Source organism: Ipomoea triloba, chromosome 15 (assembly GCF_003576645.1).
Source record: "Ipomoea triloba cultivar NCNSP0323 chromosome 15, ASM357664v1".
NCBI classification, from domain to species: Eukaryota; Viridiplantae; Streptophyta; class Magnoliopsida; order Solanales; family Convolvulaceae; genus Ipomoea; species Ipomoea triloba.
In genome coordinates, this window is record NC_044930.1 from 16,310,768 (window position 1) to 16,369,093 (window position 58,326).

General features: G+C 36.9%; 2 protein-coding genes across 2 annotated transcripts; one reads left to right on the forward strand and one right to left on the reverse strand.

Moving 5' to 3' along the window:
• Positions 1–1,732: 1,732 nt before the first annotated feature.
• On the forward strand, positions 1,733–3,751 carry LOC116005768. The gene is made up of 2 exons (XM_031246005.1): positions 1,733–2,472; positions 2,569–3,751. The coding sequence occupies exons 1-2, from the start codon at positions 1,733–1,735 to the stop codon at positions 3,749–3,751; spliced, it is 1,923 nt and encodes a 640-aa protein (XP_031101865.1).
• Positions 3,752–17,333: 13,582 nt separating this feature from the next.
• LOC116005770 lies at positions 17,334–56,906 on the reverse strand. Its single transcript, XM_031246006.1, has 6 exons — positions 56,869–56,906; positions 56,686–56,754; positions 35,564–36,029; positions 34,536–35,242; positions 32,766–33,063; positions 17,334–17,528 (listed from the first exon to the last, which is right to left on the reverse strand). Exons 1-6 carry the CDS (start codon positions 56,904–56,906, stop codon positions 17,334–17,336), a joined length of 1,773 nt encoding a protein of 590 aa, XP_031101866.1.
• Positions 56,907–58,326: the final 1,420 nt, after the last annotated feature.

Sequence of the window (58,326 nt, forward strand, 5' to 3'; positions counted from 1 at the left end):
CTTTGCACTAGTTATTGGTTTGTGGCCAGAATTAATTGCTAGTCTAGGAGAGGGATTCATTACAACAACAGTTGGATGGAGACCTCGAGCCTTGCCAATTTGAACCTAATTTTCCTGCTATGAAAGTAGAGGTAATTTTGGGGGCTTACAATGCTTAGGAGCTTAAGGTTATAATTGATGCATCACGACAGTGGGGCAATTGCAGCCTAATTCACTTATTGATTACGAAAGTAGCTGAGTAGAATTCTTTTGTGCATTGCCCATATATCCCTTGGTTAATTATTCTTTCCCTATTCCTGAGTTTGTTAGAACATCAAGGTTACAATCCCCCTAATCTGGCCCATACTTTTATTATACAGTTTACACATTAATTAATTGTTTTCTTCTACACCATTCAGTCTTTGTTGCTTGAATTTTATTAATTCACATACTCTAGTGCCTGGTAATTCACACAATTTCGTGCCATAACCCCAATCCTCAGCGGAACGACATTACACCCTTTTTCACTCATCATTTGTGCTCATCACATTTTGGCGCCGTTGCCGGGGATTGGTTTATCTGGTTTTGATTGTGTGATTAATTTCTTACTAGCATTAGAGTTAGTGAATTTTAGGAGATCAAGTTTTATTTTATTCTTTATTCGAAAAAAAAAATTATTTGCACTAACCCATAACTAGTTCCTTCCAAGAGCGTTTGTGGTTGTGTTAGACATCAGGTTACCCTCCTTTTATGCACACTAGATCGAAAGGGAGCACGAATCTTCGTCCCTACGATCTAAATCTTGAGAGGAAGTTAAGGAGGGAGAAGAAGAGGTTACTTGATTGGCTTCGAGAGTTTCAGGACTTCGAAATTGACATGGAGACCGGAGCCAGTAGCAATACCGGGCAACCTGCCCATACTGGTATTAACACATAGCACCCGAGGCAGAGAGAGGCAGTTGGGGACAACTCTAGAGTTCGTGCTAATCCCCAAATTCCAAATGTTCAGGATCAGGCACAGAACCACAGGGATGATCCAAACCCAAATATCAATATTGGGGGAGGATTGGGTGCTCAATTCATGCAGCAGCAGCCTGTGTACCAGCAGCCAGACTATGGGGTTGGGATGCAAAATATTCTCCATCAGATGAATCCCAACCTGTTTCAGCAATTTGCCCAAGAGTTTCCACAGGCAGAGCCAATGGCTGCCCATTTAGCTCCTGAGTTCACTGAAGAAGATTGCATTGTGTACCCAGGAATTGAGGCAAATAATTTTGAGTTGAAGACTCAACTCATTCAGATGGTCCAGAATAATCAGTTTGGAGGATCTCGGGTTGAGGACCCGAAAACCCACATAGTTCATTTTGACCGTATCTGACCATCAAGATGAATGGTGTTCCTAGTGAGGCAATCAAGCTGAGACTGTTTCCTTTTTCCCTGAGAGATCAAGCACAGCGTTGGTTGAATTCCTTTCCAGCCAACCATTTCATTACATGGGAACAGCTCCACAAGGCTTTCATGAAAGAGTACTGTTCTCCTTCAAAGGCTGCCAAATTAAAGAAGCAAATTCAGAATTTTCAGTAGTTTGGCAATGAAGATCTTCCTGAGGCTTGGACGAGATTTAAAGAATTGAGGAGGCAGTGCCCGAAGAATTTGATGACCCAGGTGATTTTATGTCCTCATTCTATGAGGGATTGTCTAACCGATCAAAGATTATTCTAGATACCTCATCCTTTGGGGGTGTTTTCATTGATATGGGACCAGCAGCTGGTGAGCAGTTGATTGAGAGGATCACCTCTAACAATACTTACTGGTACACTGAGGGGGATGATATACCCAAGATAGAGAAAGCAGCTGGGATGTTCGAAGTTGGAGAAAAGATGGCAATGCAGGCTCAGTTGGATACCATACAACACATGTTAAAGCAGTTAGTACAGGGTCCTACTCAGAGTGTCCAGGCAGTTGCTCAGCCTCCACTAATTCCACAGAGTCCTTATGTTCCTAACCCCTATTCTGTGCCACAAGTACCTCTTGTAGCCTGTTGTGCAACTTGTGGTGGAAATCATGTAGCTCAGACATGTCCTTTGTTAGACTTCGGTAACCAAGTCCCTCAACCTAATGTGGAGCAAGTTGATCTCATTGGTTATTCTAGACCACAGGGCCAGGGACAAGGTTATAGGAGCCATCAGCAGCAAGGAAGGAATCAGGTTGTTCCCTCTTGGAACAATCAGGGAAATCAAGTGAGAAACAATCCACCAGGATTTCATGGTAACCAAGGGAATAGGGGTGAAAATCAAGGCCAGTGGAGAAACAATCAGAATTTTGGGCAAAATAACCAGAATGTAACTCAAGGGCAGTTCCAGCAAGGAAATCAGAATTTTGGGACCACTCAGGGTCAAGGTTCCTCTAGACCATCTCAGGATGTTGATATACAGCTTCTCATGAACACTATGATGGCTCAGTTTGGCAAGCTACAAGCAGAGAATCTTCAGCTGTTTGGCAAACTACAAGCAGAAATAGATGGTCTCAAGGCTCAGCAACAAGGATGAGGTAATCAGTTTTCTAATCAACCTTTATCTTCGAATGGTAGACTGCCAGCAAGCACAGAAAATCCAAGGCACCAAGTGAATGCAATCACCACTAGAAGTGGATTAGCTTTGAAGGACCCCCCTTTCCCTTCGAATGATCCAGTGCTTGAGAAAGCTGATAAGAAGGATGAGGGTGTTCAGGTTGAGGATATTCTTGATAATAGTGAGGAAGAGCATGTGGTGCAAGGAGATAGTGTTAAGGAGAAAGCTCCTGAGCAGGATGAGAGTGCTCCAAGTAAGAAGCATGAAAGGAAGAACAAGAAGGTAGATGACTCGGTTATACCTTACAACCTGTTACCATATCCACAGAGGTTGTGGAAATCAAAGGAGTCTGATAGAGAGAGCAAGTTCCATAAGATGTTAGATAAGCTGGAGATCTCCATGCCTTTTGTTGAAGCAATCACTCAGATTCCATTGTACAAGAAGTTTCTAAAGAACATTTCAGGCAATAAGAAAAAGCCAGAGAAGAGTGCGGTGGTGGATCTGAACGAAGGAGCCTTGACCTGTGCAGTTTTTCAACATAAACTACCTCCTAAGCTGAAAGATCTAGGTAGTTTTTCCATCCCTTGCATCATTGGTGGATTTGTAGTTGGTGGTTCTCTATGTGATCTGGGTGCCAGTGTTAGTCTTATGCCATATTCCTTATGTAAGAGGCTCAACCTGGGAACACCAAAACCCACCTCCATGACCTTACAGATGGCGGATCGCTCCATAAAGCGTTCGGTGGGAGTTCTAGAGGATGTCCCGGTCATGATTGATCAGTACTTTATACCGTGGGATTTTGTTGTTATGGATATAGAGGAGGATGCCAAGGTTCCTATTATACTTGGTAGACCTTTTCTAGCTACTGCTGGTGCACTTATTGATGTGAGGAGAGGAAAACTAGTGATGGAGGTCGCAGAGAACAAGAATGAATTTGACATATTCAAAATGGTGAAGCACCAGCCCTCATATGTTGATGAGTGTTACTTGATAGAAGGGCTGGGTGAGGGCACTGCTGAGAGTAGAAAGATTGAGTTAGGGGATTTACATGTTTCCCCTATTGATCCTGGACCCCCTGAACTGTCAAGTGTGCTGAAACAAAAGAAAAAGTTCTCTAGTTCTGGTGGTTTCTACAAAAGATGGATGAGGGAGCTGTCTAAGTTCAAAAGGCCACCGGATCGCGTGGTCCACAATCCCACCTGATATCCATGAGGTTGAGTCGAGCTGACGATAGTAAACTTAGCGCTTCATGGGAGGTACCCCATGTTATCCTTTACTTTTCGCATTTTATTTTCCTGCATTTTTCTTTTTATTTTAGTTCGGAGTAGATTAGGGATTTTTCTTTGTTTACAGGGTGTTCTCTGGGGTTGTTTTGGTGTGAGATTTGTTTTCTTTTACCTTTGAGAGAGTGGGGAATGGTTAGAATTCAAGAGGTTAGGCCTTAGAACAGTTTTAGGACATATTTTGGACTAACTTGCAGGTGAAACCGAACTTGGGCACGAAAAGAACAGAAGTGCGAAAAGAGAGCTCTGGATCATGGCCAGGCTCACGGCCGTGACCCCAGCCGTGATGCCTGGGCGTCAATTCCAGTAGCTACAGAGCACAATAAGGCTCTGGGTCACGGGCCACATCCCGGCCGTGACCCAGGCCGTGATGACAGCCCAGAAATTCCAGTGTGTTCCGGGCGAAAGAGGGCTCTGGGTCACGGGCCGCATCCCGGCCGTGACCCAGGCCGTGATGGCGTCGGCAATTTCCAGTACCAAACAGGCGAATTAGAGCTCTGGGTCACGGGCCACCTCTCGCCCGTGACCCAGGCCGTGATGGTCTGATGCCAATTCCAGTGTTGAGAGCGAGATTGAGGGCTCTGGGTCACGGGCCGCATCCCGGCCGTGACCCAGGCCGTGATACGAGGCAGTAAGATTTGCAAAAAAAAATGTATGTTTTCTAGTTCGTTTTTTCTAGTTCGTGAGGCCTTGTTTGTCCATCAGGGACGATGTCCAGTTTAAGTGTGGGGGGTACTATTTCTGATGAATTTTGGATGAAGTTTGCTTGAAGGACTCAATTTGCAGCTAAAGGTAATGTGCTTTCCTTGTGTTGTGGCTGTGACCGCTTTACTTCCTGCTGGTTTGTGGTTTGTTTTGGTGGTACTTGTGCAGCCCAGCTTGTCAGGGATGATTCAAGGTTGAGTTTGTGATAATTCAGTCTCTTGCCAATAGTTGGGTTAACCTTTAACATAAATGTTCCCCTGTGTGTTATGCATTGCTAGTGAAGGCTTATGTGGGATTCCGGTGATACTTGTTCTGTCATAGCTTGTCTTAGTGCTCTCATAGTGAAGTCTAGAATTTACATGCTTTGAAGTGATTTAGGCCATTGTTGTTAGCCCATGCCTTTAAACCTACCCTGTATTACAATTATTTTTCCTAGTTGTCCCCTTTGAGCCTTGTTTTTGTTTAATAAGTGCAAAAGCACTTAACCCCGTTCTTTATGCTGTTTTTCTTGTTTAACCCACTATTTGACCCTTAGCCCTAAGCCATATATTTTCCTTTCACCCTTAGAGAGAATGTAGCATTTGTTCTTTAATTTAGAGGAGATTTCCCTTTTTGAGCTTATTTTTGATAGAGTTATTCCTGTTATCTTCATTCTAGTGTGGGGGTGTGGTGAAGAAGTTGAATAGTTGGTTTGAATTGAAAGAAAGAAAATGTTTGAAAATTGAAAAGAAAAGAAAAAGAAGAGAAAAAAGGGTTGTTTTAGAAAAGAAAGAAAAAGAAGGATGAATAAAAGTACAAGTCAGGTTGCTTGAATAAATGTCCTCACTCCCACTAGTTTAGAATACTCTTGTGTTTTTAATTATGTTTTGCTCTCTTAATTCATATTTTCCATATCTTCTCTAGGTTTAATTGTGAATATGTGTGAAATTCTCTCTTGTTTGTGTATTTTTCCATATCCTTTCTTTGTTAGCCACTCACCCTTAGCCCCATTACAAGCCGAATAAACACCTACTTGATCTTAGCATGCAGTTTTAGAGTGATCTATGTGAGTATGAAGGGCATGTCTATGGGAGTCCATCTTAAGCCAAGTCTTGCATAATCTCAACTGAGTACATGTGCATACAGGATTTTAATCTACCTTAATTCGGGTGCTCGGTTATTGGCCTGAGAGGGGAACTCACTTGTGATTCTGAGATGATTCTTGAAGCAGGTTAGGTTGTATGAGATGGTTGGTGGTATGATTGGTTGTGCAGGAAGGTAGTGTGATCAGTTGCAGTGCATGGAGGGTGGATTATCCTAGGTAATTGCTTGAGGACAAGCAAAAGTTCTAGTGTGGGGGAGTTGATATCTGCTATTTTGTACAATTACTCACCCCTTATTCTAGTTGTTTTGAAGGTTATTTTCTGTATCCTAGTGAAATTGGGAATTGTTTGTGTGCTATATTGTCCAAGTGCTGAATTATCTACAAGGAACAACAAAGGAAGAATATTGGAGCATTTTGGACAAGTTCTGGAAGAAAAGGGAATTACAAGGAAGAATACAAGTTGGAAAAGAATTGGAAGTTGCCTAATGAGACAAGGCCCATCTACCTCCTATATATTTGACCTATTCTCTACAATTGAAGGAGGTTCCCTTACAGAGTTCTGAACCCTAGCTTTTAGTTTATATTTCCCTAGCATAGTTTAGATCAGTTCACATTAGATTAGTTAATTTCAAGATTGGAATCAAAGATTGAAGATTGGATTTGTTCTTTATCAGTTAAGTTCTCTTATTCCTTTATTACTTTCTTGCAATGTTTATGGTTATTAATTATTGCTTTGTTTTGTTTACTCCAATCATGCGGGAGTAGTTCGTTTATGGGTTTTGGATTAGGGATCCATTGTTAATCTTGATGTTCAATTGGTAATTAATTGCATAAAGGGATTGAATCTTTTACCTAGGGTTTATGTTGATTTGGGGATTTCTTTGCACTAGTTATTGGTTTGTGGCCAGAATTAATTGCTAGTCTAGGAGAGGGATTCATTACAACGACAGTTGGATGGAGACCTCGAGCCTAGCCAATTTGAACCTAATTTTCCTGCTATGAAAGTAGAGGTAATTTTGGGGGCTTACAATGCTTAGGAGCTTAAGGTTATAATTGATGCATCACGACAGTGGGGCAATTGCAGCCTAATTCACTTATTGATTACGAAAGTAGCTGAGTAGAATTCTTTTGTGCATTGCCCATATATCCCTTGGTTAATTATTCTTTTCCTATTCCTGAGTTTGTTAGAACATCAAGGTTACAATCCCCCTAATCTGGCCCATACTTTTATCATATAGTTTACACATTAATTAATTGCTTTCTTCAACACCATTCAGTCTTTGTTGCTTGGATTTTATTAATTCATATACTCTAGTGCCTGGTAATTCACACAATTTCGTGCCATAACCCCAATCCTCAGCGGAATGATATTACACCCTTTTTCACTCATCATTTGTGCTCATCAATTACGTCTGGCCAGGAGACGTAAAACCATGGCGCACTTGGGAGGCAGTCCCAATGCTATCTTACTTTTCTTTAAAGCTTTTCCTTATTTTCTATAGTATGTGTTTCTTAGCTTTATTTCAATAATGTTTCTGTAACCTCGGTTGAGGTAACAAGTACAGATTAAACACCCGAGAGTTATAAGCTGCCCGCAATCAATTGACAAACATCATCACTAGCAAAGGAAGGAAGGGAAACCAAGGTAAGCTTTGCACAGCACGCTTTCCACGCCACCACCACGCGTGTGGCTAGGCGTGGAAATTTTCCAGAGAGCTGCCACGCCGCTCACACGCGTGTGAGCAGGCGTGGGAATAAACCAGAGAGCTCCCACTCCTACCACCACGCGTGGTAGCGTGCGTGCCTTCTCGCAAAATATGGAAAAGAAATATTAGATAAAGAGAGATACAAGTATGAACCAATAAAACAAGAATCTAAAATGCTTGAAAAAATAAACCAAAAAGAAAAAAGAGAAGTATTTATAGAAAAAACAGAATATACAGAATTTTTGTCATTAAAAATAGAAAAACAAGCACAACAAATAGAAGAATTAAAAAAGGAAAATAGTAAGTTAATAAAAAATTCTAGTAAAGACTGGATAGATAAATATAAGAAATATAAACATAGTTATTATGACACTAAAAAAGAATTAAAAGATACTAAATTAGAATTAAAGCAAATGAAACAAGAAATGGAAAATTTAAGACTAGAAGTAGAAGATTTAAGAAATTCTATGAAAACACTAAAAGGAAAAGATAAGATAAGAAGTGATATTAGTAGTGTAGATACTTGTAGTGATGATAGTAGAAAAGAAAAAGAAAATAATGAGAAAGATTTAAAAATAGTAGGATACATAGAAGGATTAGTAGAAGAAGAAGAAGAAGATGATACAGAAATAGTTAAAGAAAATGATCAAATTATAGAAGTACTAAGAAAAATGAAATCCGTCAATGCTATAATAGAAGAAGAACCAACAAGCGATATAGAAGAAGAGTCTGACCAAAACAATAATAATATAGAAACTGATGCCGAAACAGAAGATATAATAAATGAAGATGCTAATGATTATCCTGAAGAAGAATTAGTAGACCCAAACTTAGAATTAATCAGCAAAAGAAAAACAAGACTACCAGACCACATACCAATAGGACAACAATCTGAATTTAAAGATTTTGTAGGATCTATGAGTCAAGGAGTAAATTTAAATGGATATTTTCTAGACTTAGATAATGTTTATGATGAACAAGAAATTAATAGAAGAATACATGACTGGAATTTAGGAATGTTTATAGCACTAATGAACTCAAATTACACTGCAGATCTTGATTATGTTTATGGCTTAATATCAAAAACTTTAATAGGAAAAGTAGGATTTTGGTTTGAATCTATAACAGTTCAATTTAGAGCACAAGCACCTAGTTATGCTACAGATTGGAAATCTATGTTATCAATATTTGATATAGTATTAAAAAGAGAATTTTTAGGAGAAAGATGGTTTGTATCACAAGAAAAAGTAATAGCAGAAAGAAAAACCGAAATAATAATGAATTTAAATAATATGAAATGTTGTAAAATTAGTAAATTACCAGAATATACTATAAGCTTTAGCAAATTCTTTTATGAAGCAAGATTTTCCCAAGAAGAAGGTATAACATATCAACAATTATATTATGATCATTTACCAACACCATATAATACAGAAATAACTAAGGAATATAGTCAATATGAACCAAAAGAAAATACCTTAGGAGAAAGAATTAGAGTATTAAGGTCATATTTAATGAGAAAATGTGAAGAATATAGGATACAACAAAAGATTAAAAAAGATAAGAGGAAAGGATTAAGTGAAATATGTGGATTTACAGAGAAAAGATTAATATTTGGATGTGATAGAGACTATAAAGATAAGAGAAGAAAAAGAAAATATTCTAACAAATATAGGAAATTTAGGAAAAATAGAAATAATGAATCTTATTATAAACCATATTATAAACCTTATAGAAGATATAAAAGGAAAAAATTTAGAAAGTATAAAAATACCCCTGAAACTAGAAGAAGATTTAGATATAAGAGAAAATTCAGGAAAAGAAGAAGAAATATAAAACCATTAGAAGGAGAAAATAAAAATAAAAAACCTTATGAATGTAGATGTTGGAATTGTAATGAAAAAGGACACTATGCTAATAAATGCCCTAAGCTAAAACAAAAAGGAGTAAAATATATTAATACTACTGAATTTATAATGAATCTAGAGCAAATACAAGAACAAAATGATCAATGGTATGAATATGAAGTATTTTATATCAGTGAAACAGAACCAGAAGAAGAAGAAAATATTAATGAATGTAGTAATAATGACAGTAGTGAGGATGAAAGTTCGGAATAATGGATACGCATAAAGGATGGTTAGTTTTATTACAATTAGGAATAAAAAACATTGAAAGAAACTTTATTGAGAGGATGATAACCTTAAAAAGAGTAGAAAAAATATTAGAAGAAAAATTAGGAGAAGATCTAAGAGACAAAATTATGGAAAATTATTATAACTATTTACTTTATAGATGGTAGCAGTTTATATAGAAGCATATGTAGAATACAAACCTAATAAGATGGGAATACAAAAAATATTTATAGATAGTGGAGCAGATATATGTTTAGCTAAAAAAGATATAATAGCACCATACAGATGGAAAAAATCAAATAGACATAGAATAAAAGTCTCAGGATTTAATGAACATAATAAAGAACTAGATGTAGTAGCTGAAGATGTAAAAATCATATTAGACAAATTAATGATTAAAATACCAATAATATATCAAGAAAATAATATGAAACACCCTTTATTATTAGGAAACAACTTTTTAGACTTTTTTAAAACACAAGTAATAAATACTGAAACATTAAGTCTATTAACACCCTGTAATAAATGGATTATATTAAAAAGAATTTTACCAGTACATTTTTTAAAAATATATAACATTAAAATAGAAAGAAATAATAATTTAGAACAATTAAAGAAAAAATATTTAGAACTATTAAAAGTAAACTTTGGAGAAAATCCTATTACCTTATGGGATAAAGAAAAAATATATGCCGATATAAAATTAATAAATCCAAATGATATTATAAGAAGTAAACCTATAAGATATAGTCCAACTGACCAAAAGGAATTTGAAATACAGATAAAAGAATTATTAGAATTAGGAATAATTAAAGAAAGTAGCAGTCCACATAGTAGCCTTGCCTTTTTAGTAAGAAAACATAGTGAACAAAAAAGAGGAAAAGCTAGAATGGTAATTGACTATAGAGAATTAAACAAGAAAATAATATTTGATGGATACTTTTTACCTTATAAAAGAAATTTAATAAACAGAATAGCTAGTAAAAAATGGTTTAGTAAATTTGATTGTAAAAGTGGATTTTGGCAAATAAAACTTACTAAGGAAGCTCAACCTTTAACAGCTTTTAGTACCCCTCAAGGACAACATGAATGGAAAGTATTACCCTTTGGATTAAAAAATGCACCACAAATATATCAAAGAAGAATGGATCAAGTCTTTAGACCTTTAAATGAATTTTGTATAGTATATGTAGATGATATTTTAATATATAGTAATACTTTAAAAGATCATGTAGGACATTTGAATGAATTTATAAAAACTGTTAGAAAACATGGAATCTTATTATCTGAAAAGAAATCTGAAATATTTAAAAATACAGTTGAATATTTAGGATACATAGTCTCAGGAGAAGGATTACAATTACAAGAATACATAGTAACAAAAATAAAAGATTTTAAAGAAAAACTAAATAATAAAAAAGAAGTACAACAATTCTTAGGAATAGTAAATTATGCATCAGATTATATTAAAGATTTACCAACACTTAGAAAACCCTTACAAAATTTAATTAAAAAATCTAATATATTTGAATGGAAAGAGGAACATACTAATGCTATTAAAACTATAAAACAAAAAGTAAAATCCCTACCAAAATTAAGATTACCAGAAAAAGATGATCAACTAGAATTATATACAGATGCTAGTGATGTAGGATGGGGAGCAGTATTAGTTGCTTATACTAAAGAAGATATAGACAAGGAAAAATCTTTAATATGTGGATATGGATCAGGAACATGGAAGCCTAATGAACAAAATTATCATATAAATGAGAAAGAGGTATTAGCAGTAAAATTAGGAATAAAAAGATTTCATTATCATCTATTACCGGTAAAATTTATAGTAAGAACAGATAATACTCAAGTTAGAGCCTTTATTATGAATAAAATAGATCCATTACCAGAATTAAACAGAAGGAGATATTGGCAATCTTTCTTTTGCTATTATGATTTTATTGTTAAACCTATATCAGGAACTAAAAATGTGTTAGCTGATTTTTTGAGCAGGTACAAAAATGTCAAGTAGTAGAAGTTTCAGTGAAAAAATGAAGAAAACAATAGAAGAAATTACTAAAAAACATGAATTAATATTAGAAACTCTAGAAGAGTGTGCAGAACTTATTAATATATTAAGAGAATATAAAGAGGAACCCAGTATTAATTCACCAGTACAAGCAGTATTAGAACCCCTAAAAACTTTTTCATCAAAATTAATCAACCAACCAGAATCTTCCACCACTAAAATTCCTTTCACCATGGCAGATAAAATTAAGTACCCCTCTCAAGTAATAGAAGCCTATGAAGTTATTAATAAATTTTATGAATATAAGTCTAATAATACCATATTAAGAGTAGGAAAAGTAACAAAATATCCTAGATTTTTATGTACCGAAGAAGCCAACCCTACAACAGTATATAAACTATTTACTTATGGTTTTATTGATAAAATAATAGTAGATGAAAGCATGTATAATATAAGCAAATTACCAACAATAATAGGAGACTCATTATTAAAAATGATGGAAACATTTGGAAGTGGAACTTTTGGAATACAATTTTTTGATGCCTCTACAGACTTCTTAGGAAAACCAATAGTAATATGTCAACTATTTAAAATGAGAAAAAATACTACAATAGAAGGAGATAATAATACCCTCAATATGAAAATCCCCTGTACCCTAGATAAATTCAAAGAATGGATGAGTCAAAAGAGAGCATGGGGAGTAGTAACATTAAAATCAAGAATTGAAGATATGTTAAGGAATAAAAAAGCTTGTGTAGTAGGACATAGCAAAGGAGGAGAAGTAGAAGAAATAATAACATTATACTATAATAATTATGAAGTAATAACCAGTGATCCCACATATTTAATAGAAATGCATAACAAATTAAAAAATTTAGAACATAAGCATGATCCACTTACTATCGAATATTATACAAATGTCATCGAGCAAAGGAAAAAGCAGGTCACAGCCAAGGCGATCCCAAGTTCTGAAGATCCATTCTGAAGAAGTATTAACTGGCCTGATGTAACATCAGGTGTATTATCAATTATTAGCTATTAACTGGCCCAATGTAGCCTAAAAACTACAGTAAGCCAACGGCTCTCTGGCCCAATGGGCGTATTAACATATTAAAATATTATCATGGCCTAGCGATGGCGTATCATGGCATCAAAATATTATCAAGGTTCTCTGACCCAAGTGGCGTATTATCTGGTCCAATGGATGTATTAGCAGAATATTATCAAGGAAGATCTGTCCTGACGAAAAATTCAGGAGAATTATCATTATTAGCAAGTATTAAAGGAAAAATCTCAAGAGAAGAAATAAATTTCAACAAAAGATCAGTGGCAAAATATTATTATCAGATGGTGGCAAAAAGGAGATCCAGAAAGAATCCCTTATCAACAATGGAGCAAGAAGACAAAAATACTAGAAGACAAAAATGTAGATAGCAAAATAAAGAGACTTTATTAGAACTTATCTTATTGTACTTGGTGTAATAAGTTAGATCTTGTATAATTGTACTAAGTGTGTACTAGTTTGAAGACTTTTTGTAACTTGTTAGATAAGTTTGAAGACTTTTCTTGTAGTAGTTATCTTTTAGGAATGGTAAAAACTTTGTAAGTTTCCTACGAGGTTTTCTATATAAAGAACCTCTTTGTGAAATAAGAGAAGGAAGAAAAAAGTTATCAGTTAAGTTCAATCTCTTGTGTTTCCTTATGGCCTTCTAAACTTTCTTTCTTCTATAACCAACTGTCAAGAGTATAAACATACTACCCTTAGAAGAGAAAAACTCTAGAAAAAATTATTAAACAACTGTTGGCGAAAGCTTGATAAATTGTGTGGAAATATCAAGAAGATCCGTGGAGGACTCCCAGCTTCTAGCCTATATCCCGTAGTTGAGTGAACAGTCAAGGGAGCAGAAGGGCAGGAAGGGTTGAGTATCCGGTGACTTGAGACGTCTATACAAGGTAAGAGCTAAGCTAACTTTGTTTGATGATTTTTAAGAGTAATATCTGGAGGGGTATGTTGTTTAGAAATTGATGGGAGGTTATAGATATTTAAACTCAATGATGTTTACTTCTAAGATGATTTGTGTTTTATTTATAATATTTGTTCGTATTATTTGCTTTATTAAATCCTTGAGTATATTAGATATAATTAGTAACTTATCCACCTTTTTTAAGGTTTAAGAAGATCTTGGAAAATATTAGTATGGAGTATAATGGAGAAGCTTCAACTAGTAATAGTCCTAATAATTTTACTAAAGAATGGAATCAAATTATTAATAATAAAAATAAATTAGAGCAGGAGAAAAGAGATTGGTATCAAGTAGGTAATTACCATAGAACTAAATATATATTTTGTGAAAATAAGACAGGAAAATACTATCATTATGATAAATGTAAACAAACAATAAATAATTTAAACAAACTAGATAAAAAGATAGTAGAACTTGAAAAACTAGCAGCAGAACAAAGAAGAGCAGTATTAACACGTATTACAGCAAGATTCAAGAATTTAGAATACCCAGACTAAAATCATGAGTAGTAAATTTAGAGCAGGAAAACTTATTAAAACACTTGATAGAGCAATAAAAATTAATAAAGAAGCCTTAGTAGAAATAAAAAGGACTCATGAAATTCTTAAGGAAATACACAACAAGAATCAAGAAAAATATTACAAAATAATCCATAATTTTTCCCAAGAACTAAAAGAGACTAACACAGACATAACAAAGATAGAAGCAAATCTAAGAGAAGAAACTGAACAAATAAATCAATCCGCTCAACAAATACAAGTTATTGAAATACAAATTACAAGGCTTTTCGCTGATTTTCGCGCGAAGTGGTTTAAAACCCTTTCCTTGCTTCATTTCTTCCCCACCACGAGCAAGAACTCTCCCAAGCTGAAAATATACACTTTCTAAGCATTTCCTTCCAAGTCTCTCAACTTTTCTTAAGGATCTTAAGTCATTTCCAAGGTAAGAACATACTCTTCTTTGCTATTTACTTGTTTAATGAAGAACTTGTTCTATTTTGAAGAATATCTCCATGGGTTTTTCTTGTATGACATTTTTCTTGAGATACATTGTTATGGGATGACTTGATAGACTTGTATTAAGCCTACATTGCTTCTATACACTAGAAATTCCATGTTTTAACATCTCTTTGTGACTAGATCTTGAAATTGCTTGATTTGGGTATTTTCTTGTTATGATGAGATCCTTGTTGATATAGTGAGCATGGTGGGCAAAGTTTGCAACTTTCCTACTCTATAGGCACTACATTGCTATATTCTACTAGTTAGTTGGTCCAATTTTAACTTTCATGATGCTTCAATTTTTCAACCTTGAGCTAGTCTAGAGGAAGAAGATGAAGTTGACCATATGTTGACCTTTTGACTATGAAATGAGTATGGAATAGAATGAGCTAGTTCTTGCATGTATAGGATAGAATTGTTGATGGAAATCAAAATGATGTTGCATGCAATGAATTCTTGTAATCTTTTCTTTAGATATGTGCAATATTGTTCATAATCAATGTTTAAATTGGCAAACGTTTTTCCTTGTGTTGCTTTGATTGCCCATGTTATAGGAAAGATGTCTTTGCCACATGACCTTGCACAACAAATTGCTCAAAGGCTCCAAAGAGGGAAAGCCCCGTCAGAAGAAAACAGTGCGAGGGACGCTAACACTCGCTATATTGAAGTACCCACCGGAACACAAATTTTACTGATGACAGCAACCATGCTAGGTCGGTACAGGCATATTGGAACAATTTGTTAAGCTGGAGACAGGATACTTTTATCCCTCTAGTGCATGAGTTTATTGCGAGCTTGAATGTTGACGGAGTGGCTGGAGATCTCTACAGCCCTACCATTAAGTTTAGACTCTTCAACCAGGACTATAACATATCGGCCAACCGTTTAGGTGTTCTCCTTGGATTTTACGATGAGGAAGACCAGTCAAAGCACTGGTATCAGAGATTAAGGCATGACTTTGGAGACATGGACATTCCGAGAAAATATTGGTCGATGATCGCAAGACAAGGAGTCGAATGGGAAGGGTCAAGGGTAAGAGTCTCCCAAATTATAAGAGAAGATTTAAAGGTTTTACGGAAGGTGATTGCTCATTCATGGGAAGGAAGGCCTGAGACATATGACCGAGTCTCAAAGGCGGAGCTGTTCATGCTATGGAGTATGGACACCGGGAACTCAGTGAATATGAGCTTGATTTGTAGNTAAGGATCTTAAGTCATTTCCAAGGTAAGAACATACTCTTCTTTGCTATTTACTTGTTTAATGAAGAACTTGTTCTATTTTGAAGAATATCTCCATGGGTTTTTCTTGTATGACATTTTTCTTGAGATACATTGTTATGGGATGACTTGATAGACTTGTATTAAGCCTACATTGCTTCTATACACTAGAAATTCCATGTTTTAACATCTCTTTGTGACTAGATCTTGAAATTGCTTGATTTGGGTATTTTCTTGTTATGATGAGATCCTTGTTGATATAGTGAGCATGGTGGGCAAAGTTTGCAACTTTCCTACTCTATAGGCACTACATTGCTATATTCTACTAGTTAGTTGGTCCAATTTTAACTTTCATGATGCTTCAATTTTTCAACCTTGAGCTAGTCTAGAGGAAGAAGATGAAGTTGACCATATGTTGACCTTTTGACTATGAAATGAGTATGGAATAGAATGAGCTAGTTCTTGCATGTATAGGATAGAATTGTTGATGGAAATCAAAATGATGTTGCATGCAATGAATTCTTGTAATCTTTTCTTTAGATATGTGCAATATTGTTCATAATCAATGTTTAAATTGGCAAACGTTTTTCCTTGTGTTGCTTTGATTGCCCATGTTATAGGAAAGATGTCTTTGCCACATGACCTTGCACAACAAATTGCTCAAAGGCTCCAAAGAGGGAAAGCCCCGTCAGAAGAAAACAGTGCGAGGGACGCTAACACTCGCTATATTGAAGTACCCACCGGAACACAAATTTTACTGATGACAGCAACCATGCTAGGTCGGTACAGGCATATTGGAACAATTTGTTAAGCTGGAGACAGGATACTTTTATCCCTCTAGTGCATGAGTTTATTGCGAGCTTGAATGTTGACGGAGTGGCTGGAGATCTCTACAGCCCTACCATTAAGTTTAGACTCTTCAACCAGGACTATAACATATCGGCCAACCGTTTAGGTGTTCTCCTTGGATTTTACGATGAGGAAGACCAGTCAAAGCACTGGTATCAGAGATTAAGGCATGACTTTGGAGACATGGACATTCCGAGAAAATATTGGTCGATGATCGCAAGACAAGGAGTCGAATGGGAAGGGTCAAGGGTAAGAGTCTCCCAAATTATAAGAGAAGATTTAAAGGTTTTACGGAAGGTGATTGCTCATTCATGGGAAGGAAGGCCTGAGACATATGACCGAGTCTCAAAGGCGGAGCTGTTCATGCTATGGAGTATGGACACCGGGAAAAAGGCGGAGCTGTTCATGCTATGGAGTATGGACACCGGGAACTCAGCGGAGCTGTTCATGCTATGGAGTATGGACACCGGGAACTCAGTGAATATGAGCTTGCTATGGAGTATGGACACCGGGAACTCAGTGAATATGAGCTTGATTTGTAGGAACTTGCTTGTTGCACAACAACAAGAGTCAGCCAGGGCAATCTTTATAGGCCCCTTGGTGACGAGGCTATGCGTCTCTTTAGGTCATCAAATGAAAATGCATTGGTTTGAACATCGGCTTCCAGGAGCGCACATAGTTCCTTTATCTCCCGAAGACGTCGCAAAACTTCACTTGAGACAACTAGCGCGAACAAGGGTAGATGAGGAGATGGCGGAAGATCATGCTAACACGCCCATGACATCCCCAGGATTCACACCTTCTCTGATGTCATTCAATTCCCCATCTCTCCCGGAAATGTATTCGCCTTTGGATTCTTCAATGTATTCTCCACCACCAAGAGAGTCCGGACCGTCTGCACCTCCACCACAACCTAAAGAGCAAAACACCAACTCCTCTAGCTTCAACATTCCGAGCTGGTTCACCCCAGTCACTGATTGGAGATCCCTCCAAAATTTCCAATACCAATTGCACTTGGAGCAAATGCAGAAGCTGGACGAGATTTCGAGAGAGTTCAAGGAAATCAAGAGAACATAAAGGAAGGAAGAAACTGAAGAAAAGAAAAGACAAATTTAGATGATGATGACTTGTGATCTGATAATTCTGAACAATTGATTGTGGACAATCTCTTTACTTTTGTTTATATTTTTAGCTATATTTCTGTTTATGTTTTATCTTGCACGTTTCGTCTAGCCAAAGACGTTAAACGTGGCGCTTATGGGAGGCAACCCACAAATAAGGAGAAGAAGGGACCACTCAACCAACAACCATGAAAAACCAATCTTAAAAGGTATAACTTCAACTCCTAATTTATTTCCTTACCTTTACTCTGACCGAGTTTTGAAGGGCGAACATAGATTGCAAAACTTTGATGACCGAGTTTTGAAGGGCGAACATAGATTGCAAAACTTTGATAAGGATACAAATTGTAAGTATTTCTTTTATCCTGATTCAATGCAGGATACAAATTGTAAGTATTTCTTTTATCCTGATTCAATGCCGGATACAAATTGTAAGTATTTCTTTTATCCTGATTCAATGCCTTGTTTTGGTTTGCTTTATTTTCTAGAATCGTAAATGAAGAGCTGCATAAAATTATTGTGTTGGATATAGTCTGTTTATTAGAACTGTTTTAGCCCAGTTCACACTTTTAAGTGTGGAAATGGGGCGTGTGTAGAACCCTTAAACATATATCCTTTTTCCCCGCTTCTTATGGAAACATCGAGGATGATGTTTATTTTTAAGTGTGGAAAGGGTGTATGCTTCTTGAAACAGTTGATTGATTAAGTGATAAGGTATAGGAACCTAGAGGGTGTGTTATTGCCAATACTATCCAGAAGGGCTCCTAACCTTGTGCCAAGGATTGAATGTCTTAAATATGCTTTGGAAGCTTCACTTTGCACGAATTTTCACATTCCGACCCAAATTGAAAAAATTTTGATGAGTGCTTGCATGCTTTCACCTTGTATTTTGTTTGGACCTCAGTCAAGGATCTCTCAAAGTGGGAGTGTGAATCCTTTGAGTTTTAGAAAGATAAGAATAGCGAAGCCTGGAAACTGAATTAATCTTAGCAGGACATGGGGCAAAAGGTGAGGCTAAGTGAGCTTTGAGTGAAAACAATCCCTAATCCCTAGAAAAAGGCATGAGGGGTTGATATGGTGAAACGTGAATAAAGGCTTAAGGTCATTCCTAGAGATAAAAGCGAGGTGAGCCATCTTGTCTGGATAAGGGGTAACCATTGCACTGTCCTCGAAAAAGCATGGAGATCCATGTGAAGTTGGTTACCCCGAAGAGATCTTGAAAGATGAGAAAATAGAGAGGAGGTGAGCCACTTCGCTAGGATTCAGGCACCCATTGCACTGACCTTCGAAAAAGCATGGATCTCCAGGAAGTGAGAAAATAGAGTGATCGCCCAAGCCATGGCGATGAGCGGTCCATGTCCCTGCCCTCACTTATATAATGTAAAGAGGCTTTGGCATTAGGTTGGAAATTGGCTAAGGGGTGAGCATCGGTCCCACTAGTCGGATCGGCTGGAGGCCCCTAGAAAATACAAGGTGAAAACTCTTTGGTCACTTGCATGCTTAAAGGTGTGAATAAAAACTTCTTATATAGTATCCATCGAGACCTTAACTTCCTTAGCATATTTCTTACATTTGGTTGGCATGAGTTTAGCAGTCTTGGTAGATAGTGTAGGGGATTTTACCCGCTCAACTCCGAACACCTACACATCACTTGATTGGTTAACTGTGAAAGAAAGAACTATCCTTGGTGCTTACATGATTAGGGTTTAGAAAAGTATGCTTGCTTGAGGACAAGGAAGGTTTAAGTGTGGAAACTTTGATAAGCACCAAGAATAGCACTTATAAGGGGTCTTTATTAGATTAAAAGCGCATCGTTTTGACATCCGATTACAACAATTGCATGCATTTTAGCTCAAATGCGATCAAAATCTTCTAACAACATTTCTAGAAAGAGTTTTGAGGTATTTCACAGGTTGGAGAGGGATTTGAGGCTAANGATTGCAAAACTTTGATAAGGATACAAATTGTAAGTATTTCTTTTATCCTGATTCAATGCCTTGTTTTGGTTTGCTTTATTTTCTAGAATCGTAAATGAAGAGCTGCATAAAATTATTGTGTTGGATATAGTCTGTTTATTAGAACTGTTTTAGCCCAGTTCACACTTTTAAGTGTGGAAATGGGGCGTGTGTAGAACCCTTAAACATATATCCTTTTTCCCCGCTTCTTATGGAAACATCGAGGATGATGTTTATTTTTAAGTGTGGAAAGGGTGTATGCTTCTTGAAACAGTTGATTGATTAAGTGATAAGGTATAGGAACCTAGAGGGTGTGTTATTGCCAATACTATCCAGAAGGGCTCCTAACCTTGTGCCAAGGATTGAATGTCTTAAATATGCTTTGGAAGCTTCACTTTGCACGAATTTTCACATTCCGACCCAAATTGAAAAAATTTTGATGAGTGCTTGCATGCTTTCACCTTGTATTTTGTTTGGACCTCAGTCAAGGATCTCTCAAAGTGGGAGTGTGAATCCTTTGAGTTTTAGAAAGATAAGAATAGCGAAGCCTGGAAACTGAATTAATCTTAGCAGGACATGGGGCAAAAGGTGAGGCTAAGTGAGCTTTGAGTGAAAACAATCCCTAATCCCTAGAAAAAGGCATGAGGGGTTGATATGGTGAAACGTGAATAAAGGCTTAAGGTCATTCCTAGAGATAAAAGCGAGGTGAGCCATCTTGTCTGGATAAGGGGTAACCATTGCACTGTCCTCGAAAAAGCATGGAGATCCATGTGAAGTTGGTTACCCCGAAGAGATCTTGAAAGATGAGAAAATAGAGAGGAGGTGAGCCACTTCGCTAGGATTCAGGCACCCATTGCACTGACCTTCGAAAAAGCATGGATCTCCAGGAAGTGAGAAAATAGAGTGATCGCCCAAGCCATGGCGATGAGCGGTCCATGTCCCTGCCCTCACTTATATAATGTAAAGAGGCTTTGGCATTAGGTTGGAAATTGGCTAAGGGGTGAGCATCGGTCCCACTAGTCGGATCGGCTGGAGGCCCCTAGAAAATACAAGGTGAAAACTCTTTGGTCACTTGCATGCTTAAAGGTGTGAATAAAAACTTCTTATATAGTATCCATCGAGACCTTAACTTCCTTAGCATATTTCTTACATTTGGTTGGCATGAGTTTAGCAGTCTTGGTAGATAGTGTAGGGGATTTTACCCGCTCAACTCCGAACACCTACACATCACTTGATTGGTTAACTGTGAAAGAAAGAACTATCCTTGGTGCTTACATGATTAGGGTTTAGAAAAGTATGCTTGCTTGAGGACAAGGAAGGTTTAAGTGTGGAAACTTTGATAAGCACCAAGAATAGCACTTATAAGGGGTCTTTATTAGATTAAAAGCGCATCGTTTTGACATCCGATTACAACAATTGCATGCATTTTAGCTCAAATGCGATCAAAATCTTCTAACAACATTTCTAGAAAGAGTTTTGAGGTATTTCACAGGTTGGAGAGGGATTTGAGGCTAAAATAGAGCAAAAGACAAACAAGCCGAATTGCAGTAGCGTCCCACGCAGCCTCACACGCGTGTGGCTGGGCGTGGAATAATTCCAATGAGCTCCCACGCCCACCACCACGCGTGGAAGCAAGCGCGGTCGGGCCAAGGGCCATTTTGGGAAATTTGTTCCCTTTTTGTCACCTATATAAATCCCTTTTGCCCTAAACCTAAAAGAGAACTAAAATAGATCAGAAAATTCATAGAATAGGGTAGAATAGATCTAGAGGGTTTTCTCCCCTCTTGGGGGAAAATTCCTTTCTTTCATAGTTTAGAATAGATCAAGGGCAAGAATGAAGATTGAAGATTGGGATTTCAAGATCAAGGTTGTAAAGATCCCCTTTTTAAGGGTGGTAACCATTCTCTTCAATTTCTAATTCAATACTTGTTTCTTTGAATTTTCCTTTCTTTTTCTTGTTTCTCTTGTATGATAGAGTAGATTAGATAGGGGATTGGTGGCCCCATTGTAGATCTATGTGGATGTTTAATATTATTGCTTTGATTTGTGAATTGCTTGTTTGTTGGATGTTGAACTTGTGTGGATGATGATCTTCAAGCTTTGTGCCTTTTATGGCCACANAAAACAATCCCTAATCCCTAGAAAAAGGCATGAGGGGTTGATATGGTGAAACGTGAATAAAGGCTTAAGGTCATTCCTAGAGATAAAAGCGAGGTGAGCCATCTTGTCTGGATAAGGGGTAACCATTGCACTGTCCTCGAAAAAGCATGGAGATCCATGTGAAGTTGGTTACCCCGAAGAGATCTTGAAAGATGAGAAAATAGAGAGGAGGTGAGCCACTTCGCTAGGATTCAGGCACCCATTGCACTGACCTTCGAAAAAGCATGGATCTCCAGGAAGTGAGAAAATAGAGTGATCGCCCAAGCCATGGCGATGAGCGGTCCATGTCCCTGCCCTCACTTATATAATGTAAAGAGGCTTTGGCATTAGGTTGGAAATTGGCTAAGGGGTGAGCATCGGTCCCACTAGTCGGATCGGCTGGAGGCCCCTAGAAAATACAAGGTGAAAACTCTTTGGTCACTTGCATGCTTAAAGGTGTGAATAAAAACTTCTTATATAGTATCCATCGAGACCTTAACTTCCTTAGCATATTTCTTACATTTGGTTGGCATGAGTTTAGCAGTCTTGGTAGATAGTGTAGGGGATTTTACCCGCTCAACTCCGAACACCTACACATCACTTGATTGGTTAACTGTGAAAGAAAGAACTATCCTTGGTGCTTACATGATTAGGGTTTAGAAAAGTATGCTTGCTTGAGGACAAGGAAGGTTTAAGTGTGGAAACTTTGATAAGCACCAAGAATAGCACTTATAAGGGGTCTTTATTAGATTAAAAGCGCATCGTTTTGACATCCGATTACAACAATTGCATGCATTTTAGCTCAAATGCGATCAAAATCTTCTAACAACATTTCTAGAAAGAGTTTTGAGGTATTTCACAGGTTGGAGAGGGATTTGAGGCTAAAATAGAGCAAAAGACAAACAAGCCGAATTGCAGTAGCGTCCCACGCAGCCTCACACGCGTGTGGCTGGGCGTGGAATAATTCCAATGAGCTCCCACGCCCACCACCACGCGTGGAAGCAAGCGCGGTCGGGCCAAGGGCCATTTTGGGAAATTTGTTCCCTTTTTGTCACCTATATAAATCCCTTTTGCCCTAAACCTAAAAGAGAACTAAAATAGATCAGAAAATTCATAGAATAGGGTAGAATAGATCTAGAGGGTTTTCTCCCCTCTTGGGGGAAAATTCCTTTCTTTCATAGTTTAGAATAGATCAAGGGCAAGAATGAAGATTGAAGATTGGGATTTCAAGATCAAGGTTGTAAAGATCCCCTTTTTAAGGGTGGTAACCATTCTCTTCAATTTCTAATTCAATACTTGTTTCTTTGAATTTTCCTTTCTTTTTCTTGTTTCTCTTGTATGATAGAGTAGATTAGATAGGGGATTGGTGGCCCCATTGTAGATCTATGTGGATGTTTAATATTATTGCTTTGATTTGTGAATTGCTTGTTTGTTGGATGTTGAACTTGTGTGGATGATGATCTTCAAGCTTTGTGCCTTTTATGGCCACACAAGATCCAAGTCAAGATCCCCCTTTTAAGGGTGGTAACCATTCTCTCAATTTCTAATTCAATACTTGTTTCTTTGAATTTTCCTTTCTTTTTCTTGTTCTCTAGTATGATAGAGTAGATTAGATAGGGGATTGGCCCCATGGTAGATCTATGTGGATGTTTAATATTATTGCTTTGATTTGTGAATTGCTTGTTTGTTGGATGTTGAACTTGTGTGGATGATGATCTTCAAGCTTTGTGCCTTTTATGGCCACATTAGGTAGCAAACCCAAAGGAAGTGAGTGTGTGCGCGATAGCGGCCACTCACGAGTCTAATTCACCCACATCTCCGCTCTTAGTCCGAAAGGACGAGATTCGAGAGGAGTGGTAGACAAAGTGTTCGATAAAATGCCCTAACCGAATGAGGATGTGGGAGTCCAAAGTGTGACGCCACTTGGTGATGTGCCACGAACTCCCTAGTCTATTCCACAACTTGCACTCGCAAAACCATCCAAAGATAGACCACATGGAAAAACCTATAGCCTCAATCTCCACTTTACTTTTCTTTACTTTACACAACCACTATCAACCTTCCCCTTCTTACAAATGAATCCAATCCTTCGCATTCCCGTAACTCTTTCTCTTCAACCTCTTAGATGCCAACACACTAATTCGATTCCCATTCGTCATCCTTGAGAGACACGACACTCGGGGAGTCTTGACTCTTCGTTTTATCACCACTCACCTTCACATTCACTCCCACTAAATCCGCAATCCTGTCAGGAACCTCTGCACAACGAATCTCAGACCAAATTCATCGAATTTCAGTACATCTTCTCCCCACATAGAGACCTGATGGTGCAACTAGTTGATGAAGTAGTCTTTTGGGTGAGTGGATGTGTAAGAGGGTATCCTTACACCGGATATCGTTCTCACAAGGATTGGCGATATGAGTAGAGCTTTAGTGTTCCAAGCATAAGATACTAATGTTCCTTATGGAAATCTAGCTAAACTGACGGGTTGATTTGGATACAAACACAATATCAAACAACAAACTATAATGAAAACAATTGATAATAAAGTGAAGGTAGATAGGAACTAAAGGTAGGTCAAGATAGTGAAATCAAATTGAGGACCAAAAGATGAAGATGTCATATAACAATAGGGAAGCCTTTCTCAAGGTCATCCCACACTCCTAGAACATTCAAGGACATTCTCATGACTCAAGAATGTCTAAGAGGCATTTTATCAAACACTTGGTGTTCATAACATCACACACTCCCCTTTTCTCAAAGGTGAAGCATGGTTGATCAATTCCTTCAACTTAGATTAGGTTGTCACTCCCTAAACGGGACTCAAATAATCATGTCCATCAACAACATCAAAGTCAAGTCTCAACTTTCATTAACCAATTCAAAATTATCCATCAAATACCTAGCCTACATCCCTACCTCCCTCTAAGGAGAACTAATCACACATAAGCATAATGAAAAATAACACAAGATTCATAATCGACAAGGAAATCCCTAACAAACACAAGATAAAGATCAATGCAATAAAACAAGAAAGTAAATTGCAAGGAATGAAATAAATAGAAGAAGAACTTATCTAGTGAAAATAGATATGAAATCCTTCAAATCCAAGTTTAAATGCTTCAATACAAGCTTCCAAAATGTTTAGGAACCTAAATATATGTCTAATCTAATCTAAAAATATCAAAGAAAATGAAAGAGAGAAGCTAGGGTTCTAAAATGGGTCTGAACCGAGTTAAAATGGCTGAAAACGGGGTTAAATAAAAGCAAGGAAGGCTGGTGTAACACCCCCAAAAACGGCCTATTTTTTTTTCTCATTTTCACCAATTAATAAGTAATTCTTAAAACAAAACTTAGAATGCGGAAGCTTTTCAAAATCTCAAAACATAAACGAGGGTATTACCGCCACACTTAGGCAACCACAACCTAAGTGCTAAGGCTAATCCATAAAACAATAGCTCATAAGTTCTCAAATATAAGTCTTAAACAATAGGGTCTTAAAACAAATCCTGAATACAAAAATTTAATCACTAAGTTCCCAAAGCCAACTGCAACTCATCCTAGTGCATTTGCCACTGCATCTTTCATCAACTATTTCCTGTTACTCAAATAAGCAACAACAACAACATAACAAAGAGAAAGGGGTTAGCATAACATGCTAAGTAAGGGATTGCCTGCCCCTATAAAAATAATTTTAATAATTTCATAAGGGAAAATACTTTACCAACCGCTCAACTTGGCTGCAGTGTCATATTAAAAATATTTCAATTTTGTAGGTATAAGGTAAAGTAATCATATAGAACTTTTCACAATATCATCACTAATAAATTTCTTATAAACTTTATATTTGTGCCACACTTGCACACCACAAAATACATATGGAAGCACATCAATCACACATAAATGGGACATGGTCCTTTATTTTTAGGCCCTAGTGACGGTGCTTCCCACACAACCGAACACTCTACACATTTCCCATTTCTAATGGAAACCGGACTCTAACCTTAAGTGTGCACACCCCCGAATGAGGATTCCAAGCCTCAACGGGAAGTTACCAGCCCTAGTAGCCAGGATAAGGTTTCTACTGACTACTCCTGAAATTGGGGTACATAGACCCACCTTAACAGAACACACCATAGTGTCCTAGTACCCGAGGATTGTTCCTTCCGGGCACTCCTCAACATAAAATAATTCACATAATATATTCACAATTTCACATAGCTTCCATAACTTGAAAAAAAAAATTAGTTTGAATACTTTTTAGCATCATAAATAAAATAATAATTTGCAAGGTAATACTTTGGTTAAAAACCACACTTTGCTCACAACACCTTAATTCTCAATCTTTCAAAGTAATATTTTTAGAAAAAAAACCATACTTAGCATAAAAGCTTGCTCATAGGTTCCATAGTAATTTTATAAAAATAAATTCATACTTGGGCCAACTCAACTCAAATTTCACAAGAAGGCTAAAATCAACACTTTGTCACATTTCATCCTTTGCAATAATTTCATAAAAATCATAAGACTTACTTGTGATCACATATCACACAATTGGTATTTTATAATATAGATACATAATTAACGTAAAACAATCATTACTCAATACCATTACAAAATATACTTGTATTGCATGAGTATTATAATATATATACATATTTCCAATAAAGCAATCCTACGCCATTCATTAATAAACTCTTAACAATAATAATATAAATAAATATCATAAGATTATGTACATACTACTATCTACGGCACCGACATCATATAACATTACTATTATTATTTATTTTATTTTTTTAAATATAAACCACCGTACGTACTTATATATAATAAACTATATAAATAGTTTTTTTTTTACACACTACCGTACTACATACAATTTAATAAATAAAATCATTTTTTTTATAATATAACTTATTATACGCACTCATAAATACATACTAATTATATATATACTTTTAGATACACACCATACGTATATAGTAGACATATATATATACATACGTAAATAGCAAAGCAATCATATATATTTTTTTAATATATATATAAACTACCGTACGTACATATTTATAATAAAAGAAAGTATATATATATATATTTTTTTATATATAAGAACACACGCACACAGAATCTCACACACACACACACACACACACACACACACATATATATATATATATATATATATATATATATATTTTTATCCACATAGTGTACACGTATGTATACTAAAACATATATACATAGATATTTAGAATATATACACATACGTATCAGTACACACATATATAAAAGAATTTTATAAAAATAGAGTTTGAATAAAAATATACCAACAATTTTCTTGAAATCAAGGTGGTATGAACTACTTGGGTAATCAAACAAATTAACAATTTCCTCATAGGAACAACACATGATCATACATAAAATCTCATCCACCAAGTAGAACAATACCTAAAAATAAAAGGGCAAGCAAGGAGAGTAAAATCCACTTACTTGAAAACTGTAGGTACACCCTAGAAAATCCTCTTCTAACCGTTGTTGGTTTGATTCACCACCTCTACTATCAAGACTTTGCTTCCCAGGATGGATTTCAAATCAAAGAAAGAAGAAGAAGAATTTTTTTTTCTTTGTGATGTTTTCTTCGGCCAAGAGAAAGAGGAGAGAGGAAGACAAGATAAATACTCACCCCTTTGAATGAGAATAAATAGGATAGAATCACAAATTTGAAAACTCTCAATCACTCTCTTGTAACTCCCAATCTAGAGATTTATGATAATCAAAAAGATAATAATTTGATAGGATAAAGAATCTTGATTTGATATGCATTATATATATATATGTATCATATATACGGCTAACACACACACACATATATATAAATAAATCATGGTTTGTATAGATTAATTGTATCATTAATACAAATATATAGGTTCACACTTAAATATATATATATATATATATATATATATATATATATATATATATATATATATATATATATATGCTAATATAAACGTACACATCTATCTATACATATATACATGTACATATCATATTTATATACATATATATTATATATATCATAACACATGCATAATTATATAATTTATATATATATATATACACATCATACCATACATACGTATATAAGTATATATAATATTAAAAATTAATTTATACATATATATCACCTAATTCAAGAAAAGAAATATTATATTATAATTATAATAATATTCTAAGTAGTTTAACAGCTAGTTGGTCCAAATGAATAGAGTTTGTAATTCCAATGGATATGAACATGAGAGTAGACTTTAATGAACATGGATTAGGGACCAAAAATCTCAACTGAACATAAGAGTAGGGTTCAATGAATACGGTTGAAGGAATAAATGAATATTGAGGAATAACAGGAGTAACTTGGAAATTCAAATAAGTAGAATTGTGAGCAGAAATTTTCGGGTGTCACAGCTGGCCACGGGCATGGCCACGGGTGTGCCCGTGGCTAGAAATGCGGGGCATACTGCCCAGTGGCAACGGGTGTGGCCAGACCCGTGGCCACAATTGTGGCCATCTGCGGGAAGGATTTCTGTGCACATTGCTCGTCTTCTAGGCTAATTTTCAGCCCTAAATCATTTGAATTAGTGGTTGTCTTCATCAAAGTGTAGTCCTTCATGTTAGCTTTCCAATGATATACAAATCACTTGATTTGGACATTCCTACGCAGAGATATGGTCAAAAAACTGAGTAGTGGACGAATTGTGCGGGAATCTCAACTTCTTGCTCTTTTGCTCCAATTTTGCCTTTGGTTGTCCAAATGACCAAGACCATTTAAAAAAAACATCATAATTTGGCTCTCTTAGAGGTGTTTCCCCCATCTTCATAGCTTCTCATTGGCTCTTGGGGTGTTAGCGAACAGAGCTTTCGACAAACTACTCGTGTTCGAGCTCGGTAAGCATTCGTTTATGTTCGTTTATTAAGGTAAACGAACATTAACAAACAAAATTTAGAGCTCGGTTAATAAACGAACAGAGTTTGAACAGTGGTAAGCTCGTTTGCTAAGTTTTCGCGAACAAGCTTGTTTGTATTCGTTTAGTAGTGTTCGTGAACAAGCTCGTTTGTGTTCGTTTAGTAGTATTCGTGAACAAGCTCGTTTAGTGTTCGTTTAATAATGCTCGCAAAAATGTTTACAAACTATATATATATATATATATATATATATATATATATATATATATGTAAGGTCATTAAGGTCATTTACTGCAACCTGATAGGGTTTCAACTTATTCAATTATTTGTATTAGTTTTGTAATTGTGTTGTTTGTTTGATTATTGTTCGTGAACGTTGATTATTTCTTGTTCACGAACAAATTGTGTTCATGAATATGTGCAGGTGTTTGATTATTAAGTGTTCAAGAACGTGTTCATGAAAGTAAATGAACATGTTTGTGAACGTGTTCGCGAATGTTAACTGAAGGGTGTAGTTTTCGCGGTGGATGGAAAGTAATAGGTGGTAAAACGGGAAGAAGTTCCCGAGTATCGTTCTCAAAGGATGGCAAGGAGGGAATTCAAGCGGTAAGGGGATTAAGCACAAGAGTGTTTAGTGTTTGAAAGCTAACCCAAACATAGGTAAGAAAGGTGCATGAAACATAAGGAAAATAAGGAACAAACAAAGGAAACAATTAAAGTGGAAAGGAGGATTTGGATATTGCAACTCATATAGGTATCCTTGATTTCCTAAGATACTAGGCTAGCAACACTTAGATAATGAAAATGAGGCAAGACAACTATGCCAACGCCACTCTCGTGGTCATTGGCCTATCATCTAGTCCATAGTCCCATTCTCATGGCAACTAGGCTAGGTGAGGCAAATTATCGAACACATGGTGTGCTATTTGCCTTCCAATCCCCCTTTTCTCAAAGGTGGGAAGGAAACGTGCTAGGCTAGGCTAAGGAGTATCCCTACTCTCGTAGGTGAGACTCCTTCTCCAAACACCTCTCATATAGGTTGATCATTCCCACACAAGAGTCAAAGAAGATCACCATTCACACAATCAAACTCATAATCAAAGCAATTGCAAAACCTAATTGATCAATTCAAAGCTCAAGAACATCCATAAAACATTGCTCAATCCAAATCCACAAAGATCTATCTAATCATACTTGAAATTGAAATAGCAAAAGCAAAAGTAATGACAAGAAATTAAAAGGAAGACTTAGCTAGGAATTGAACTTTGAATTTGAACTTGAACTTGAAATTGAACTTTAATCTTGAACTTGAATGTAGATCACAATCTTGCAACAATGGAATTCTTCTCTAATTCTAATCTAAACTAAGAATTGCAATGTGGAGTGAATTGGGAATGTGGAGTGAATTGGGGGAGATCTCTCTAGGCTAATCCTAGAGAGAGAAATATTCTAAACTGATCTAAAATTGAAGTGTGATGGATCCCCTGAAAAATGGCTAAATTCCCCTTTTAAATCTCGCCCAACCGCCAATTTTCCGCGCTGGACGCACGGGTGGACGCACGCGCGTCCACTGGGGCGTCCACTGCGCGTCCACTGCGTTTCTGCTGCGTTTCTGCTGCACAGACTTCAACTTCAGAGAGCTGCTTGGTGGACGCGTGCTGGACGCGCGCGTCCATTGCGCGTCCACAGCAGACTGCTGTTCTGCTGTGCGAGAATCAGAGAGCGAAAAGTTGGACGCAAGGGTGGACGCACGGTGGACGCGCGTTGGACGCGCGTCCACTGGGGCGTCCACTGGGCGTCCATGGTGTATTTCGCACTCCAACTTCGACTCGTGAATCCTTCTTCGGAATCTAGCCATTTTCTGCCTTTTTGCCCATCTTTTTACCTACAAAATGATTAACCAAGTGTGGAACGGGGTCCAATGGAAATATGAAGCATTCTAATGCAATTTAACACTAAAACATTCATAAAAGCTTTAACTTGTATACTAAACGATCCACGAACAACCGTATAAAAGTGGTATATTTTGCACTTATCAAACTTTCCACACTTTAAACCTTGCTTGTCCTCAAGCAAGCAATCATAGGACAACCAACACAACAAGTGCAAAATATATCACCAAGCTTTAGAAACGCATATGAGCTAGATGGAAGAACAAAGCACAACATTGAAATTAAGGGTTCCTTTATTCTATCAAAGAAATGTGTCCATAAATGAACCATAAAGTTCAAAAGTGAATATCCTAAGACTTGACACCGTTCTTTTGGTAAAGTAAATTTTCAGTAATAGACTTTGTTTCACACTTTTCAAGCATGCATACCAAAAGGGAATTCACCAAATATTTTGAAAGGGCCACTAGCCGAGCCAACTAGTGGGAACGATGTGCACAAGTCAATGCTAATAGTCCAACCTTATAACCTCAAGCCCCCTAGATTCTAGCGTGATTAACAACAACAAAAAAAAAGCTTCAAGGTTGTCTACTACCCCTCAAGACCAACCATCGGGCTACCCGATCTCACATGGAGCTCCATGCTTTTTCGAGAACTGTGCAATGGGTGCCCGGTCCTAACGGGATAGATCTCTCCTTTTCTCATTCCCCAAGATAACCTCATCGGGCTACCCGACTTCACATGGATCTCCATGCTTTTTCGAAGACGGTGCAATGGGTGCCCGAATCTCAGCGGAATGGCTCTCTTAAATTTTCTCATCTCCCAAGACCTCGTATCGGGGCAACCGACTTCACGTGGATCTCCACGCTTTTTCGAAGACAGTGCGATGGTTGCCCCCAACTTGCCCTAGCGAGACGGTTCATCTTTTTCATTTCCTAAGGTGGCCACATTGGACTCTTTTGGGGTTTTGGCCTCATTGGGCTCTTTTAAACAAAATAAAGCAAAGCATCACCTTCACAACCCCACACACCACCTTCGGGAGAGCAAAAACAAAAATTATGTTCATTTCCGGGCTTAGCATATTATCTTTCTAGCATTGGCGAGTGCACACTCCCACTTCGAGGGATCATTGACTATGGTCCGAACAAAATAGAGGGTGAATTATCATGCAAGCACACAATATAATCAAATTTCAAAAGTGCCAAAGAGTTCATTTCAAGGGATATTCAACATTGAAATCAATTATTCATTCATAGCAACACATTTCTAAGATAGATTAAACAAAACATTAATTTCAACACCACACAAGATTCTATACTAGCATCATATACTTAACCACATTTTAAGCACAAAGTGCTTTCCTTTCCACACTTTAGAAATGAACATCGTCCTCGATGTTCGCTCTATGCACACGGTGAGAAAGAGATAAGGTCATTCGCCTAGTGCAATGCCCTTTCCACACTTTAAAAGTGGGCTATGGGCTAGGAGGATCACAACATTGCTTTTATGAAAGACTTTTAACAACATACACTATAATACCAAACAACCCCGGGTTTCCACACTTTAGAACGAAAGCATATAGGTAATGAAAAATAAGTAAGGGAGATAAAGAGACTCCCCTTGTTGCTTCTCTTAGAGTTCCTTGACTTTGATCATGGTGGGAAAGGCATAACCTCTTAGCTTTGAGCCATTTATCAATTTTCCTACACCATCAACAAACACATTGCAATACTACAAACCATATTAGAGAATTTAACTTCCATTAATGCAAAACTTATTGAAAGCACAAGTAAACAACAAAAACAAAATGCATAAAAATGTAAGATAACCTCGGGTTGCCTCCCGAGAAGCGCTCCGTTTAACGTCCGTAGCCCGACGCAACTTTCAAACCTTCATTCCAACACACTTGGACGGGGACAAGTCCTTTTGCCCCATCCACTCTTTCCTCACGATATGCCCTCAAGTGCCGGGCATTGATAAACTCCTTTAATTCTATTAATAGCATACTCTCTTCCAAAGGTTTGCAACTATCCACGTCCATGAGTATGCTATTCTCTTCCGAATTTCCTCTTTTTTCATTTTTCTTCTTTTCACCAAACTCCTTTTCATCATTTCTCACTTTATACTCAACTTCCTCCTTTACACTCTCATCTCTTGTCTTTTCCTTCTCCTCTTCTATGATTTTGCCATGAACTTCCTCAAACAACACCTTCTTATTTTCAAAATTTTCTTCTTCATTTTCCTTTTCTATAGTCACACTCTCCTCAACCTCCTCTTTTTCACTACTTAACAACACATCCATTAAATCTCCATCCGTTTCCTCTTTTTCTTCTCCAAGCAAATCATGAATATATATAGCATCATCAAGGCAATTATCATGGAAAGTGTCAAATTCAACATCATTTAAATCAAGCAAACTAGCATCAACATTCNCTTTTTCGAGAACTGTGCAATGGGTGCCCGGTCCTAACGGGATAGATCTCTCCTTTTCTCATTCCCCAAGATAACCTCATCGGGCTACCCGACTTCACATGGATCTCCATGCTTTTTCGAAGACGGTGCAATGGGTGCCCGAATCTCAGCGGAATGGCTCTCTTAAATTTTCTCATCTCCCAAGACCTCGTATCGGGGCAACCGACTTCACGTGGATCTCCACGCTTTTTCGAAGACAGTGCGATGGTTGCCCCCAACTTGCCCTAGCGAGACGGTTCATCTTTTTCATTTCCTAAGGTGGCCACATTGGACTCTTTTGGGGTTTTGGCCTCATTGGGCTCTTTTAAACAAAATAAAGCAAAGCATCACCTTCACAACCCCACACACCACCTTCGGGAGAGCAAAAACAAAAATTATGTTCATTTCCGGGCTTAGCATATTATCTTTCTAGCATTGGCGAGTGCACACTCCCACTTCGAGGGATCATTGACTATGGTCCGAACAAAATAGAGGGTGAATTATCATGCAAGCACACAATATAATCAAATTTCAAAAGTGCCAAAGAGTTCATTTCAAGGGATATTCAACATTGAAATCAATTATTCATTCATAGCAACACATTTCTAAGATAGATTAAACAAAACATTAATTTCAACACCACACAAGATTCTATACTAGCATCATATACTTAACCACATTTTAAGCACAAAGTGCTTTCCTTTCCACACTTTAGAAATGAACATCGTCCTCGATGTTCGCTCTATGCACACGGTGAGAAAGAGATAAGGTCATTCGCCTAGTGCAATGCCCTTTCCACACTTTAAAAGTGGGCTATGGGCTAGGAGGATCACAACATTGCTTTTATGAAAGACTTTTAACAACATACACTATAATACCAAACAACCCCGGGTTTCCACACTTTAGAACGAAAGCATATAGGTAATGAAAAATAAGTAAGGGAGATAAAGAGACTCCCCTTGTTGCTTCTCTTAGAGTTCCTTGACTTTGATCATGGTGGGAAAGGCATAACCTCTTAGCTTTGAGCCATTTATCAATTTTCCTACACCATCAACAAACACATTGCAATACTACAAACCATATTAGAGAATTTAACTTCCATTAATGCAAAACTTATTGAAAGCACAAGTAAACAACAAAAACAAAATGCATAAAAATGTAAGATAACCTCGGGTTGCCTCCCGAGAAGCGCTCCGTTTAACGTCCGTAGCCCGACGCAACTTTCAAACCTTCATTCCAACACACTTGGACGGGGACAAGTCCTTTTGCCCCATCCACTCTTTCCTCACGATATGCCCTCAAGTGCCGGGCATTGATAAACTCCTTTAATTCTATTAATAGCATACTCTCTTCCAAAGGTTTGCAACTATCCACGTCCATGAGTATGCTATTCTCTTCCGAATTTCCTCTTTTTTCATTTTTCTTCTTTTCACCAAACTCCTTTTCATCATTTCTCACTTTATACTCAACTTCCTCCTTTACACTCTCATCTCTTGTCTTTTCCTTCTCCTCTTCTATGATTTTGCCATGAACTTCCTCAAACAACACCTTCTTATTTTCAAAATTTTCTTCTTCATTTTCCTTTTCTATAGTCACACTCTCCTCAACCTCCTCTTTTTCACTACTTAACAACACATCCATTAAATCTCCATCCGTTTCCTCTTTTTCTTCTCCAAGCAAATCATGAATATATATAGCATCATCAAGGCAATTATCATGGAAAGTGTCAAATTCAACATCATTTAAATCAAGCAAACTAGCATCAACATCAAATTCAACATCATTTAAATCAAGCAAACTAGCATCAACATTCAATTCAACATCATTTAAATCAAGCAAACTAGCATCAACATTCAATTCAACATCATTTAAATCAAGCAAACTAGCATCAACATTCAATTCACCATCAACATTACAAAGCATATCATGCAATTCACCAACATGTTCATTTAACAAAGAATTATCATCAAAAGTAAACAACTCAAGGCCATCATTATCATTAGAATTNTGGAAAGTGTCAAATTCAACATCATTTAAATCAAGCAAACTAGCATCAACATTCAATTCACCATCAACATTACAAAGCATATCATGCAATTCACCAACATGTTCATTTAACAAAGAATTATCATCAAAAGTAAACAACTCAAGGCCATCATTATCATTAGAATTAAAAGAATTATTTTCACAAGTATCAACACAATTTTCATCATCATCATCGAAGGAGTCAAATGAATCACTATCATTAAAGTCATAAGGGTTAAGAAAATTGACTTCATTATCAACACCTTCAATTATGCAATTATTTTCACTAGGCATATCTACCACTTTTTCAACTCCATTATCAACACAATCAATATTAGAATTATCAAAATGAATAGGCACACCAATATCATCACAATCATCATTCTCATCACACATGTTGGCCCAAGATTTAGAAATTTTATCACCAAGAGTAGTGCTAACACTAATAGGGTCAAGTGTCTTACCATATGCAAGCTCAATGTTTTCTTCTTTGTCTTTAACATCTTCTTTAGGCTCTTCTTCCTCTATGACATCTCCTTGTGATCTCTCGGCCAATGCCTTGGAGTTTTGAGCTACTTGTGTTTCCAAGTTCCTTATTGAAGCATGACTCTCTTGTCTAAAATTTGAGACATCTTTCCTTATAGTGGAGAATTCTTGCCTAAAGTCTTGTTTCCACTCTTGACTTATGTTGGCCATTTCTTGCCTAAGCTCACCAAACATCCTTACCATTTTGTCCTCAAAACTTTCCGTAGGAGCCTCATCCATTGGTGGTGGCTTTCTTGGTTGATATTGTGCTCTATAATCCTCATCATCTTCATAACGATAGGGGTTAGAATGTTGACCATTATATTCTTCTTGTGAAGATCCATATGCCCTTGAGTAGGGTTGTTCATAGTCCTCATAATCTCTATAACCATAGGGGTTAGAAACTTGAGCATTATAGCCTCCCCTTGGTTGCCTATATCCATAAAAACATTGCTCAATCCAAATCACAAAGATCTCTTCTACATTGCTCAATCCAAATCCACAAAGATCTATCTAATCATACTTGAAATTGAAATAGCAAAAGCAAAAGTAATGACAAGAAATTAAAAGGAAGACTTAGCTAGGAATTGAACTTTGAATTGAACTTGAACTTGAAATTGAACTTTAATCTTGAACTTGAATGTAGATCACAATCTTGCAACAATGGAATTCTTCTCTAATTCTAATCTAAACTAAGAATTGCAATGTGGAGTGAATTGGGAATGTGGAGTGAATTGGGGGAGATCTCTCTAGGCTAATCCTAGAGAGAGAAATATTCTAAACTGATCTAAAATTGAAGTGTGATGGATCCCCTGAAAAATGGCTCAATTCTCCTTTTAAATCTCGCCCAACCGCCAATTTTCCGCGATGGACGCACGGGTGGACGCACGCTGGACGCGTGTCCACTGGGGCGTCCACTGCGCGTCCACTGCGTTTCTGCTGCGTTTCTGCTGCACAGACTTCAACTTCAGAGAGCTGCTTGGTGGACGCGTGCTGGACGCGCGCGTCCACTGCGCGTCCACAGCAGACTGCTGTTCTGCTGTGCGAGAATCAGAGAGCGAAAAGTTGGACGCAAGGGTGGACGCATGGTGGACGCGCGTTGGACGCGCGTCCACTAGGGCGTCCACTGGGCGTCCATGGTGTATTTCGCACTCCAACTTCGACTCGTGAATCCTTCTTCGAAATCTAGCCATTTTCTGCCTTTTTGCCCATCTTTTTACCTACAAAATGATTAACCAAATGTGGAACGGGGTCCAATGGCAATATGAAGCATTCTAATGCAATTTAACACTAAAACATTCATAAAAGCTTTAACTTGTATACTAAACGATCCACGAACAACCGTATAAAAGTGGTATCTTTTGCACTTATCATTAACGAATACTAATGAACGCTTAACAAACGAACACGAACAGAATTTTCAAAAACCTTAACAAACGAACACGAACACGAACACCGTACCCCCAAATCCTTAACAAACACGAACACGAACAGCCCTAATTGGCTCCCATTGACTCTACATGCATCCGAAATGCTCCAAAAATCATTCAATTCATCTAAATCACCAAGAATTGGGCCCAAACACACAAATGAATCAAATGAGAACATTTTGAGCAAAATTATAACAAATGACAAGGAAAGTAAACTTAAATGCAAGGTGAAAACATGAACATTTTGGCATTTATCACTAGTCTCCTCCGTTGAGACCCAACTTGAATCCGCCCTTCAGCCTTGTACTCTCCCACGCGATGTCCAGTACTACCAACACCCTACTGGCTCGACAAATTATTGCATAGACCATGGTCCACACAGCTGTGTGTCCAAAAATAAAAAGTACATTATTTTTGTACTGAAGGTACATTATTTTTGTACTGTAAGTACATTATTTGATAGTATATATCAAATAATGTACCATCAGTACAAAAATAATGTACCTACTGTACAAAAATAATGTACCTTCAGTACAAAAATAATATACTTTTATATTTTTGGTCCACACAGCTGTGTGGACCATGGTCCATGCAATAATGATTGTACTGGCTCCACCCATGCCTCTCTCCATGTCCGATCCGGCCTCCCATCCTCCAAGGCCACCATCTTGAAACTTAGTAAGCTATCCTGCCAACATTCTTCTAAAAATTCCCAATTGCAACCTTTCTTTGTATGATTGAAATTTAAAAAAAGTTCTCCAGTTATGAAATGAGACATAAGAAAAGTTGGCAGACTAAAAAAAGTAATTAAATAAATAAATTGGGTTTGATTTACTCTTCGCCCATATTGGTCTTGTTGTGGTGTCAAATTTTGTGCCAAGTTAGTATTGTGAGCAAAGGATGTTTAATTTGTATGATGAACTGGGACTTAATTTTCAACTTTTGCTTGCTTGTCTAAGTGGGTTTTCAACCAATTTTCATATCATGGACTATAGATGGATTATTGACATAAAAATTTATTTTTAGTATACTTATAGTTCACTTTTAGTGTAAGTTTGTTTTTAGTATATTTGAACATTTATTAGTAGTCTCTTGCAATGTGATTCATAGTATAATTTGGTGTTTTTCAATTATGCCATCTTAGTTCACATGATTGTATGTATTGCACTCTTAAAATGTTTTAAATTTTGGGTGTTGAAGTATGTGTGCATGTGTTTATATATACTTTGACAATTCGTTTGCTCTTTTTTTGGTATGGAATATATATTTTCCCGTTTGCTCTTTTTTTGGTATGGAATATATATTTTGATTTGTTAATTTACACATATTAATCTTGATTTATTAATAATTCAAATTTTATTTATTTATAGGGTAACACTTGTGTGAGACCGTCTCACGGGTCTCAATCCGTGAGACGGGTCGGGTCACATAATTTGAGTCATTTATGAATTAGTTCTGTTTGGGCTATTTTTTTAACAATCAGATATGGGCTTTTTTTTAATTCATTTTATCAATTTTTGGTTCCGAATTTCGCGATTCTTGAGTTCTTCACGCACGAACTATCCGAGCAGTAGAGACGCGAGTTCCCCTCCACTTTTTCATCTAATTTTCAAATTTTCTCTTCACAAAGGTGGATTATATTCACAATCTCAGGTGAGTTTTTGTTTTTGATAGTTTTAATGTGTAAAATTTGCTAGGGTTTTGCTATTAAACTCCAATTCTTCCATTTCTCGCGGCACACTCCGATTCTTCCGTTTCTCGCCATCGCCATTAAAACAAGAATTTTTGCATTTGCAGTAAGTTGGATTGTGTTTGCAGAGGAATTTCACCACTGGCAGCTATACTCTCCGTTTGCATCATAAAGTATTAGATTTAATGCTTTAAGTGTTGAGTATTCATTTTTGCTATGAAGTAGTATATTTGTGCTATTATGTATTGTGTTTGCTGGTTAAAGTGTTGATTATTCATTTGTAGTATGAAGTAGTATATTTGGACTATTAAGTACTACCTCCGTCCCAAAATGGTTGTCTGATTCGTTTAACGAGGCTTGACTGAAGTAATTTGTAATTCAATTTTTCACAATATTACGTTTAGCATTAATATTTAAAATTTATATATTTAGAAACTACATTAAAAGTACTATTAAACACAAAAAATTAAATTTAAAAATAAAAAAAATTACTAAAGAAAATAAGCAAAGAAGAAATAGTTGGTTTGACCAATGAATAGTAAATAGGACAGGTAAAATGGGACAGAGGGAGTATTAGATTTAATGTTGTAAGTGCTGGTTATTCATTTGTGCAATTAAGATGTATATTTGCTCTATAAAGTATTGTGTTTGATGGTTAAAGTCATATATGATCATTCATTTGTGATATAAAGTAGTATATTTGCACCATAAAGTATTAGATTTAATGCTTTAAGTGTTGAGTATTCATTTTTGCTATGAAGTAGTATATTTGTGCTATTATGTATTGTGTTTGATGGTTAAGTGTTGATTATTCATTTGTAATATGAAGTAGTATATTCGGGCTATTAAGTATTAGATCTAATGTTTAATTGTTGGTTATTCATCATTTGTGTAATTAAGAAGTATATTTGCTCTATAAAGTATTGTGTTTGATGGTTAAAGTCATGATCATTCATTTGTGATATAAAGTAGTATATTTGCACCATAAGAGTTATTCTTGGGTCATAGTTGCTTTGGAAAATATTAATTTTAATTTCCTTTTGGAACATAGCAACTGAGCTGTCTATTCCCTTCATAGTTTGCCCCAACGCTGGCCAATGGTTCTCTTTAAATTTTGGTGGACACTGTACTGCTGATTATGAAAATATATTTCTAAATGATTACATATGACCAAGATCCTGATGTGGTTAGGTGGGATCTCCAGCTATTTGACGGTGATCCATATTCTAACTACTATGGTTGCTCCATCACCGTACCCAAAGTAGTCCAGATTATTATCAAGATCACTACTTTAAAAAAAGTATTTATACTCTAGCTTCTAGCCTGGAAAACAATGAGTACAATGCATGCGCTCTTGGGGAAGAACTATCACAGCTCTCAGTTGTTGAACCCCATTCAGACATCCATCTAGTGATAGATCATACACAAACACCCTATTATTCTAAGGGATGGTTTAGTCAACCTATGGGTAGCTATATATATATATATATATATATATATTTGGTAATGAAAGTGACTCAAATTTGAAACCATATTTGTTTGTGTCATTTCCATTACTGTTATAATCACACTATTCATATTATANGTCAACCTATGGGTAGCTATATATATATATATATATATATATATTTGGTAATGAAAGTGACTCAAATTTGAAACCATATTTGTTTGTGTCATTTCCATTACTGTTATAATCACACTCATATTTGTTTGTGTCATTTCCATTACTGTTATAATCACACTATTCATATTATAATTTGTATGAGATGAGAATGGTGAAGAAGAAACAACTAATGTTGGACCATCCAGTTCATGTCCTAGTCCTCGAGAAGGGTCATACTCTGAGGAGGAGTGGTCTTATTCTCTTGAATTATTGGATGAATATGATCTTGATGGTGAAGTAGGGAAAAGGTTGAACCGGATCAGATGGTTCTTATTCCAATAAGTGTGCACCTTTATATTGGTATGCATGGCTAGAAAGACTATAATTTGGGGTTACTTTCCTTTTGAAAATCATTTCAGTACGACTAGAATACATGTAATCATGTTGGATGAGCTTATTAGTGAATGCATTTTGCAATCGTGTTCCTTGCCTTGATGATCAATATATGCAAAATTACTAAAATTATATGTCAGGTACTGATTTACTGATGTTCTGCATCCTCAAATTTGCATTCCACTGATCAATTTCTTTTTCATGTTTGCAACATATTCCTAAAATTAATGGGGAAATACCATCAATTGATGAGGCTACTTTAGATCATCAAAGGCTCTTGAACAAGTATTCTTCTGTTACTTTCCTGGAAATTGTGTTGAAGTTCACATAAATCTGGAAACATATATGAATAATTTCTATTAATAGCAAATAATAAAGTCTACGAAATGTGTAAGTTCACAAATTTGAAGCATGTATGAATAATTCCTATTAATAGAAAATAATAAAGTCTCCGTTATTAAGAGGTATATTTGCTCTATAAAGTATTGTGTTTCATGGTTAAATTCATGATCATTCATTTGTGATATAAATTAGTATATTTGCACCATAAAGTATTAGATTTAATTCTTTAAGTGTTGAGTATTCATTTTTGCTATGAAGTAGTATATATGTGCTATTAACTATTGTGTTTGATGGTTAAGTGTTGATTATTCATTTGTAATATGAAGTAGTATATTCGGGCTATTAAGTATTAGATCTAATGTTTAATTGTTGGTTATTCATCATTTGTGTAATTAAGAAGTATATTTGCTCTATAAAGTATTGTGTTTGATGGTTAAAGTCATGATCATTCATTTGTGATATAAACTAGTATATTTGCATCATAAAGTATTAGCTAGATTTAATGTTTTAAGGGTTGACTATTCATTTTTGGTATGAAGTAGTATATTTGTGTTATTAAGTATTGTTTTTTATGGTTAAAGTGTTGAGTATTCATTTGTGTTATACAGTACTAGTTTTAACCTATTAAATATTACATTTAATGGTTAAAGTGTTGACTATTCATTTGTGTTTTAAAGTACTAGTTTAGGTGATAAGACTCCGAGATACCCTTATTTTAGGCACATTTTAGGGTGTTTTATCGCGTCTATAGCATCCTTATTCGGTAAATGATGTGCGTAAATGCTTGAAAATCACTAACTGATGCACAAAAGCTATTTTTAGCTTAAAAGAAGTAAAACAGGAGCCCCGGGAGCATATAGGACCAAAAGATGAGCTTAAAGAGCAAACCAGGCAAAAGCGGAGCCCCGGAGGACCAATCTGGAAGGCCACACGCGTGTGAGCAAGCGTGGAAACTTTCCAGAAGCTCCCCACGCATGCTCACACGCGTGTGAGAGGCGTGGAGGCGTGATGCGCGAATTTCAGCTAGGGTTGTCATTTCGGAGACTATTTAAACCCCTTTGATGAATTTCCAGAAGAGGATTTCCAGAATTTTAGTTTTCCTTTTCTTGGTTTTTCTTTGGAGAGTTTTCTCCATTTTTCTTAGTTTTTAGATTAGATCAATACTCCATTGTAGAAGACATCAAGTTTGGATTGAAGATCTTCTTCTCTCTAGGTGATCTCTATTTCATTTCTATAATTTTAGCTATCTTGTTCTTGGATTGAATTAGCTTTTACTTTCATTTCATATCATGAGTAGCTAATTTAGTCTAGGGATTTGGATTGTGTGATTGAATATTGCTTTTGTGATGATCTTATTTTTATATCTTAAATCTATGAGTTTGTGTTGATGGATTATTTATTATTGTCTTTTGATTGTTGTTTTGATGAGATCTTGTTTGGATTTGTCCAATCTAGATGAGAGATTGAACTCTTGACTCTTTCATGTCTTTGATTAGAGTTAGGATTTGAAGCTTTACACAATCAAAGTTCCTATGGACTTCTTAAGAATAGTAGGATAGTGTGTAGCTTAAGTGTTTGATAAAATTCCTCTTAGAACTTTGGATGCTTGAAGGCACTCCTAAGTCAAAGAAGCCTTAGTACACAAGGTGGAAAAGGAGTTAAAGGACTAAGACAACACACTCTTGAATAGACAATATCCTAGCAATCCTAATCCTTGACCTTAGACTCTCACAATGCAATATTCATGAACACTACCCAATCCCTACCCCTTTTACATATTTCGAAAACCACTTTTATTTCAATACTCTCTTGCACTCACAACCAATCAATGAGCTACACTCTCACTTGCAATTCCACCCTTCACCACACTCAAATCCTATGCATAACTCCATCTAGTAAACTACCGAATGTTTGACACACCTCCACGTCCCTCCTTCGAGACCGACACTCGGGGAGTCACAGACTTTTCGTTTTAACATAAATATCTTTTGACGAATCAACCCCACACAATACTGCTTCACCAAAATGGCGCCGTTGCCGGGGAGGGCAATATGTTGTCATATGTTTTTGTTTACTTTGATTGCATGAATGCTAGATTTGAGAAATGTTAATCCATTCCACTTAATTTTGATTTTTATTATTACTTGTGTTTGCTACTAACCCAATTGACTACTTCTAGTCAATTGTGGAAATTATCTTTTCATTGATAATTTTACTAGATGAATGCACACGAGAGCAAAAGGAAATCAAGGTTTACTACCCTACATTCCTGAAATTAATAGAGCAACTAGAAGGAAAAATACCCAAGGATCACTAATGGCTTCATCAAGCGCAACAAGAAACCCACAAGGAAGAGGCACAGCAGTACCAAATCCACCCCAGTTCCAATCAATCCACAAGTACCGATTAACCATGAGGAACCAATTATTGAAGAACCGCAAGCTAACAGAGCAAATAATCAAGAGAACATTCGTGAAGAGGAATATTATGGAAACCCTCAAGAACCACAAAGATCAATTGCAGATTACATGACTCCGGATTTTAACATGCACAACTCGATCTATGTACCTCCAATGGAGAATGTCAACTTTCACGTGCATCCGACTATACTCACACTAGTTCAAAACAGTCAATACTTGGGATTACCATCTGAGGATCCCAACGCGCACATCACAAGATTTATACGAGCATGTGGGATGTACAGACAGGAAGGCATTAGCGAGGAAATAGTTCGACTAAAATTATTCCCATTCTCAGTTATAGGAGAGGCAGCACGATGGTTGGAAAGCCAAGACGACAATCATTTCAGAACGTGGCAGCAGTTGCACCGTGAATTCATGAACGAGTTCTTTCCCGTTACAAAAACTATGAGGATTAGAAGACTGATACAGGAATTCAAGCAAGGAAGACTTGAAAGTTTGGGAGAGGCTTGGCGAAGATTTAAAGTTCTTAAGAGGCAATCCCACAAGATCTGATACACCCATGGGACATGATTAGCTCATTCTATGGAGGGTTAACAGATGAAGGAAAAATGTCTCTTGACTCATCTTCCAGCGGTGCCTTTGTCTCTCTAGCTTTGCAAGAGGCTGAGGAACTAATTGAGAGAATATCTAAAAACACATCCTGTTGGTATGAACGAAGAGGAGATCATGGAGGAATTTATGAAGTTGATAATCGAGTNGAAGAGGAGATCATGGAGGAATTTATGAAGTTGATAATCGAGTGGCGAGTGAGGCCAAAATAGAAGCAATGAATCACGAAATCAAAAAGCTAAAAGCTATGGTAGAAAAAATGGAAGGAAAGCCCAAGCCTTGCATGGCATTGGCACTTTATTGTAATATCTGTGGAGGACCTCATGACACCAATATTTGCACTTCTACGTCTGCATCTGAACAAGTTGAGGCGGTAGATTATCAAAGGAACTCCAACTTCAATGCTTATGGACAAAACCAAAGATCAAACAACAATTGGAAACAGGGAGAGGGTTGGAACAATAGCCACAATGACGGATATCAAGCGCAAAGACAATACAATTATGGACAGAAGCCTGCATATGGACAAAATGACAAGAACAGACTGATGTACAATCAAAACCAAGGAAATGGAAATCAAATGACCCAGTTCAGGCCACAATACGACTCTCAACTTGATTTTACTCAACAAAGAAGGGATGACATCCGTGAGGTAGATGAAAGACTTACAAGGACGATCATGGAACTCAAAAATGATCGGGCAAATCTGAAACAAGAAATTACTCAAGAGATTAGGCAAGAAATTTCTAGTCTTCGCCAATAGTCGAAGGCTACACTAAAGACAATTGAGAATCAAATCTCTCAGATGTTTAAGATGATGTCAGATCGACACTACGGACAACTCCCGAGCAACACTGAAAACAACCCAAAAGAGAGAGTCAACGCCATTGATGCCAAAGAAGAAACACATGAGAAATGTGATCCAATGGATGCTATCTGTGGAACTTGCCAATGTAAGGTAGACAACCAAAGAGACAAGACTACCTCTTGTAGTCTTAATCTTGAATTAAAAAATGCAAACAGCTCGTGCACCATATCAATGAAGGAACGCAAGGAGGAAACCACTTCGGAAGAATGCCCGAAAGAAAAGGAAATACCAAGAGACACTATCAAAAGCTTAGAAGAGAAAGAAACAGCTCGAGAAGGTAAATTTAAAGCTTTTATTCGAAAATTATTCAATAGCAAAGAATGCCGTGAGTTGTTTGAGAGTGACATTTGTGATAACTTTACATGTTTAAGCCAAGAATCTTCGGCTTGTTTGACTGAGGGAAACCCCAGAAAGAAGGGTGACCCTAGAGCTTTGTTAATTCCTTATTCTATACAGAACATGGAACCTAGAAACGCTCTTGCAGATCTTGGAGCTTCAATCAATGTCATGTCTCTAAATCTTTTTGAAAAATTGAACCTACCACGTTTGAAACCGACGAGGCTAACTCTACGTTTGGCTGACGGAACCACCCGGTATCCTGAAGGCTTAGCGGAAGATGTTCTAGTAAGAATAGGAAAATTTCTTGTGCCTGTCGATTTTATTGTCTGTAAAATGGGAGATGATGAACCCCATGAATCCTAAATTCTTCGAAGACCATTTCTGGCTACTTGTCGTGCACGAATAGATGTTAGTTCAGGTGAAATTACCCTGAGATTCGAAGGACAAGCCACGAATGATGACAAGGAGAAGGAAAAAGAAGGAGCTGATGACGATGAAAGGGCAAAGGTCAAATCAAAAGTGAAACCAAAACCGAAGCGGAGGAGCGATAAGCTTACATGGAAAAACACGTGGGTACCAAAATGCTTTCTACCCACTACCAAAGAATATGGTTGAATTCAAACCAAGGTATGATGCGTCTAGCCAATGACGTAAACCGTGGCGCTACTTGGGAGGCAACCCAGGATTTTAATAAAATGATTTACATTATTGCTATGCTTTCGTTTTTAATGTTTTTGTTCTAATAAATTGCTACAATCAAATGGAACCATGTTTTGAGGACTAATTTGTAGGATTTGAGACTAGAAATTGCTTTGGAAGAGCTTAAACTGGATATAGGTATGGAAGGCAAAGCCAAAAATCGAAAGAAAACGATGCAGTGGACCTACACGAGGCTCACACGCGTGTAGCCGTNGAAGAGGAGATCATGGAGGAATTTATGAAGTTGATAATCGAGTGGCGAGTGAGGCCAAAATAGAAGCAATGAATCACGAAATCAAAAAGCTAAAAGCTATGGTAGAAAAAATGGAAGGAAAGCCCAAGCCTTGCATGGCATTGGCACTTTATTGTAATATCTGTGGAGGACCTCATGACACCAATATTTGCACTTCTACGTCTGCATCTGAACAAGTTGAGGCGGTAGATTATCAAAGGAACTCCAACTTCAATGCTTATGGACAAAACCAAAGATCAAACAACAATTGGAAACAGGGAGAGGGTTGGAACAATAGCCACAATGACGGATATCAAGCGCAAAGACAATACAATTATGGACAGAAGCCTGCATATGGACAAAATGACAAGAACAGACTGATGTACAATCAAAACCAAGGAAATGGAAATCAAATGACCCAGTTCAGGCCACAATACGACTCTCAACTTGATTTTACTCAACAAAGAAGGGATGACATCCGTGAGGTAGATGAAAGACTTACAAGGACGATCATGGAACTCAAAAATGATCGGGCAAATCTGAAACAAGAAATTACTCAAGAGATTAGGCAAGAAATTTCTAGTCTTCGCCAATAGTCGAAGGCTACACTAAAGACAATTGAGAATCAAATCTCTCAGATGTTTAAGATGATGTCAGATCGACACTACGGACAACTCCCGAGCAACACTGAAAACAACCCAAAAGAGAGAGTCAACGCCATTGATGCCAAAGAAGAAACACATGAGAAATGTGATCCAATGGATGCTATCTGTGGAACTTGCCAATGTAAGGTAGACAACCAAAGAGACAAGACTACCTCTTGTAGTCTTAATCTTGAATTAAAAAATGCAAACAGCTCGTGCACCATATCAATGAAGGAACGCAAGGAGGAAACCACTTCGGAAGAATGCCCGAAAGAAAAGGAAATACCAAGAGACACTATCAAAAGCTTAGAAGAGAAAGAAACAGCTCGAGAAGGTAAATTTAAAGCTTTTATTCGAAAATTATTCAATAGCAAAGAATGCCGTGAGTTGTTTGAGAGTGACATTTGTGATAACTTTACATGTTTAAGCCAAGAATCTTCGGCTTGTTTGACTGAGGGAAACCCCAGAAAGAAGGGTGACCCTAGAGCTTTGTTAATTCCTTATTCTATACAGAACATGGAACCTAGAAACGCTCTTGCAGATCTTGGAGCTTCAATCAATGTCATGTCTCTAAATCTTTTTGAAAAATTGAACCTACCACGTTTGAAACCGACGAGGCTAACTCTACGTTTGGCTGACGGAACCACCCGGTATCCTGAAGGCTTAGCGGAAGATGTTCTAGTAAGAATAGGAAAATTTCTTGTGCCTGTCGATTTTATTGTCTGTAAAATGGGAGATGATGAACCCCATGAATCCTAAATTCTTCGAAGACCATTTCTGGCTACTTGTCGTGCACGAATAGATGTTAGTTCAGGTGAAATTACCCTGAGATTCGAAGGACAAGCCACGAATGATGACAAGGAGAAGGAAAAAGAAGGAGCTGATGACGATGAAAGGGCAAAGGTCAAATCAAAAGTGAAACCAAAACCGAAGCGGAGGAGCGATAAGCTTACATGGAAAAACACGTGGGTACCAAAATGCTTTCTACCCACTACCAAAGAATATGGTTGAATTCAAACCAAGGTATGATGCGTCTAGCCAATGACGTAAACCGTGGCGCTACTTGGGAGGCAACCCAGGATTTTAATAAAATGATTTACATTATTGCTATGCTTTCGTTTTTAATGTTTTTGTTCTAATAAATTGCTACAATCAAATGGAACCATGTTTTGAGGACTAATTTGTAGGATTTGAGACTAGAAATTGCTTTGGAAGAGCTTAAACTGGATATAGGTATGGAAGGCAAAGCCAAAAATCGAAAGAAAACGATGCAGTGGACCTACACGAGGCTCACACGCGTGTAGCCGTGCGTGGGAACGAGGCAGTAGCCTCCCACGCACGCTCACACGCGTGTTGCCATGCGTGGGAGCAAGGCAGAGAGCTCCCACGCACGGTCACACTCGTGTGACCNGCAAGGCAGAGAGCTCCCACGCACGGTCACACTCGTGTGACCGGCGTGGAGGCCCCTACGGGTTTAAAACCCTTGTTCGGCCATCCCACCTTATTTTGCTCCCAAAATCAATTTCTCTCTTCTCTTCTCCACGCAAGGAAGACCTAAACTCAAGGTTTGAACATACTTTTCACTTTTTACCATTCAAGGGAGATTAAAACATCAACATCAAGGTAATCTTTCATCTTTTTGACTCTTTATCCTTGAATATTCATGAGTTTGGAAGAGTTTGAATGTGAAATTTATTCTACATTGCCTAGCATGATTTTGAATGATTAAATTAGTTATAATGCTTCATAGAACTATCCTTTGATGTTTTCTTTCATTATTGATAGTTACATTGGTGGATAGATGTATATTCTTGAACTTCAAGTGTGAACACCATTGATGAACAAATGGGTTTGTTAGATTTCTTGTTGAATTTATGAAATTGATGTTTGAATTGATGAGTAAACTTGTTATAGAACTGTTATATGTCATCAATTTGACTTTTCACATACTACATTGCCCAAATTGAATTTTCAATTTCAAAACCCTAATTTTGAATTTGGGGAAGAAGATGAAGTTGACTTTTTGAAATTCTTGACTTTTGTAGTTGACTTCTTATTTGACTATCAAATTGACATATCTTATGATGAATTTATGCATGTGTGTGATAATGGAATGATATTGTTGATATTATTATGCTTGAATTATCCTATATGTAGGGGAAACTATGGCGAAATTTTCGAAAATTCTTAGCCCTATATGTTCGAAATCCATTATCTTGACAATGAATTTTACAAAAATATAATGGTGACTTATTCAAAGCCAATTACCATGAATGATAATTTCAATAATTTGTAGGATGGGACGCTCGAAAGAAATTGCAAAGAAATCAAAACATGATGTGGGAGAATCGAGTCGATCAAGGACACGACAGCACACTACAGCTCAACAGGCTATACAAGAGCCGGGGTCAAGGTCACTACGACACTTGACACCCATTCAACTCGCGACAGTAGACAACTATAAATGAAAGCAGCTTTCTGTTGGCCGTCACTTTGAGGACAATGTTTTAAGAGAGTTTGGTTGTTTGGAAGAGGTAAATAAACTTTTAAGCCACCAACAGCTCCGCCATCTGTTCCAGTGGAGAGGACCCACCTATGCACCTGTCACCTATGAATTCTTGGCGACCCTGAACATCAGGAAAGAAGTCAACGATGCAAGGGAATCTATCTCATTCACTCTTTTCGACAACCACTACAGTATGTCTGTTAACACTTTGGGTGTTACACTCGGTTTTCATGATGCAACAAGCGTGTCCATGCCATACTTTAGAGATTTCAAAGAAGATTTTGATTCAGATGAAGTTGCTAAAAGATATTGGAGAAGAGATTTTGATTCAGATGAAGTTGCTAAAAGATATTGGAGAAGCATCACAAACAATGCCCCATACAACTCTTCGAACTTGAAAGCAAAGCTCATCACCCGGAATGCTCTCTCTTCGAACTTGAAAGCAAAGCTCATCACCCGGAATGCTCTGAAGGCTATCAGATTAGCCTTTGCTATAAATCTCTCTGGCCGAACCACGAATAGAAACAAGATATACAGGCAGGACTTATTCTACATGTGGTGCATGGAGAACGATGTCAGTATCAACATGGGCGTTCAGGCTAAGAAATGGCTCCAAACCCAACAAAAGCTAAAGGTTCAGACCGTGTTCATTGGACCTTTCGTTATTAAACTGTGCATGGGATTGGGCCTATTGAACCAGTTGATGGGAGAGAGATCTGATGGTTGGACAGTTTCTTTTACCGTGGGTGAGTTCTTTGCTGCAGAACTGAGGCTTGGAGGTGATGATGCACCTGATCTTGAGGCTTATGATGATGACGATGACGACGAGGAAGAGAATGAGGAGGAAGAAGCTGCCCAAGAGCAAGGCTCTATCCCGATGGATTGGACCTCGACACAGAGACAGCTCCATGAGGAACAAATGATTTACTGGCGTGAGCAACACACTTGGCAGGAAGGCCATTTCACATCTATCTCTGCGAGAGAGGATGTTCACACCGAGGATCTCAACCGCATGAGACAAGCGGTGGAGAATAATGATAGAAGAATTGCCGCTCTTGAAGCTCGATTCAACAGGCAATTCCATCCCTTCGGTGATGAGTGATACCTTCCTCAACTATTCTTGATCCTGACTAATTGACACTTGATTCTAAGTCCTGTGAAACTGGTTACTTTGATTGATGGTCCCATTTGAACATTAGGTGCCTTATGCGTGGGGTTCTGACCTTTATTTCTTTATTTCTTTTCTATGCTTTACTTTACTTTATCGCTTTATGTTATTTAGTTTCGAACTGCTTTACTTTTCTACATTTATATTCGGATATTTCTACTTATTTTTATGCTTTATTATCTAAAATTTTTGTTATTATTACTGCTTTTATATTTCTAATCGGTTTATAATAATTGAATAGTACTCCGAAAACCCTTTTTTTTCGTATGTTATGTCTCCATTTCTTATAGAGCATCTATAACGGGAGCAGGCCTATGCTGGAAGCTAAAGTGTGGAAAGAGGGATGCATACTTGGTTTATCCTCTTATCCCTTTTCTAATTTTAAACCCCGTTTTGATCTTTAAAATGTGGAAATATTTTCTTTATAGCTTTGTGTATGAGTATATTAGAGTTTACCATGATTAATAGGATCGTTTGATGCATACCCTTTATCCCAGAGCAATTTCCAAAGTGTGGAAAGAGATTTTTATTTGTCTATCTTTAGAATCCCAGTTTCGTTCCTTTACCTTGTGCGTATGGAAACATCGAGGACGATGTTTACTTTAAAGTGTGGAAATGACGCACTTTGTGCTTTACATGCTTACATGCTCTTGGGAATGATAAGCGGGTGCATTTGCAGTTTTGAAAAGAGAGTTATTATTTGTGTTATCTAGATAGAATTTTGACTGGATGCCCAAAAATTTTTACTCTCGAAATATCTTTGAGGAAGTTACTTTTCGCACCCATGAGTGTTTAGAGCCAAATAAGTTTATGTTCTTGCCTGCTTGCATGTTGTTCACCTCTTATTTATGTAGGACCTTAGTTAAGGATCTCTCGAAGTGGGAGTGTGCACTCTTTAATTTGAGAAAGATAAAACTAGCGAGGCCCGGAATTGAACTAACCTTGGTAGGGCATGGGGCAAAAGGAGAGCCTAATGGTGAACTCAATGAGAAAACAAAACCCTTGAACATTAAATAGAAAAAGGCATGAGGGGTTGCACGAGGAGAAGTCGAAAAGGCGAAAGGCTAATCACCAAAGAGTTTAAAATTGAGGGAAGCCAATTCGTTGGGTTGTGTCCAAACCATAGTCTTCGATAAGTAAAAAGCTTTATCTGGAGTCGGTAGTTCACATAAAAAGATCCCAAGAATTGAGAAAATAGAGCTGAGGTGAGCCGCTTCGCTAGGATTCGAGTAACCCATTGCACTGACCTTCGAAAAAGCATGGAGCTCCATGTGAAGTCGGGTGGCTCGATGACGTTATCCTAGGAAGTGAGAAGAAAGAGGGACCGCGCTAAGCCAAAAGCGGTGAGTGGTCCATGCCCCTACCCTCATTTACATTTACGTTGGGCTTTGGCGTATAAGGATGGAAAGTTGATTAGCTAGTGCACATTGTTCTCACTAGTGAGATCGGCTAGAGGCCCTATTTAAATAGAAGGTGAACCAAAACTTTGGAAATGCATGCTTGCGTATGGTGCGAGAAGTGTGATCCCTTGTTTTATTTGTTTATCTACGAAAGGTTTTTATTTCCCGGAAATATTTCTTGAGTTGCTGACATCTGACCAAAATCCTTTATAAATAACACAAATGATTTCTCCCGTTTTCAACAGTCTTAGACACCCATCATTTTGATTTGCCAAAAGCTTTGTTTTGCATGAGAAAGTATCTCGGAGACTTATATGCTTAGAGAGTAAAAAGTCTTGCTTGAGGACAAGCAAGAAGCAAAGTGTGGAAAATTTGATAAGACTCCGAGATACCCTTATTTCAGGCACATTTTAGGGTGTTTTATCGTGTCTATAGTATCCTTATTCGGTAAATTATGTGCGTAAATGCTTGAAAATCACTAACTGATGCACAAAAGCTATTTTTAGCTTAAAAGAAGTAAAACGGGAGCCCCAGGAGCATAGAGGACCAAAAGATGAGCTTAAAGAGCAAACCAGGCAAAAGTGGAGCCCCGGAGGACCAATCTGGAAGGCCACACGCGTGTGAGCAAGCGTGGAAACTTTCCAGAAGCTCCCCACGCACGCTCACACGAGTGTGAGAGGCGTGGAGGCGTGATGCGTGAATATCAGCTAGGGTTGTCATTTCGGAGACTATTTAAACCCCTTTGATGAATTTCCAGAGGAGGATTTCCAGAATTTTAGTTTTCCTTTTCTTGGTTTTTCTTTGGAGAGTTTTCTCCATTTTTCTTAGATTTTAGATTAGATCAATACTCCATTGTAGAAGACATCAAGCTTGGATTGAAGATCTTCTTCTCTCTAGGTGATCTCTATTTCATTTCTATAATTTTAGCTATCTTGTTCTTGGATTGAATTAGCTTTTGCTTTCATTTCATATCATGAGTAGCTAATTTAGTCTAGGGATTTGGATTGTGTGATTGAATATTGCTTTTGTGATGATCTTATTTCTATATCTTAGATCTATGAGTTTGTGTTGATGGATTATTTATTCTTGTCTTTTGATTGTTGTTTTGATGAGATCTTGTTTAGATTTGTCCAATCTAGATGAGAGATTGAGCTCTTGACTCTTTCATGTCTTTGATTAGAGTTAGGATTTGAAGCTTTACACAATCAAAGTTCCTATGGACTTCTTAAGAATAGTAGGATAGTGTGTAGCTTAAGTGTTTGATAAAATTCCTCTTAGAACTTTGGATGCTTGAAGGCACTCCTAAGTCAAAGAAGCCTTAGTACACAAGGTGGAAAAGGACTAAGACAACACACTCTTGAATAGACAATATCCTAGCAATCCTAATCCTTGACCTTAGACTCTCACAATGCAATATTCATGAACACTACCCAATCCCTACCCCTTTTACATATTTCCAAAACCACTTTTATTTCAATACTCTCTTGCACTAACAACCAATCAATGAACTACACTCTCACTTGCAATTCCACCCTTCACCACACTCAAATCCTATGCATAACTCCATCTAGTAAACTACCGAATGTTTGACACACCTCCACGTCCCTCCTTCGAGACCGACACTCGGGGAGTCACAGACTTTCCGTTTTAACATAAATATCTTTTGACGAATCAACCCCATACAATACTGCTTCACCATTAGGCTATAAAGTATTAAATTTAATGGTTAAAGTGCTGAATATTCATTTATGCTATTAAGTAGTATTTTTGTGCTATAAAGTATTGTGTTTGATAGTTAAAGTCATGATTATTCATTTGTGATATGAAGTAGTATAGTTGCACTATAAAATATTTTGTTTGGTGGTTAAAGTATGATGATTGTTTTAGTTAAGGATTTGTCTCAATTTTAGCTTCTATAATACTTGGCATATCACATGTTCAAGTGTGTTCTATTCGATCTCGGACACTGTCATTATTATGTTGACTTGTGCTTTATTTATTGTGAGCGGTTATTAGTTATTGAACAGTTGGAAAAATGGTCTGCTATATATTTGTTGCCCCGGACACTAAAATGCTAAAGTTGCCAGCTATAGTATGATTTATTTCTGCTACTTTTATTAGAATTTTTCATCCAATTAATCATATTTTGATTGATGTTTTGCATATAACAACTTTTGTATATGTGAGGATTCTTTTGGTGCATAAAATTCAAATGTTTAATAAAGCACATCCAAATTGAAAATATCTTTTCAGCAAGGCATGAAACATATAGAGAATGTTTTGTCGAAAATAGATGGAAATTTAATGACCTTTTGGTTTTCTCCCAGGGTTGAAATATTCCAACCATTACTACATAAAACAGAATACAAGGGATTAATTCTACAACTTATCCTAAAATCAGCCAGAACAATTCTAGATTTCTTATAAACTGAAGCTCTTTTCCAATCTTCTCTGTAAATTGTTCTTTTGCTTCTATTATTCTTCACAAGGTGCAAATATGGCAAAGAAAATGCCCCGTCCAAAGCAGCAATTCGAGGTCCTAACTTTTTTCTCTTCCTCTTGTCCTGATAAACCAGAAAGCCTAGAACAATCAATAGTATCCGCAAAGACAATGCTATACATTTGTTTTTATTGATGTGTAGTGACTTAGGAATCTTAAAACTTGAGTTGTTAGGTTTCATGGTTTTTGCTTGTTTTGTTATTTACAAATTGTGCCTATTCCAGTATTCAGTTTCAAGGTTATTTTTGTAGTATCATTGTGATCTTTTCAGGAATTATAGCTTCATTTGTCTAATTCTTAGTCATTTTGGGGCAACAGCTGGTGATTGGTTACAGGGTCCATATGTTTACTACCTTTACACTACTTACGGCTATGGAAAGGGAGAGATTGAGCAACTCTTTATTGCTGGGTTTGGGTCATCCATATTGTTTGGCACAATAGTTTGATCTCTAGCTGACAAACAGTGAGTTACTCCTTCAATATACAGTATAAATCCATGCTCATTTTGATGGCGAGACGCAAAGATGAGAGGCATCGACGGAGATGGTGAGGGCGAGATGCAAGGATGAGAAGCGTGAGATGCAGAGAGTGAGAAACAGAGATCGTAAGATAGGAAATAGAGAGAGAAACATATAAATGCACATAATATGCACATGTTGACCCATATAATTGTGTGACCCGACCCGTCTCACGGATGGAGATCCGTGAGACGGTCTCACATAAGTTTTTGCCTTATTTATATGTGTAGAATGGTCAATCTTTAAAGACTGATATCATTAACAAGTTCAACTTATAAGCATAATTCTCATGTGGTGGGCGGACCTCTTAACAATGAGGTTTCTAATCAACAACTCAACGGAATAGTTGAAACAACAAACATTGCACGAAGAACATGTTATTGGTTGCATAGGTGATGTGATTTTTAAAAATTTTTTAGTTTAAAATTTAATCTTCTTTTTATATATATACATATATATATATATATATATTTTTATCTTAATTGCAGAATAAAATTCAAGAAGAGGGAGAGAAGAATAAAGAAAAGATTTCATCAGCTGCACTTCTACCACTTGTTGAGCATTTTGATTTGGTATTTAAAAGAAAGTCAAGCTATGCACACGGTTTAGGTCTTAAGAGAATAACTTCAAAGGCCCAAGAGAGACCTTCAAGTAGAAATAGAAGCTTCAAAGAAGCCTAAGAAAAATTTAGAAGAACAAGTTCCAAAATTTAAAGACATCGCACAAGCAACTTTAGAGAAACAAGCGGTTGAAATCAAGCAAATTTTTGCTCACTTAGCAAGCAATTAAGGGTTTCGAAATATGCTAAGCAATGCATCTCCATCAACTACCTCAAGTGAAGAATAATCAAGACATTTTATTTTAAAAAGTGTTTATTTGTTATATGTCTTACAACGTATATTTGTTAGACAATGGTGCCTTTTTTTTAATATATATTTTAATTTGACGAGTAACATTTGTTGAATGAATTATTTTATTTTAGATAATAATTAATTAAAACATTTAATTATGACAAGATTTTGAAATAAATAATTTTATATTGTGTGCATTTGGCTAGTATTATTTGAAAAAAATAATTGTGACCAAGTAATGGTCACTTTAGTTAACACTAATGGTTGTTTTAGAGTTAATTTCTTTTGTCACAAATAAATACAACATTTGTTACCATGATTGTTGTCACAACAAAGTAATTATTGTTATCACTTTTTAGGTCACTGCTAATCATTTTTTGCGTCAAGAACAATTCTCACAAATAAGTACAATTATTTTGACTAAAGTGTTGTCACAATAAAATAATTAATTGCAACAATTTTAGTTGTCACTAGATCAATTTTTTGTAATAACATATTTGGTCACGAATTGTACATTTATTGTGACAGCTATTGTTAACACTCAAATACTACTTTTAGTGTAAGTAAAATTTGTCACAAAAGGCTTGAGTAATTATATTGTGACTACTTTTCAAAAGTCGTCACTACTACAATAGTGATGGAGGATATAGTGACCACAGGTGACGACTTCAAAAAGTGGTCACTAATTGAATTTCAATAGTGACCAAAATCGGTAGTTTTGTTGACAATTTCTGTTGTCACTAAATGTGAAATTTCTTGTAGAGCCGGTGGTTGAGTCTGATTCTAAGCAAGCTTGTGAATCATGTGCACCATAGAATCTAACGTGGCAACCAAAGCAGAAGTTTGATCAATCTCATAAATCCCAGCCTCCAGCTTCTGATTAGACCTCGCACTATACCAATAAGCCACTACAAGAAAGTTAACATTTAGTGACAATAGAAGTTGTTGCCAAAAGTATCTATTTTGGTCACTATTGAAATTAGTGACCAATTTTTGAAGCTGTCACCCGTTGTCACTATATCCTCCGTCACTACTGTAGTACATGTTTGTCCTATTGATCCCACATGTTACTCACAGGCAGTCAAGCATCCTGAATGGCGGGAAGCAATGGATCAAGAGTTTAATGCTCTCTTACATAATCAAACATGGTGTATTGTTCCCTCCAAGCCTGATATGAATGTTATTGGTTGCAAACGGGTATTTCGCACCAAGAGAAAAGCATATGGTTTCATTAAGAGACACAATGCCAAGTTAGTAGCTAAAGGTTTTAATCAAGTTCCATGTCAAGACTTTTTTGATACACTCAGCCCTGTGGTAAAACCTACTACTGTTAGATTACTTCTCTCATTAGCTATATCCTCTAGTTGGGTGATTAGACAGCTTGATGTTCATAATGCGTTTCTAAATGGTAATATGTCTGAAACTGTCTACATGAAGTAACCTCCTGGTTACATTGATGCTTAGTATCCAAATCATGTTTGCTTGCTTCAATAATCTCTATATGGTCTAAAGTAGGCTCCTAGAGCATGGTTTAATCATTTGCACTCACTTTTGCTCTCTGTCGGCTTTCAAGCATAAAAACCGGATGTGTCTCTGTTCTATTTTTATCAAGATTCTGCTTATGTGTACCTCTTAGTTTATGTGGCTGATATACTTGTAATGGAGAGTGATCCAGATCTTGTAACTCGTTTATTATCAAAGTTGTCTGCTGGTTTTAAGATTAGGGATCTTGGTGAATCTGGTTTCTTTCTTGGAATTGAGACAGTTAAATGTGATGGTGGGATACTACTTTCGCAAAAGAGATATATGACTGATATTTTAAAATGTGCTGGAATGGCAGAATGCAAAGCATTATCTACTCCTATTTCTGTTTCGAAATCTATTCTTTTTAGTGCAAACTTGTATGAAGATCCTACTAAATATAGGAGTTTAGCAGGAGCACTGCAATATCTAACTGTCACGCGCCCGAACTTATCCTTTGCAGTCAACCAATTGTGTCAACATATGCATGCTCCTACAGTTTCACATTGGGAACAACTGAAACGAGTCTTGAGGTATGTTAAGGGAACTATCACATATGGTATACGAATAAGAAAGTCAGTATCTAGAGATTTGCATGCTTTTTTTTATTCTGATTGGGCTGGCGGCTGCCCTGAAGACCGAAAGTCAACTAGTGGTTATGCTGTGTTTCTTGGGTCCAATCTTGTGTCTTGGGTCTGTAAGAAACAAAGAATTGTTGCTAGATCTTCTACTGAGCCTGAGTACAAAGCACTAGCAGATGTTTGTGCTGAAGTAATTTGGATTTTGTCTTTACTATGTGAGATAAATGTCCCCAATATTGCCGTTCCCAAGTTATGGTCTGACAATCTTGGTGCTACATACATGTCTGCAAATCCGATTTTTCATGCACGTACCATACATGTTGAGATTGATTATCACTTTGTTAGAGACAGAGTTGTTTCAG

What these genes read in the sequence shown, in the direction of transcription:
- LOC116005768 (XM_031246005.1), top strand. Translation starts at nt 1,733, where the DNA reads ATGGGACCAGCAGCTGGTGAGCAGTTGATTGAGAGGATCACCTCTAAC. An exon ending in CAAGCAGAGAATCTTCAGCT is followed by an intron (nt 2,473 to 2,568) that starts GTTTGGCAAACT and finishes TTCGAATGGTAG; the next exon opens with ACTGCCAGCAAGCACAGAAA.